Source organism: Cupressus sempervirens, chromosome 10, assembly GCF_028749045.1.
Source record: "Cupressus sempervirens isolate cs-2001-9-10 chromosome 10, ASM2874904v1, whole genome shotgun sequence".
Taxonomy (NCBI): Eukaryota; Viridiplantae; Streptophyta; class Pinopsida; order Cupressales; family Cupressaceae; genus Cupressus; species Cupressus sempervirens.
In genome coordinates this window covers 604345374-604417462 of record NC_143127.1, presented here as the reverse complement: position 1 = coordinate 604417462, position 72089 = coordinate 604345374, and positions in this window count along the sequence as shown.

Sequence of the window (72089 nt, the reverse complement as noted above, 5' to 3'; positions counted from 1 at the left end):
TGTTTGATCTTGTTCCCTCATTATTATTATATCTCACATGAAGGTCTTTGATCATACCCAAAATTTTATCAATCTTATCTTCATCTTTGGTTGGCTTAGGATTTTTAGGATCAAATAATCTTGGGTCATCTCTTTTACCAATCTTACCAACAAATTTTCTATCACTCTCAATTGTCATTGCAACCTTAAAAGCTTTTTGTAAGTTGCTTTCTCTATGTGACCTTGTTTCATAGTAAGTTTTAATTTTAAAAGCACCGAGGTAAAATTTTATTAGGAATAAGTCAATAGGTCTAATATCTTGTGGCATCCTATTTAAAATATTATTAAACCTTTTATTAAATTTAAATATGGATTCACTGGTGTTCTTCTTAATATTGGATAATTAATGTGAAGCAAAAGAAGTATTAATATGATTTCCAAATTGCTCAAGAAATAAATCTACAACTTCTTGCTAACTTGATATAGATTTATCTAGGAGACCTCTATTTTCAACAACATCACTAGTTAATGATTGCACAAATAACTTCATAAAAACATCTTCATTATGTTCCTTGAATTCTTCAACAATATTTTTCAAATTGGTCACATTTGTCTGAGCAAACTGATTTTCTTCTCGATAAAATTTAGGTATAGTTTTCCTAAAATCAATTAATATAGAATTTGGATATCCAACTATTTCTGTTAAGTCTAATTGCTTATATCTCTCAATTATCATGAGAGGCCTTACTCATTGGTGGTGATGATTTTGTCCCCTCTAATTATTTACCATATTATTTTGATTGTTATTATTTTTTCTCCAACTTCCATTAGTCCTATTCCTTTGATTTTATTTTTGTAAGAATTTGCCTTAGGGAAAAATTCACCCAAGAACTAAGAACTCAAACACAAGCACAATTGTAGACCAGAAAGGAGTGTGATCAAAATAACAATGTATTCAATTCAATATGCCATTCAAATTATACTAGGAGTGCCTATATATAAAGGCCTCTAAGATGCATCTAGAATGCCTCATAATCAACTACGTGATAAGTCATACAACCAGGCACATGTCCACCCGATATGGGTTATCCTCCATTAAGCACATAAGTAAGTGCAATGATGAGAGGATAGGCCTACAAGGGTGTAACACACAAATCAATGTTGTAGACACCATGTGCTAAAAGGGAGTGTGAATAACTGCATTTTCTACATGACAACTCAATGAATAATGCAAACTCCAGTGTTGTAGAAACCATGTGCTGAAATAGAGTTGTGTACTTTTGTGTTGTAGACATGACAACTCAAAAAGGTACGCAAATTCCTAAGTGTCTCACAAAATAAATAATAAAATAATGCATTAACCTAAGTAAACTTAAGTAAAGTGTAAATAGTAAATACGTATTTACACCAACACCCCCCCTTAAGTGCAACTTAGGGAATGCCCTTAAGCTTACAAAAATTAGGATGAAATGCATGATAGGTCTCAGCTACTAGGCCATGTTACGTACCTATGTACATAATGAAAATGTAATCTCTCATAAAGTGGAGAAAGAGGGAAAACCTCATGGGAAAAACCCTCCCCCAAAAAGAGAGATGAATAGGGATGCATGGATGGATGGAGTAATCAAGACCCCCCCATTACAACATACATCCAGTATATACATAAGCAAAGAATGAGAAGAACAAAACCTCATAAGAGGAAAAAGTTCCCGCCCCACCCCCCATAAGAAAGAAGAGGAAGAGAGACAAGGTAGTCACCCCCTAATGAAGAATGTTGACTAGTGATGGCTACTCCAAGGAAGAAGCTGGTCCAAGAGTATTGTATGACGTTCATCCCCTTTGGAAGAAACAATGGCAAAGGTACAATTCTGAAGATGTATGGTGGCCCTAAAACTTGCTCGAGTATCCTTGTGTTGATACTGATGTTCACCCCTTCTAACTATTTTTAAAAGAACAAATGCGGATCTGGCAAGGATGTTTGTTGAACTTGTTCCAATGAACCATCTATCTCCTCAACTAAGAAAGAGACCTGCAATAACTATTATTCATAAGGATCCACAATTATGCCAACCTATAAAGATTGATCATGTAGAGAATGGACATGAGGGTCAGAGTGAGCCCTCACAACAACTATAGAAGGATCATATTCATCAAAGAGAAGATGTAAATCATCAAGGTTGTCTCCCAAATTTGCGGTGTGTGCCTCCACAAACAAACCTGTAATGTCTGCCATGTAGTCATCAACTGAAGCTAGAGCTGAATGACATGTACCCTATTGTGTTGGACCTTTCATTGTGGTAATGTATGCATGTGGACTAGACTGATGTCATGACCTTTCACTACAACTATTAATAGATCTCCACGTGTCTACATCTATTGAAGCACTATCGTTGGTGTCACTATCAGTTTCCACAATGTATGAAGTGTGGAGAATATTAGAGGATAAGATGGGTGAACTTTCCTCAAAGTGTACATCCTTCTCCACAAAAATCTCACGAGTCTCTAGATCCATAAGTTTGTATGCCTTCATTCTGTCTTCATAACTGATGAAAGTACAAGGCCTAGGTGTCAGTGCCTTGCCTTGCATTTGCTAGAAGATAGGTTTGCCTATGCTAGACAACCAAAGACTCTAAAGTGACTCACAACTGGTTTTCTACCACACCATGCCTCAAAAAGAGTCTTCCCATCTAGGGCATTATGAGGAGACCTATTAAGTATGTGAGTAGCACTACTAATGGCTTCAAATTCAAGTGTAGGATCGAAGGGACTTGGCTTTTATCATACAACTTGCCATGGTCTTGGGAGTCCTAATCTTCAGTACTACAACATCTATCTTGTGCAAACTAAATGTTGGTGGATTTTGAAGATCAATTCCCTCATGTTTGCAAAAGTCTCTAAGTCTTCTATCCACATATCTGCTTTCGTTGTCCATCTATAGTACCTTGATGGCTTTCTTTGATTTGTGTTCAACATGAGACTTGAAGGCTTGAAGCTTATCAACCACTTCATTCTTGTGATGAAGGAAGTAGACCCAAGTGAAGCATGAAAAGTCATCAACAAAAGTAAGGATGTAGCAACCTTTTCTGACTAAAGTCACTACAAAAGATCCTGTTAAAACCATGTGAACTAACTGGAGAACAACTGGTGCTCTTGAAGACTTCCCTTTATCATACTTCTCTTTGAGATGCATATCCACTAAACATGATGAACACTCGCCCTTAGAAAAGTTGATGTTAGGTTGAACTTTGACCATGTGTTTTAAGCAAAGTTGTTGAAGATAGCAGAAGTCAAGATGACCAAATTGCTCATGCCATAATTTGATGTGTGAATGTGAGTGAGTCAAAAAGGCTTGAGAAGGAGACTTAGGCACAAAGTGGGAGAAGAAATAAATCTTCTTTTCATGAGTGACTTTCCCCAATGCAACCAATGAATCATCTACCAATGAATCATCTCTAAGACTTTACACCATCACTGAATCTAGAAGGAACTCAACTTTGTGACCATCTCCAAGGTGAGTGATTTGGTAAACTAAGAGGAGCTTAGAACTAAGGTTTGTAAAGTAGAGAACATCTTTGAATTACCCATTGTCCATTTCCACATGTCCTTTTCCTTCAACTTCTATTTTAGTATCATCTCCCATGAAGATGTGTGGTACCTGTGATTGCTTCAATGAAGAAAAGTCTCCCTTTGAAGAACCCATATGATAGGAGGCACCTGAGTCAAGTATCCATTCTGAAGAAGAAATTGAATTTTCCATAAGTGCTTTCCATTTTCCTTTCAAGAGGTTGGTGTTGAATCCTTGGAAGTACCTAACACTTGAATTTTGTTCTTCTTGAGTAGGTTTCCCAACTCATCGATTCTTTTAGTCTTGCAATGATGCTTGTCATGATTTGGCTTTTTGTAATATGCACAAAAAAGTTTATCCTTCTTTTCATTACTTCCCTCCTTGTTGGAAGAAGAATTTCATTGTTGTGAGGGGGATTTTGGTGTCTTAGACTATGATTTCTACTTCCATTGCCTCTTCTTGTTGTTGCTAGAACTTATCCCTCCTTGACTTGAGTGGTGCTCATCACTAACCACCAAGGCTTTGGTCTTTGATGTCATGACATGTCCTAAATCAATCAAGTGAGATTGTTCAACAATCAACATCTCTAAAAATGCATCAAATGTAGGCTTTTGGTAAGCAATTCCCATGGTCAACCTGTGAGTATTAAAACTTGAAACAAACAAAGCATACTTTGAAGGTAGCCTCTTCAAGATGTGATGAATCAATTTGTCATCTTTGATGGGATTTCCACAATCTTTAAGTAGTGCCCTATACTCATTGGCTTTGTTGATGTAATCTTGAATTGTGTCAAAGTTCTTTGGATCCAAGAGAAGTAGATCGTCCTAAATCTAAAATTCCTTTTCCTCATCCACCTTACCATACAATGCTACAAGTTTATCCCAAGCTAGTTTGGATTTCGTGAAACTGGCAATGTGGAAGAAGAGATCTCTATGTACATAACTCTTGATAATTCTTAAAGCCCATTGGTCTTATTCTTTCCAATCAATGAGTTATTTAGCATTAGTGGATTTGGTAATTGTACCATCAACATAAAGATTGTAACCTTTTTCCTTTAATCTACTCCATGTAATCTCTTTCCAAGTAGAATAATTACATGAAGTTAGAAGTGGACATTCAGGTGAACCCATGATGCAAAAATGAAAAGAGCACACAAGAAAGACACAAAACATAATACACCCCCCCCCTTTTCACTCAATCAAAAGACCTCCCCCCAAAAAAGATGCTTTTGGCACTTTATAAGTAGTGCATGTACAATGGACCACTTGTCAAAATGTACAAAATTGACTTTTTGATTTTTATTTTTACAACTACCTTTTGAGGCCAAAATCTAGAACTAAGCATTGTAGCTTAGATGTACAAAAATTCTAAAAAGTAATCAAAGCATTACAATGCAGAAAAAGCCCTAGTTCTGAAAGTGAGATTTTTGTCCACACAACCCTAGAATCTAACTAGAGATCTAGAAAGTAGATGAAAAATAATGCACTTTCAAAAAATAGAACATGCTTCTGTGTCCAGATGAGCTTGAACGGAGCATTTGAAGTTGCAAAATGTAGGATTGAACAGGTATAGTCACTAAAAAATGCAATTTTAAAGAAATCCTTGCATCAAAACTAGAAAAGAACACCACCACTAAAAAATTTAGGAAATTTTACCCAATTTTAAAAAAAATTGCACCTGATTTGGAGTCTGGATGACCAAGTTATGGCCTCACAAAGTCAGGCTGCCAAATCAAAAAGCAATCTGGAGAGGGGTCTGGAAATAAAATTGAATGCTTAAATTTTATGGTCAAACAATCATCACAAAATTTATAAAATGCCTTTGAATTATGGTCAAATAGTTGTCAAATTTAGGATAGCATTTTGCTAACATCAGCGAAAACATAGACCCTTGCTAACATGGTGATGACATCACCCATATAGCTAATGACATCACCCATATAGTAGAGTATGACCAATGATGTGGCAGTCGAGTTGACAGTATGAAGAAGGATGATGTATTGGCATGTGTGGTACTTAAGTGGTAGAGTACAAACGCTGATGGTACTGTTGAGTCATCAAGCTGATGTGGCTTCTCTTGACGTGGTTGGAGAAAATGTGGCAATGCCATGTGGATGCAACTCATGTGGTGTGATTTATTGCCCTGTGGATGTATTCTAGCCTGCCGCATGTTTGTTGGTGGGATGGCATCGCCTATTGTTGGGTTTCTTAAAAGATGATGAGATATATTAAAAAGCAGCGGGGTGGTTGTTCTCTACATATCACAGTTGCCGATGCTAGATTGTTGCGCTGAGCCCATAATTAGTGGTTACCAGTGTAGTTTCAATTGTTGCCGAAGGATAGTTGGTAAAAATAATCTCACATTCCCCCTGATGGGGAATAGTGAGGTAATTAAAAAGACTGTAGCACCAGAAAATAACAAATAAGCATCCCCCCATTGTATGGTGCGTGAGCTTGATCGATAAATAGGAATATTTGTTAGAATGTGTAGAGTTTTCCTGCTATAATAAATGCCACAAAATATTCCTTTGTGTAGGGCAAGGATCTGATAGCTTGATTCTGCAAAAAAGATTTCTCTGCTAGCCCAACAGGGCAAAAAAAAAATCGAAATAATACAGGTGAAAATTGCAAAAAAATGTATAGAATAAAATTGCAGATCTGGAAAATAAATTAATTAAATTTGCAAAATGACCATACCCTAGTTGCAAATTTGGGCCTCTAGGTATTGATTTGCAAATTTTTTTTGCCTCGCAGTCAACTTTTGGCTAAGGTAGCTAAATTTATAGCCGATTTGAATCGAATCAGTGTTCCAGACGCAATGACAAGGTTAGATCTGGCTCTAGATGTTCCCAATTTTTGTAATACTCCAGATTTAGCTTGAGGTGCTAAAGAAACGATGGTCTCGAATGGCTATGTGAAGAGAAAATATCCAAGCTCTAATACCATGTAAGAATTTTCCTTAGGGAAAAATTCACCTAAGAACTAGGAACTCAAACATAAGCACAATTGTAGACCAAAAAAGAGTATGATCAGAATAATAATGTATTCAGTTTAATATGCCATTCAAAGTACACTAGGAGTGCTTGTATATAAAGGCCTCTAAGATGCATCTAGAATGCCTCAAAATCAGCTAAATGATAAGTCATACAACTAGGCACATGTCCACCACATATGGGTTATCCTCCATTAAGCATGAAAGTAAGTGTGATGATGAAAGGATAAGCCTATAAGGGTGTAACATGCAGATCAGTGTTGTAGACAACATGTGCTAAAAAGAGAGTGTGAATAACTATGTTGTCTACATGACAACTTAGTGAATGATGCAAACTTTAGTGTTGTAGAAACCATATGTTGAAATAGAGTTGCATACTTTTGTGTTTTCAACATGACAACTCAAAAAGGTATGCAAACTCCTAAGTGTCTCACAAAATAAATAATAAAATAATGCATTAACTTAAGTAAACTTAAGTGTAAATAGTAAATAGGTATTTACACCAACAATTTTTTATTAGGACCATGACATGTTTCTCCATTCTTATTATATATAGGATTCTTATGTATAGTATTAAATGGATAATTTCTATTTTTATGATGGGTATATTTAAACAACTCACCTTTTTCTCTTTTTATTTTGAATCAACAATTTTGTCGCTCTTGAGACCTACATTTTCTAGTAGTTCATTCAAAACTTTCCTCATAGCTCTTGGTGCTTTATTTGCATACAATAGAATTTGAAGGGACTCAATGAGATTATGCAAATCCTCATCATACTCTCCTTCTTCTTTGGTTTTTTCATCTGCTTGGTGAGTTTCAAGTTGTTCCTGATTAGGAAATGAACTAATGTTATGAAATGGGTTTTCATCTCCTTATGCATTGTTATCTTGGTCATCAACATAAAACTCATTTTCTCTATCAACAAACTTCTTGTATCCTTTGAATAATATGTCAACAACTTGTTTGACCTTTCTGTTCCTCTTCTTGGATTGTATCCAAGATATAATGTTATGGAATGAACTGATCATCTTCCCCACATAAATTTTTGGGATAAATGTCTATTATTCTTCTTCTTTTCAACCACTATATGTTGATCATTCATGAACACATGTATTCACGAATAAAGAATAGAGTTGCCACCACTCTTGAGGATCAATTGTTGGATCTTTTGGGTTCCTTCCTCTAGCAGGTTTTACTTTTGAATAGGAATGATGTTCTTATGTTCTCTTATGGTCTTTGGAACTAAAAGCTCTAGGTAACTACACAATAAAATTTTGAGAAACTATCCCTAGTAGAATCACCAATTTGTTGGTTCTCAAAATTATCAGTTAAAAACCTACAAGACTTGCTCACTTGATGTTGGGAAATCAACACAAATTTTGGTCAACGAAGAAGGTTGAATCAAAATTACTCAACCTCCACACTTTAGGCTCTCCAAAACCTAAGTGGTTGTACCTGAATCAATGCTTCCCAAAGAAATCTTAATAATGCAGACTTTATGCTAATACCCTTGAGAGGAAAAGTACATTCTTAAGGAGAAATCAAGTTTTGAAAAATATTTAAGAAATGAATGAGTGATGGGTGAAATGATATGTATGAAGATTAGGGAGATAGAGAATATCACCTTCCACAAAATTGTACTTTTCTTTACAAAAAATAAAAGACCAATCCTTTTCCGATGGGAGACTAGAAGCAATTATAATATTCAATGCAAAAGTCAAATTGCTTGGAGATAAGGGTGCCATAATGAATTGTTGGACAAAGAAATCAATATCCTTAAACCATAGTTAATTGAGTTTAACTTCAATAAGATAAAGACCAATTATACAAAACCATTTAATAGGTTTTTCTTATCAGGGATTTACCCTAATTTCAATCTATCAAAATAATAATATAAATCCATAAACACAATTTGTAGATGACAACATGTATGATAAATTTCTGTGTTTTGGAAAGGAAATAGTAAATTTATTAATTCTAAAAATGAGTATAGTTAGGTTGTGACTAGTTGCAATATCTACCCTACACTGCTTATATGCATTCTAAAGAAATGCCTTTTTATATCTTTATCTTTTTTATATTTGTCTCCCCTATATCAATCTAAGGTCATGGTACCCTTTCTTATAAAAAGTGAAAGGGTACAAAAAGCTTTAGACTTTTACAAAAAAGACTAACTAATAACTAATTGTAACCATTCACCAAAATTTTACAATCACAAATCTTTTAAGAAGCTTAAAACAAAACTATAATTCTTGTATCATATCCAGATTTTATTCATAGTGTCAGTTCCTACAAAGGTCATTAAATTAAGCTAGGATGGCATGGACCTCATATCTATCTTCTTCAAGTTCCACTACATGAGTATCACTAACATAATTGGCATATCTTGTTTGTAGATCCCATGTAGCCGCATACATGCTATTTAGGACATCCAAGTAACCTTCCTAGGCTAGTGATTAGTCAAGTTGCATGACTGGGTCTGAATCATCTTCTTCATTATAAGCCTAGATTAGTAATCCCATGGTGAAGAATCTTTAAACCAACACAAACACATAACAAAAACATCTTCCGTGACAAGATTCTTACAAGTGAAATCATCTTTATAATGTCCTTTAAGAAAAGGTCAGGTGATGCATTAAATTCAATCAGCTATTCTCATGTGCAAACATAAATAAATTGTCACATCTATTTTAGCACTAATTTAATATAAATAAAGATATACTTGGCTATATAATGCATATGTCTTGTCATTGTACTTAATAAATTATCCTTCAAATTATAGATTTTTCTATTATAGTGCTGTAGAATTCATTTGAACACAAAATCATGAATTAACATGTCAGGAGGTCACAAGTTGTGAAATGGCAAAATCAAACTCAAGAATCCATGCTCAATGCAAAATTACAATATTAGAATCAAAAAATCCCTCTTGATGCAAAATTGTGAAATCAGATGACCAACTTTCAATAAATCACAAAGAATTGTCATTCACAACTTAGCGAAAATGTGAAATCAAAGAAGCCAAGATACTTTGTTTCTGAATTTACAAAATCAAAACCCTTTTTTACTGCATAGACAAAACTTCAAAAAATTGTTAGATTACATCATTGCACATCCAAAGCATGAAAATTGAGGAATATTTTGCTTATGGAAAACAAAAAAAATTGAATCTCCATTAGTGGCTCTTTCTAGGGACTTGTATTCATATGAATATGACAAGAATCCAGTTATCTCTAGAACAAGAAAGTAAATAAAATCAGCTCTACTCTAATTCTATTCAAAATGACACAACATTATAAAAGAAAAAGGGTTTAAGATATTGGCCATGAACATGAAATTTGTGTACATTCCCATATGTGTCTAGCAAAAGAAATGAATGCTCTCCTCCCTTTTTAGATATTGCAAAAGGTCATAACCTTGTCAAAATCTCCATACTTGCCTTTGTCTTAATCCTTAACATTCCATTTTAAAACCCAATCACCATATTGAAAGTTGTATCCTTTGATTTCTTATCATGAAGATGTTTAATCATTTTTTGTCTTTCAATGTTATGCTCTAATGTTGCTCTTTTATTTTCATCTAATTCTGCTAATACATTAAGCCTTTCATCCATTAAATCTATGCCCTCTATCTATATCATTTTTAATGAACCTGTAAATTGGTAGCAAATTATTTTTAGGAAGCTTAGCATATTTCCCATATACAAGCTCAAATGGTGAAAACCATGTGGCTTTTTTCTTTGTGATCCTATTTGCCCATACTGCAAGATGTAACTTGGAATCCCAAGCTTTCTTATTGTTACCTAACATCCTCTTGATAATCTTAAATATACGTTTATTACTAGGTTCATCTTGGTTGTTCCCTTGAGGATGATAAAGAGAAGAGTAAGAAACCTGAATGCCATATTTACTATGAAATCTTGAAAATTCCCCTAAACAAAAACACATGCCATTGTTAAGAACAATTTTTCTAGGAACTCCAAATATAGTTAGGATGTTATTCATCAAAAAATCACTAACAACCATACTAGTAGAACATCTAATTAGTATTGCTTCCACCAATTTAGTAAAATAATTTGTGGCAACAAGGATCCAACTATATCCACTACTTGATTTTAGCTAATTTCATCTATGAAGTTGATTCCCCATATTTGAAATGGTTCTTTAGCTTGTAAATATCTTAGAGGAAAATATCCATCATACTTAAGCTTTCCTAGAAAAAATTGGCATGCTTTACATCTTCTAACATAAGAAATGCATTCTCTAAAAAGATGGGACAAATAATACCATACCCTCAGAATTTTAAGAGTTGTGGTTTTAGTAAAGAATTGTCCTCCACAAACCCCTTCATGTATTTTTGTAAGAATAATAGGTGCTTGGCCCATATCCAAGAAAAAATGTAAAGTACTATCCCTATTTTCTAGTAAAGATCACTTTGAATAAGGATGTATTTTGTTGCTTGTAATTATACATTTCTCTTTTGATTATCACTCAACCCTTCATGTTATTTCATACATCTCAAATACTAGACAAAAAAATAATACCAAGGACACATATCAACACTTGCTTGAAAGTATTCTTCATCCACTTGATTTATTTGTGTAGCTTCCAAATTTGAATTAGCCATAAGTTTTGTTAATCCCTAATCTCTGACCAATTTGGTTATTTGGATATTTATATTAAATTCTTGTATTTAATTAATCCATCTACATCTTCTCCCTGTAGTCTTAATCTTCCTAAAATATCTTTGACTATATCATTAGGAACATATGTCCCCATATTTGCATCAACGAGATATGGCTTGAAAGCCTTGACATTTTTTTACCAAAGCATGTGTTTGTTTTTCATTAAATCATAATTATACTTCAAAGTTTATAGGCTTTTGCTTAAGAAGGAAATAGATTGTTCTTATCCCTCTTTATTCTTTTAAAGCATGAATACAACAATTATATGATATTATACAAAGGAAAATGTTTGAAAGGTCTTTTCAAAATCAAGAGTTTGGAGAACAGAGGTTTCTTTTGTTTCCCTTTTTATATGTGCCAATTCTTGTAAAGATTTATCATCCCAAAGCACTTTAGATCCTTTCTTCAAAATTTTAGATATAGGCTTAACAATTTATGAAAAATTGGACACAAAACTTCTTACAAAGTTAATCTATCCGAAGAATGATTGAATGGCTTTAACAGACTTGGGGATCTTTATATTATCAATTGTTGCAACTCTTTTAGGATCTATTCTCACTCTTTCCTTGGAAACAATATGTCACAATAATTTCCCCTTTGTGACTCCAAATTGGCATTTTTTAGGATAAAGAGATATCCCGTATTCATGAGCCCTCTTTAAAAAAATTATAAATGGTTACATTGATCTTCATCTTTCTTGGAATATGCAGTAAAATCATCTTTGTAAACTTCTAATATATGATCAATAAGGCCCTCAAATGCAACATAAATTTCTCTTTGAAAGGTTTCTCTAGCATTTTTCAATCTGAAAGGCATTCTAGCATAAACATATGTTCCCCACGGAATAGTAAATGATGTCTTGTATTATTGTGTTTCTTTGACTTTCACTTGACTATAACTAGAAAAACTATCCATCATGGACAAGAGTTCATTTCTTGTTACCTTTTGCAAAAAAACCTCCATGTTTGAAAAAACATAATTTTCTTTTAATGATGATATATTTAGATTTCTAAAATTGACACATAGTCTTATATATCCTATTTACTTTCTCATGGGAACCATATTAGAGATCCACGTAGAGTATCTAATGGGTTTAATTATGCCACCATCTCTTATTTTAATCAATTCTTCTTTCATCTTTGGAGCTAACATAGGATTTATTGGTCTTTTCTTTTTTCTAAAAGGCTTAGCATTTGATTTCAGTAATATTTCACGTTGAAATAAATCTTCTCTATACACTTTTAAATCATTATAAGACCATGCAAATTGGCTTAGTCCAAGGCGGGAGAATCCCCAAAGGAGATGTCCTAGGCCCCTTTAGATAAGCACAAAATAGAAACACAATGCAAGATATAAGATCTGATACCAAACACAACTCTTTATTCATAAAATAATTGATTAGTTGCAAGGCCTTCCTGGTTACAACCAAATACAAAGAAAGTAATAGTTCTACAATATCCTTAAGATCCAAACCAAACCCTTAGCTAGTCCAAAACTATACTCTAGTAGAAACCTCCAAGGAAGATCTAAACTTGTGCTCTTCTCAAAGTTTTCTCCTCTCTGACATCCTCTTCTCCAAGCTAGATGATATTCCTTAAGACTCCACAAGACGCCCTACTTATACCCAACTAAGCCACAAGTCAGCCTATTAAATTACAAGTTAAATTAACCCTTACATTAAATACATGTTGAGCCACAAGTCAACCTCCAATATATATTAAATACCAAATAAGGCTTACAATACTCATTAAATACACAAAGAACAAATAAACAAGACCCAAATAGGTCCACATAAACTCCCACAATTTCTCAACATCATGATCTCACACAACATGCATTAAATGCTCTAACTCAATCAAGAAAATTTGCAAGAACTTCATCTCGCAAGCCAAACTGTCGAGCATCAGTAATTTAACAAGCATTGTTGAGCTCCCACAAGCATTGCTTCCCATAAAAGCTGATCAATTCTAATATGAACTGTAAAGTCATTTTCTCAATAAGCTAATCAATTCTAATCTTATTTTAATTAGAAAATTTCTTCCCATAAAAAATTCCCTTGGAGAGTATTCAGTCCCAAGATTAACCTTCTCAACTTGTTCCTACAAGACAAAAAAGGAATGTGTTTTGAATTTTTCATGTTCATCAAAAATATGCCCCAGAGTGACCAATCCCTTAGGTATCTTCTTGGATTTAAGTTGCAGAATCACTTTTCCAAAGATAATATATTTTCTATCTTCACTTTTGACAATCCCATTCTAATCAATACCAATATCCCAATAATCCTTTTCACATGTCAAGAATCACAATAAATCATTGTCATCTTTGAAGACTTGCCAATTGTATACATTATCGAGAATAGATGGTCTATTGTTTATTTCAACCTGAATAACTTCTTACAATGGGGTATCAATTTGTTTAATACCTAAATTTTCCATTAAATCGGCTAAAACAATATTAGACCTATCAATCTAGCTAATTGAAAATGCATAAAAAAACTTTAATGAATCCCTTACATGATTTCTATATCTTTTCAACCTTGAGTTTTTTGTCATAAATTTATCTCTAATTTGATATATTATCAAATTATAAATCTCCAAATGTTGAAAGTAACTTTATTTTATGAAATTTGGGAATATTTAGACCCAGAATCATAGCTTCAAATTCAACAATAATGTTTGTACTTTAAAAATTCAACAAAAAAGCATACCTAAATACTTTACATGATGGTGATGTAAGAACTACTCCATCTCCATTGCTCTATTTACTACATATCCCATCAAAATGCATTGTCCATAATTCATTATCTTCTTATTATATAATAACTTCATCCTCATCCTCTATAATTTGAATAGATTTACTTATAGCTACCTAGAAATTGTCAATATTATCCAACAAAAAATTACCCTATTATCAGGTTGGAATTTTTCAACAAAATATTCATACCTTGGCTCTTTATTGATCCTAATGTTTTTTTCCATTAATTGGGATAGTTGCATGGAACAAATCCAATTGTATGTGTCCTGCAACTAAATTTGACCATTGTCTTGAAAGAAACATACCATAATAGGCAATAACTTTAACTATAATAATATCTATTTTATAAGAAATATCAAGATGGGAGGGAAATCTAAAGTCAACATTTGTAACCACACCCACCACACCTACTGGTCTATTATCCATAACATAGCACTTCACATAAGGGATGTCTACTTTCAATCCTAATTCTTTCATGATTTTAACAAACATTATGTTTATAGTTGCTTCTAAATCCACAATCTAATTTCTTACTAATTTGTTGGTTATTAAAAAAGTAAAGTAAAAAGGATCCACTTGTGGGGCATTCTCATTGACATTTGTCCCTACATGGACAAAAGGAGTCTCACCAAAATTGACACACTACTCTTTGTGAGTTTAGACAAATTATCTAAGACTTCTTTTCCATATTTTGGAATTTTAACTATTTCTAAGAATGGTATTGGAATCTTCAATTGAGATAAAGTATTAGAAACTAATGAACTATTACTTATAGTTTTTCTATTTAATGAAGAGTGATTTACCTAGGGATCAGTCTATCGTTGATCCTTGGTCATTATCTTATCCTTACTTCTCTTATGTAGAGTAGGTACTTCAATCTTCTTTCTTATATATGGATTTATAGTTCTATTCCCCAATCTATTATTACTCCTTTCTTGTTTATCTACTACAATTTTGTGGGCTCTCCTTTCTTCTTCAGTGGTTTTCATGCTTATAGATCTCTCATTATCAGAAAAAATTTGTTGAATATACAATTGCTTCATTCTTTTGGTATAATTGTCAGGAATATGCTCTTCTTCAGATGAATCATCTTCTCCCCAAAATGGTTCAGATGATAATTTATTCATAGTTTGTTAATCATCTCTAGGGTGAGTTCTTTCTTCTAATATACTTCTTGCTACCAAACATTGTTCTGGCATATGTGGCAGTTTACGAGCCTCACACTAGAGACCTATTTCTACATAATAATTATTTTTCTTCAAAGGATCAAGGGTTTCATTATTTCTTATTTCTCTACCATATTTATAGGATGTATTATAAGGCATATCTTTCCATCTATATTTATTTTCTTTGAAATAAGGTTTTTCATTCCTGTTTGATCTTGTTCCCTCATTCTTATAAAATTTGACATGAAGGTCTTTGATCATACCCAAAAGTTTATCAATCTTATCTTGATCTTTGGTTGGCTTAGGATTTTTAGGATTGAATAACCTTGGATCATCTATTTTACCAATCTTACCAACATCTTCTCTATCATTTTGAATCATCATTGCAATCTTAAAAGCTTCTTGTAAGGTGTTTGATCTATGTGACCTTGTTTCATAGTGAGTTTTACTTTCAAAAGCACTAAGGTAAAATTTTATTAGGAATGAGTTGAAATAGTTCTACTATCTTGTGGGATCCTATTTAAAACCTTGTTAAACCTTTTATTAAATTCAAATATTGATTCATTTGTGTTCTTATTAATATTGGCTAATTCATGTGAAGCAAAAGAAGTATTAGTATGATATCCAAATTGCTCAAAAAATAAATCCACAAATTCTTTCCAACTTGATATAGATTTATCTAGGAGACCTCTATGATTGCACAAATAACTTCATAAAAAAATCTTCATTATATTCCTTGAACTCTTCAACAATATTTTTCAAATTGATCAGATGTGTCTTAGCAGGTTGAGTTTCTTCTCCAGAAAATTTAGGTATAGTTGTCCTCAAATCAATTGATATTGAATTTGGATATCCAACTATTCTAGTGAAGTCTAATTTTTTATACCTCTCAATTATCATGGGAAACCTCACTCCTTGGTGGTGACAATTTTGTCCCCTCTTTATTTACCATATTAGTTTGATTTTTCTTATTTTTTCTCCACTTTCCATCAGTCCCATCCCTTTGATTTTGTTTTTTATCAGGACCATGAAATGTCTCTCCATTCTTATTATATAGAGGATTCTTATGTATAGTATTAAATGAAGAATTTCATTTTTTTAGAAGTGGTATATTTAGATGACTTTCCTTTTTCTCTTGTTTGTGTTGAATCCACAATTCCATCCCTCTTGAGACCTACCTTTTCTTGTAGTTCACTAGGTACGTTCCTCAAAGATCTTGGTGCTTAATTTGGACAGAAATTTTTTTCAAGGGCCTTAGTGAGTTTTTTTGAATCCTCATCATCATCTCCTTCTTCAATTTTGTCATCTTCTTGGTTAGTTTAAGGTTGTTCCTAACTAAGAAACAAACGAATATTATGAAATGGGTTTTCCTCCCCTCGCTCATTGTTATCCTTGACATCAACATAAAGCTCCTTTTCTCTATCAAAAAACTTCTTGTATCCTATGAATGACATGTCAACAACTTGTTTGTCCTTTCTATTTGTTCCAGGATGAATTACTCTTCTTCCCCACATAAATTTTAGGGATAAATGTCTATTCTTCTTCTTCTTCTTCTTTTCAACCACTTATAGTTTATTACTCATGAACACATGTATTCACAAATTAAGAATAGAGTCGCCATCTCTCCTAGGTATCAATTACTAGATCTATTGGATTCCTTCCTCTAGTAGGTCATACTTTTGAATGGGAATGATTTTCTCTATTCTCTTCTGATCTTTGGAACTAAAAGTTTTGGGTAACTACACAATAAAAGTATGAGCAACTCTCCCTAGTAGAGTTGTCAATCTGTTGGTTCTCAAAATTGTCAGTTAAAAATCTACAAGCCTTGCCTACTTGATGCTGGGAAATCAACAAAAAAATTAATTAATGAAGAAGGTTTAAATAAAATTACTCAACCTCCACACTTTAGGATTTGCAAAACCTAGGTGGTTGTACCTAAATCAATGCTTCCCAAACAAAGCTTAATAATGCAGACTTTATGCTTATACTCTTGAGAGGACAAGTATATTCTCAAAGATAAATATAGTTTTAAAAGAGATTTAAGAAATTAATGAGTGATGGGTGAAAGGATATATATGAAGATGAGGGAAACAAGGAATATCACCTTCCACAAAACTATACTTTTCTTTACAAAAAACAAAAGATTAGTCCTTTTTCAATGGAAGAATAGAGTTAGTTATAATATTCAATTAAAAATTTAAATTTCTTGTAGACACGCACATTATCATCGATTTTTGGATAGAGAACTCAAATTCCTTAAATCCTAGTTAATTGAGTTTAACTTCAATAAGATGAAGACCAATTATATAAAACCCTTTAATAGATTTACTTATTGAGGATTTGCCTTGATTTCAATCTATCAACAACAATATAGATTTAGGAAGACAATTTGTAGATTACAATATGTATGATCAATTCTTGTGTTTTGGAAAGGAAATTGAGTATTTTATTGATTCAAGAATGAGTACAGTTGGATTGTGACTAGTTACATTGTCTACCCCACACTGCATATATGCATTCCAAAGAAATGCCTTTTTTTAAAATCTGTATCTTTCTTTTTTATCTCTCTTCCCTATATATTTCTAAGGTCCTAGTACCATTTCTTATAGAAAGTGAAAGGGTGCAAAAAGCTTCAGAACTTTACAAAAGAAACTAACTAATAACTAATTGCAACCATTCACCAAAATTTTGCAATCATAAAGCATTTAAGAAGTTTAAAACAAAACTATATTTCTAATATCATATCCAAAATTCCTTTAAAGTGTCGGTTCCCATGAAGGTCATCAAACTAACCCAGGATGGCACGAACCTCAACTCTATTTTTGTCAAGTTCTAATTCATGAGTATCACTAACATAATTGGCATAGATTGTTCATAGTTCCCATGTAGCAACATATATGATATTTAGGACATCCAATTGATCTTCCTGGGCTAGTGATAAGTCAGGTTACATGACTAGCTTTAGATAACATTCATTATAAGCATGGATTGGTAAATCACATAGTGGAGAATCTTTGAACGTACACAAACACAAAATAGAAAAATGTTGCATAGCAAGAATGTTATAGGCGAAATCATATTTATAATATCCTTTAAGCAACAGTCAAGTGATGCATTAAATTCAATTAGATATTCACACACACAATCATAATAAAATTGTCACATCTATTTTAGCCATTCCAAAGAAATGCCTTTTTTTAAATCTTTATCTTTCTTTTTTATCTCTCTTCCCTATATATTTCTAATGTCCTAGTACCCTTTCTTATAGAAAGTGAAAGGGTGCAAAAAGCTTCAGAACTTTACAAAAGAAACTAACTAATAACTAATTGCAACCATTCACCACAATTTTGCAATCACAAAGCATTTAAGAAGTTTAAAACAAAATTATATTTCTCATATCATATCCAAAATTCCTTTAAAGTGTCAGTTCCCATGAAGGTTGTCAAACTAACCCAGGATGGCACGAACCTTAGCTCTATTTTTGTCAAGTTCTAATTCATGAGTATCACTAACATAATTGGCATAGATTGTTCATAGTTCCCATGCATCAACATACATGATATTCATGACGTCCAACTGATCTTCCTGGGCTAGAGATAAGTCAGGTTACATGACTGGCTTTGGATAACATTCATTATAAGCATGGATCGGTAAATCACATAGTGGATAATCTTTGAACCTACACAAACACAAAATAGAAAAATGTTGCACAACAAGAATGTTACAGGTGAAATCATATTTATAATATCCTTTAAGCAACAGTCAAGTGATGCATTAAATTCAATTAGATATTCACACACACAATCATAATAAAATTGTCACATCTATTTTAGCCATAATTTAAGACAAATGAAAATATACTTAGCATTTTAATATGTGTGTCTTGTCATAGTACATAAGAAATTCTCCTTCAAAATATTGATTTTCGCAATAATGGTCCTAAAGATTTTTTCCCAACAAAAAATCACAATATCGACATGTCAGGAGGTCACAAGTTGTGAAATGGAAAAATTAGACTCAAGAATCCATGCTCAATGTGAAGTCCCGATATCAAAATCAGCAAATCCATCTTGACACAAAATCATGAAATCAAATGACTAACTTTCAATACCCAAAAAAATTGTTAAATCAGAGAACTATCATTCATTGCTTAGAGAAATCACAAAATTAGTGAAGCCAAGATACTTTGTTTATGAATTTGTAAAATTAGAATCCTTATTTTACTGCATAGCCAAAACTATAAATTTTTTTTAGATCACATCATTGCACATTGAAAGCATGAAAAATGAGGCATAATTTTCTTATGGAGAATAAAAATTTTGGAAGCTCCCTTAGAGCTAATGAAGGGATAATTTTGGGATACTCTACACAAACTAAATCATATTGGTGTTGCAATAAAAGATTGAACAAGATTGTGGAAAGTTCAAATATGAAGGTTGACAAAGAGAATAGGGGAAAAGAGGATAAGACATAAGAACAATCTACAACTGAGAAACAAAAACATGTACACAATAATCTTTCTGAGAATTAGATTATTGTTTATATGAATAGAGGAGTTGTTACTAGAAGTTTAACAATAGACAATCATGCTTTGTCATGTCTACTTTCAATGGTTCAACCTAGATCTATAGAAGAAGTATGTTATGATCATAATTGGGGTGAAGCTATGAAGGAGGCACTAGATTAGATTGAGAAGAGTTGGACTTGGGAGCTTGTGCCTAGAATAATAGATAAGAATATGATTGGTATAAAATGAGTGTATGAGAACAAGTTAGGTGAGAATGGTAAGGTAACATAGAATGAGGTGAGGTTAGTATGCAAAGGTTCCACTAAAATTGAAGGGATTGACTTTGATGAGACTTACGCCCCTATTTTTAGATGGATGCATTTCAAATCTTTTTAGACTTTCTAGCTTATAAGGATTTCAAAGTTTATCAAATGGATGTGAAGTAATAATTTATGAATGGAGAGCTAAAAGAATTTTATATTTAGAAATCAAAAGGTTTTAGATTATGAGAATTCCTTGTGGGCTTTTTAACTTTTCTATTTGATACTATGTAAAAGGTTTTGGGTCCTTCAAAACCTATTTTTACTTAATTAAAACTAGAAGGAGTGTGAAGACTAATTACAACATTAATTTTTTGAAGCAAGCAGCAATCTCAGGCATTTTCATTTATAGGTCCAAGTACATTAAGTAATATTTGAATAAATTTCATGTGCAAAATTCTAAATTGATATGTACTCCTATTGTTATGAATGATAACCTTACTGAGGAGGATGATTCACTAAAAGAAAATGAAAGAAAATACAAATCCATTATTGGAGGATTATTAGACCTCACTGCTACTAGACTAGATATTATGTATGCAATATCCTTAGTAGCTAGAATTGAGCAAGAATAAAATGAGTCATAAGTTATGGTGGTGAAAAGAGTATTCAAATACATTAGAGGAACATAAGAATTTCATTTTTGGTATCCAAAGATTCAAATTTCATGTTTTTTATTACAGTAAAATAGGTTTTGAGGGGACACTAAAACCTCACAGAAATAGATTTTGGCAAGGATATGGAATCCACAAAGATGAGACGTTGCCTATGCAAGGTCCAACAACAAAAGCTAGCTGAAAATAATAGCTAAAAATAATGGGGTATACAAAGAACTATCCACTACCAGAACTCCAAATTAAGAGGTTAATATATTGGTTCAACAAGAGCCTCCAAAATATGAAGCTTAAAGAATATTTGATGGATTCCTAAAAAAATTTTGGGTTTTACCATGGAACCTAAAGCCATCATCTAGAACTGCCTCCATAAAATGATCATTAATGAGCATGCAAAATTTGTAAGAGATACTCTATGAATAAATTATGGCTATTGATCAATTTTTAGTCAAGGCCTATACAATACAAAGTCTCCCACAAGAGAACTTTGATCACCACTTTCTAAGAGTATGCATGCACCTCGATAGGAATGAACATAAAGAGTAATAGAAGGCATGTGAACCAATTAACCCTATGTGTAAGAGAGACAAGAAACCCCACCTCCATATAGGTATATTCCCCTTCAATAGGAACTAAACATGGCTAAGACTAACCATGAGTTAACACAAAATACCAAAGAAAAACCCCAATATTTAATAGGGAATTAAAAAAACCATACCTTAACCAAAGACCAAAATGAGTCAAGTAGGGCCCTTCAAAACTGCCAAGATCTACCTTGACCATAGAGAATAGAATAGAAACAACAAGATAATCCAAAAACAACAAATTCTTCACACATAGAAGAGCAACAAAGAAAGCATAAAGGAAATTTATCTCAGAAAAGCTAGCATGGGAAAGACCCTAAGCACATATGGACATCCAAAAGTAGTACCCAAAAAAACTATTGGACCCATAAGTAAAATCTCTCCCAAAAATAGCAAGAGTGCACCAATAAATCTAGGGGTGAAAGAAAAACCAACTGGAAGCCCCTCCTCATAAAAACATTAACCTCCAAAAAGAATACCATGAAACCCACATAAGCAGTAAACATCACAAGCAATAACAAATTAGAGATATGTGCCAACCAAAAATACCTCTCCTATCCTGAGGGAAAGTTACAATTAACTAGCTTGAAGCTCATGCAAGGAATCCACAACCACAAATAAACATGGGAAGAGATCTCCTTCGAACAAAAGCATAGGCACCCCACATAGCTTCCAAAAGACCAACAAAAGCCCCATTGGCTTCTCCTACATATTCCACCAAACGACACAATATCTTGCCACCAAAGATGTCCATCTAGGTCATCATCTTCATCAGCAACAACCTTGAGCACCCCTACATAGCCAAAAGTCCTAGTTGTGTGCTTGTACCTATGTCTGCTCTCTTTCCCGCTCATCGAGTTCTTCCAATTGCCTCTACAATATATTACAACTAAGAATAATCAACTTAATTTATTCATATTTAATATTGATAGCTTATACAAATGTATATTGGGTGGGATTTTTTGATAAGAAAATAACTACCAGCAATGAAGCTTACTTTCTTGACTCATTATTAGTTTCTTGCTTGAGAAAAATGTAGGATTTTGTAACTTTATCAATTACTAAATTAGAATATATAGTAGCATCCACTTGTTGTATTCAAGAACTATTGATGAAAATAATTTGGAAGGATATAGCTGTTCCTTTGATGAGGAAATTTCAATCATGTATGATGATACCAATGCTATAAACATGTCTAAGAATCAAGTACAACATTGCATAAACATGTATCTATCAAGTATCATTTTATCAAAGAAAATCTATTACATGGTGAAGTGAAGACTAGTATGTTCCTACAAAGGATTAGATAAAATAAATAGTGACAAAACATTTTTGCAAGGATACTTTTGAGCATCTGAGGGTAAATCTAGGCATTATTCCCCTTCATAGTGTTCACTAAAACATCAACTTGTGCATAGGTATAGTGCTTTGAATGTTTATATTTTCTAGATTAGTTCTTGTTGATTCCTCTAAGAGTGAGAATTGAGGGGAGTACTTGGCCCCTTTTTATTATTTTTGAAGGGGGAGAAGAGTTGATAGAGGTGAAACTTAATGCTAATATCTTTTGGATTTATTTACTTTGTTATTGATGAATGTTTCCATCAATGAAAAGGGGGGTATTATTAATATGTAAATTTGATGTTACTCTTTTCATTTTTATTAGTGGTAAAATATACTATTCGTATTCATGTTTTGGTTACATTGGTTGACGTTTACCGCTTGGTGTATGGGTACTTGTACTGATACTCTATGCATATTGGTAGACATGTTCACCAAGATATGTGCTTCAAAAATGTATCATTATATTTCTTGGTGATGGTTCTAATTTTTGTTTATTATATAATGGATTGATTAAATGAGGCCAATCTTATTCTAAACATGTTATTTGTGTTTTGATCCGAACAACTCTCATTTAATACAATTCATTATGCTCATTAGAACCAATGACTTTAAATATGGTGTTGTGTGTAGGCAAGCATGAGGTCATTTATATTGATCAATGTGGTTCATATTTATATTCCTTACAATTGTGAAAATATCTTGGTGTAGCCTATTTCCAATCTCATTTGGGTCATGTGGTTGATGACATCAAGTAGTATAAGAAGAGTGGAGATTTCATTTTTTTGTGTGTTTTATGCATTAGTTGTTTGAAAATTGATTGTGAAACTATTTATAAGAGATATGTGTGTTGATGATTATGTCCATGAATGTAATCAGTAGCAGATTGATATATCTTTTATGTATTGTAGAGTGTTGGTGATGGTGATATTCGAGGTGGATTCAATCTCTTTTCATATTTTATGGTAGTGATCCTATGTTAGACTTGTCTTGTGACTGACATTATTTATCATTAAAATCAAAACATCCATACAAAACACTAGTCGCATCAGTTGTTTGATGTTGGGTTTTGGAGTTGTTGGTATATTTTGTGGTCTGTTGGTTATGATATTTAGAAGAATTGTGGGGTATATAAAGGAATGCTTTAGAATACAAATACCTCACTTCCTGGTTTTTGTTATATGTGTATACTTGGTTCCACCAGTACACTCACTATTTCTAGTGATTTTTGTGGATACAATATGATAATTTAGACACCCTTTCATATCTAAGAACATGTGCGTATCAATGATTTTTTTCTAGGTGATTTGGCCATAACATGTGGTGTCCTCGACTTCGTTGGTTGTATGGAATTCATTCATATTTACATCTTTTGCACTTGGTTGTGTCATTTTAGTGGTGTCAATAGGTTTGATAAATAATGAAATATCATAGGTGTGACCTATATTCATAATTTAATTCCATGGTAATATAATTACTAGATTTAGGTTTGATTCTTAGAGTTCAATGTAAAACCTCTACTAAGTGCATCAGTCTTGGCACATATTTTGTTATGAAGTCAACATATATATGTTTGAATACCAATATAGATAAAGGATAACTTTTTGTATCTAAGGCATGGTGTGGATTGTGGTGTATCAATATAATTGTATTTTTTTGATCAACACAACATATGTGTTCATGAAAAGTGTGTGTATGTGATGAGAGTGTAAACTTTCCTAGATAGCTAAGTCAAGGAGGTGCAGACATTAGTAGATTGTAATTGCAAAGACTCAACAATTATACTCTATGTCAATTCTACTTTCATCGTGTTGGAAATGAGCCTTTTTTGATTGCTAGTGAGCCTTATTATATTTCCAGGGTGTGGCCATCCTAATAGAAAATCCTACTAGTAGAACCCTTTCATAGTATGGTTAGAATTTCATGTAGTTAGCCTTATTGTAAAAATTCATCTTAAGTGGTGTCACCTTAACTAGTTTTTTTTATCTCACGACAATTAGCTTCTCCATGATCTTTTCTTGTTTGGGTTTCCCATGTAAATTATGGTGTCAACTATATTGTTATTGATGTTGTGCTTTTATTATTATTTTTAAATTGGTGATATATTATGCTATAACCAATAAATATTAAGAGGTGGTTGTTGATTATTAAGTATTCAACAACAAAGCAATTATTTTATAAGTGTGTGAGAATATCTGACTCACCTCCATCTTAGTTATCTAACAAGTTCAACAACTGGTATCAAATATTGGTTTTTTGGTAAAAATATCTTGGCTTCTTGAGGGAGAACTTGGAATTTTGGATATATGGGAGGACACTACTTGGACGAAGATTGAAAAAAAAATAATGAGTCCCATAGAAAGTACTAAATTGCAAATGAGGAACTCAAGCGAAATATGAGAGATGCTAATGTATGTATTACAAAACTTAGAGATCAAATCAAGAAATTCAAGATAAGGCATAAGGAAGTGAATCAAGATCTAAAGGAATCTAAAGAAAGAATTAAAAAACTAGATAAAGAACCATAAAGACTAAAGAATTTAGAAGAAAATCTTGTGGATCTAGAATCAAAACCTAGTATTTAAAAGAAATTAAAGACATTGATGATAATTGTGAGAAATATATTTCATGAAAAGCATGAGGGAACAACCTAATTAATTAGTATTTTGAACAATACTAATAATCACCCCTTAATTTAAAAAAATAGGATGAAGTTTAAATATATTATACATTTCCAAGTTGAAGCACTTAAGTAAAAAATAAATGTTAATCCTCTAGAGCTTTATTTATCAATGTTTAGAACTAATCTGGTCTTAGATTGGGGCATTTGAAAATGGATGGGAATAAGCTCGAAAAAATGCATCATTGACTACAATTTTAAAAATAAAAAACATCATAGATTTTTCTAAAACCTTCAACATTTGATCTTCATGATCTACCTAGTTTGTAGTAGAAAACAACAACAAAATTGAAAAAGAAAATCATTTTATTTTAAGAAAAAAAGAAAAAGTTTAATTTTTTTTAATATTGATTTTTTTTTTTGTCTTTAATGTGTTTTAATGTTTTCTATCTAGAGATTAACCAATGCCTTCAACTAGCAAAAATTCATTCAATATTTCACTGGTCAAATGAAGTAAATTATGTTACTATACATTTACCTCAGCCATTGCCTTGCACTTGTCGGTTGTCATATTTGGTCGATGGCCTACCATGCATTGTGAAATGACTAGGTCGTCCAATTTTGACATTAACATTTTAGTCATTTCTCTAAAAGAATTATGTGTGTAATTGTATTTTGTGCATCAAATAAATTTGGATGCCATAATATCTGCTGACAAAGGTACTAAAAAATAATTTATCTCAACATGTATGGTGATTTTAAGATTTGATGATGAAAAAATCCATAGACCCTAGATATCCTACATGCAAATAACTTGTTACAAGGAAGAAAGAAAAGAAGAGAGAGAAGGGTTTCCTCAACAAACAAGAAAATTGTATTTACTTGTGCAAAATAGAATGAATAAAATTATAACCAATCAATCCTTATGAAGGAGATCAAAACCCTAAAAGGGAAGCCCTAAGAGGAAAAAACTATTTAATAATTACTAATTAATTATTAAATGTGAATGCAAAAAAGAATAAAGAATAAATCTTAAGAAGGGAGAAAAGGTAATTTAATAAATGAAATTAAATTAACCTTTTTCTCTAACACCCCCCCTTAAGATGAGCAACAATGCAGCTACAAACAATGCAAGGAGACTATAATGATAAAAGAAAACTTGGGTCCTGGCAACAAGGCCCAAGTAGGTGCCCAATCACAATCAAATCTCTATGAAATAGAGAAAACCCAGTGAGAAAAACCCTACTCCAAAAAGAGATAGAAAAGGATGCATAAATGAAACATCTCAAGAGAATCTCTCAAGAACATAAGTATAATGAAAGCCTCCATGGTAGAAGCCTAAGACTCCATAGCCCCCCTAGAATGGTAGAACTCCTATTTCGATGAACATGCCAATGTGGCTCAAATCTAAAGGAAACAAAGGTAGTGGACAAGGATGATAAAACCCATGTATATAAGTTGTAGCTGGAAGTCCTAGTTGATGCTCAAAGGAGGAAGCATTAGAATCTTGAAATGGAATCTAAAATGGAGATAGGATAATAGGTGTGCTAAATCTATCATCTGAGAGGAGATGTGTGTCCTCTGATATATCCTCAATAACTGTAGTAGGTGGCTTGATGACTAGAGCTACAATAGTAGGCAATGTTGAAGAATAATCCTATGCAAGAGATGAAATTTGAATAGGAGATGGAGTTGTAGAAAGTCACAATAGTGGTCTCAGGAACAACACATAAGTTCAAGCGACCTAACTTCACCTTAGTAGACTCTCATGAAAAAGGAGAGTAAGTCTTTGATAGTGGAGATGATCGACCAAAATGTGAGAAGGAATATAGGTGGAAAGCATGATCAATAGTCCTTGTAGCAATAATATTTCTTGTCTCACTATCTCCAATGTGCACTGAATCCTGTGCAAACTCAATTGTCTTTCCTATCCCACTATGTGTAATCTAATAAATAGAGAGAAGGTTAGAGGACAAAGATGGAACACAAAGTACATCATGAAATGTACCATCATCAATGCCAATAGTGTAAGAATTTGGTATAGCTTTGATACCATGTAAGAATTTGGTATAGGTCGATACCATGTAAGAATTTGCCTTAGGGTAAAATCACCCAAGACCAAGAAGCTCAATAAATAGCACAAAATAGACCAACAGAGTATGATCAAAATAATAATATGAAATTCAATTGATGTAATTGATTGATGTTTAACTACACTAGGAGTGCCCATATATAAAGGCCTCCAGAATGCTTCTAGAATGTCTAAGAGTTAGCAATATGATAAGCCTCATAACTAAGAACATGTCCACTAAGAGTGGATTATCCTCCATTAAGCATAGGAGTTAGTGTGATGATGAGAGGATAAGCCTACAAAGGTTTTTCATGTAAAATTATGTTTTAGACACCATGTGCTTAATTAAGAGTGCAAACAACTGTGTTTTCAACATGGCTACTTAGTTGATGATGAAAACTTCAATGTTGTAGACACCATGTGCTAAAATAGAGTTGCTAACTCTTGTGTTTTCAACAAGACAACTCATATGAGTACACAAACTCCTAGGTGTCTAACCTAATAAATAATAAAATAATGCATTTACCCTAAGTAAACTTAAGTAAAGTGTAAATAATAATTATTTACACTAACAAATAGAACCTTTCCCACATATAGTCATAACAGTGTTGTTCCTCATCAAAATGTGTGGAGTAGGAGAAGACTCAAAAGAAGAGAACAAATCCTAAGAAGATGCCATATGGTGTGAAGCACCTGAATCTAATAACCATCTAGAAGAGGGTGGAGTAGCAGTTGCACATAGTGCATGACCCTTTCCTATATCTTAACCATATGATTAAAATGATAATGATGAAGAAGATCTATGAGAAGTAGAAGGAATATTAATGTTTCTCTTCTGAAGGAGAGCTATCAAATCTAAAACCTGTTTGGCATAACCATCTAACTTCTTCTCATAGAAATCAGGCTTATTACAATAAGCACACTTTGGTCATTCTAGCTTTGGTTTAACCCCCTTAGGAGGAGGTGGCCTTGATGAACTGTGAGTGATAGAATCAATCTAAGACTCTGTAGAATGAGATTTTAGTGTCTTCTCCTTTGTCCCTTAAGATGGCCAAGCTACCAATGCATAAGTCTATGAGCCTGTGAGAGAATCCAACTAAGAGAGCTAGCTTGCTCTCGAGTCAAATGATCACAAAAAATATCAAAGGATGGGATGGAATATCTATTACCCAAAGTATCTTTGGTGGAATAGAAGGTACAAGCAAAAATCTAAAAGTTTCCACGAAGCCTAGAAAGAATAAGATAAATGCAATCACTGTAAGTCTTGGTCTTCTCACAACCATGCAATAAAGATCTTTATTGATTGAACTTCATCAAGAAGTCCTCAATGGAAGGAAAATAATTTGGTATAAGAGAGGTAAGCTCAACCTCAATCTGAAGTGCCCTTAACTGATTCACTATACCAAACAAGCCTTCAAGCTTGGTCCACATAGCTAGAGGGGTATTGCACCCATCAAGATGAAACTGTAGATTGTCAGATACCTATAAAGAAACTGATCCTATTTCCTCATCCATCTTGTTCCTATGTTGCATGACCACAAAAGGCCTCTGTAAAATTGGCTGCATTGCATCTAAACAAGACCACAACCCTTTTGACTGGAGAAGTTGTGTCATCAAGGTCTACAATATGTGATAGTTATGAGGGGTTAGAAGTTCTATAAAAGAAGAGGTCTCAACCATTATTTTAGAATGTGTTTGATTGTTTTGAAAGAGTTCTAGTTTACTAATGTGAATAATAGAAACAATAATACAAAACACCCCCACAATACAAAAAATTGAACCCTAGCTATTAGAAGGAATGCATAAAAAAGAAGAGAGAAAGAAAATTTCAGTTTAGAATCACATGTACCTTTGAGGAATACTGATGAAAAATATTAGAGAATCTAAATAGGGCTCGAGAAGAGCTTTCTGATGCTTTTTCCAAATCAAAAAATAGAGCTATAATGACAAGTTATGCCCCCCAGAAGATGATAGACATCAATGAACTTCAAGTATAAAAAAGATGCCAAAATGGAAAAAAATCAAAAAAATACCTATAACATTGTCTCCATCTTTGAATTAGATTTTTGACACTTTTTTTGGATAAAAAAAAGACCCTCGTATGCTCAAGATATCGCAAAAAAATTGCCAAGGCCTCTAGAAGATAGAAGACCAAATGCTTGATGGTTGAATAGCCGTCAAATTTTTGTAGATAAAATGATGACATCATCACTACACATTGTAGGCCTTCATCAATACTTTCTATCAGCAATGTCAGTAACTTGTTGACATGATGACATCAACATGTGTAGTGTCCCTTTTTATGCATTAAAACATACTTTTAAAAAACAAAGGTTTTTATAAACTTTTAAAACTTTATAAGAGATTTTTTTTTTTAAAACAATGCTTTAAAACTTTTTATTTTTTATTTTCATGATTTTTCAAAAAAGAATTGCCTTGTAGTGTGAGTTAGAGGCTATACAACCTGGTATGCCAAAAAAAGGGCCAAGAATTTCTCTGTCTCCAAAATCGAAGTGCCTTATATGGATTTAGGGGTTTTTGGACATTCTGAGCACAATGGCGAGGTATATTTTTTCTCAAAAAGATCCAAAAATTAGAGACCCCCCTATTTTCACACAAAAAACTAAAATATCTCAGATTTCTTCTGTCAAACCCTTGGTCTTCTTTTTCTTCAAATAAGAATAAGCAGGAGTAGGCAAGGCTCTGATACCATGTAATATTTGATGAAAAAATCCATAGACCCTTGATACCCTGCATGCAAATAACCTATTACAAGGAAGAAAGAAAAGTAGAGAGAGAAGGGTTTTCTCAACAAACAAGAAAATTGTATTTGCTTGTGCAAAATACAACGAATAAAATTACAACTGATCAATCCTTATGAAGGAGATCTAAACCCTAAAAGGGAAGCCCTAAGAGGAAAAATCCATTTAATAATTAGTAATTATTTATTAAATGCGAACGTAGAAAAGCATAAAGGAGAAATCTTAAGAAGGGAGAAAAGGTAATTTAATAAATTAAATTAAATTAACCTTTTTCTCTGAGAATAATTACCTAGCAAAAGACATGTTTCAGAGTAATTGTTTGGTTGTAGGGCTTGAAAATGCAAAAGAACAAGTTATCCAATCTTTATCATGACAATAAAAAAGAAAAGGTAAAGTCAAATTACATGGTCTTACTATTCCTTTATAAATACAAAGCTCAAATCCATGTGCAACACATCAAAAAATTTGATTTGTAAGATCATGGGGAAAATGACTTTCTTGATATTTATGGTTGTATTGCTTGTATGCCTCCTAATTTCAAAGCCTTGCATGGGTAGTTTGTATACGGGTAGTATTGTTGCAATATATGAAGGGCATGGGTGTACCAATTTCAAACACATTTACCTTGGTTGTGATGTGTGTGTTGACATATCCTAGGTGGGAGGATATATTTTTTGCTACACAAGATCGACTGCGTCTCTTTATGGTTATGATGATTGTGAGGGTGAAGTAGTTAGTGATCTTGATTACAGTACTTAGGAGTGCAATGGTTTTCAATAGAGAGGCATCATGATTGACTACTCATAATCCAACTATTGTCATCCAAATAAAGGCCTCTCATTGTGTCTACCATAGTAATTGTTTTATTTCTTACCTTTAATAATAAGATTTGTACCTGCATTTTATTTCCTATGGTATAACTCTAGTAGAAAATCATTTTTAAATTTTATTTGTGAAATTTTCAACGAAGTGTGGATATTTTAAGAAACGTTTGTTTTGTTTCTAACATGCATTTTTATATTCTTCAGACAGGATAGGTGCTTCAATTATCATTATCTTTATAATTGAAAGCTTTATTTGTATAGAGATTTATTGTCTAAGCATTGAGTTTAATGGTTTTGAATATTGAGTTTCTTTGCCCTAAGCTAATACAATTGCAATCCCTTCAACTTAATTACCGATCAATCTTTTAAATTTCAACAATTAGATCTATGTTATTTTTTTTGAATTTTTTAATTATCTATGTGAGTTTGTTAAATCTCTAAATTCAACTAAATTATTTTACTTCAATTTAGTTGGCTCACATATATAGGGTCTTATAGAAGCTAATTTCTAGAAATCACCACTGCTACTATTAGGCAATATTTTAGCATGTGTCCCTTAATAAATAAAATTTAATTTAATCATCTTAATCAAATTTTTAGAAGTCATATACTATTTTGTTAAGAGACTATTTAATGAGATGTTAATAATAACAACTAAAATATGCAACAGATAAACATATTGAATAGTTTACCAATTTAAATTAAATTCTAATACTCTAAGATACAACTAAGTTATAATAGTAGCATTACATTTCTATCATAAATTTTTAATTTTTAATATTTCTATATTAAAAATATTAGTTTTCACATATATAAATATGTATGTACTTTGCAAAGTTTCATCTAAAAATGATAAATAAAAATTAAATATCAAAAAACTAATTAAATTATCTTAAACATTGTTAAATTTTTAATTTTTCTATTCTATGTAATGAAACTAAATTATAACTTACAACACTTACACAAATACAAGCCACTATGTGGCACTTGTTTAAATATGGAATCTTAAAATTAAATTTGTGAGTATTAACTTATGGAAAACTAAAATTTATTTCATTCGCAGAATTTGTAATTAAATCTAAGGGTTAGCCCCTATTTGATATTCATGCAAATTACTTTGTCAAAATCTGTGTCAAAAAATATTGTAACTTGGACCACACTCTAAGTTGGACACCATTTTTAATGAGTGTTCATAACTTTATTGTAAATTTACACTCATTCATCTATATTTATAATATCTATATGAGAACTTGAATTTGTAGAAAAGGGTTTCCATATCTCTGCTTTTTCTAATGTACATGCAATTGGAAGTATGTTGTAATTTACATTTTGGACTTATTTTTACTCTAAAGACAACTACATCTGGATAGATTAATAACACTATATTTATATGCACCCACAAACAAAAAATTAATAATTTCTATATTTTCCCTAATCCAAGAAGTATAATGATTGCTCTCCTATCCTTACAACTCTTATTACAGTTTGTGTCAACTAAAAATGTTCTAGATCAAGTCCACAAAAATTACTGTACTAAACTCTTATGGGTCTTCACCCTAATTAGCCACATTAAATTGACCTAAACAAATCTTCCTTGTTACTTCTTAGATCTCAAATATTGGGAAACTAAAGATCAAATGCTAAATTTTAAAATATCAAAATCAAGACATGCCACTAGTTTTCCATACAAAGAGGTCACACATTTTTTTCCTAAACAGAAGAATGCTTTTTCAACGCAACATGTTTTTTTTGGAAAAAAGTCATTTGGAAAGGAGTTTTTATTTTCAACAAAAACATATTTTAAAATGTGAATTATTTTCCCTACCTCCAATTTGAATTTTATTTGGCCAACATTAATCACTGATTATATAATAACAAATCTCTTTTTTTTTCTTAAATGATTCTTTTTTCTATTTCATTTAAAACAATTATTTAGAAAATAATCTTTAATCAGTTAAATAAATGATTAATATTATTTAGAAACAAGTCTTAATTTTAAGAAAATATTTTGGAAAGATAAGGTGGTCAATTATACTTGAAGTTTTTTATTAGCTTTTGAATTGTCGCTAATTATAACATCACCTTTTCTAGCTATCTCACAACTTTTTCTTGAAAAACTTTCTCGAGCTGTCCTTCTTGATAGTTTGTAAAATATTTTGTACAAGAGGTAGAATGAAAAAAATAATTCATAATCTAACACCCAAGAATCTAAAGATGTGTAAGACATTGCAAGTCATGTTTACTTGGTTGTTCCTTACTTTTTCTTGTGCCCTTTTGTACTTGGCAAATAATTTTGTTTAGAATGTCCATCCTTTCAACAAAACAAACATTTGCATTTTTTGCCTCTTGACTTCAATCTCTTCATAGATTTAGATTGTCTCAAGTTATGATTTTTAACTCTATCATGACTTCGTCCTCTACTTTTATTGTTCACCATAGCTAGAGCATCATTGGATAAAGGCTCTTGATGCTTTCTCCTCATGTCTTCACTTAGAAGAGTTGTTACAACATTATAAAATTTCAGCTTGGTTGTGACAGCCACCAAAGTACTTACCACAATCACAACTCTGTCCCATCTATTCAATAATGAACACAATAATAGGATGGCTTTAATCTCATCATCCAAATTGATACCCACTAAAGTTAATTGATAGACTAAGGTGTTGAATTCATTAAGGTGGTTTGAAACAACTCCACCTTCTCTCATTTTTTAGATTGTGTAATCTTTCCATGATAAATACTTTGTTGGATGTTGAAGGCCTTTCATACATGGATAATAATTTGTCCTAGGATTCTTTAGAGGTCTTTTTAGCTAAGACATTGAACAACACATTGCTAAAGAGAGAAATAATTGTTGTTTCTTTTGCCTTCTTGTCCAACTATACCTAGTCATCATCCAACATTATTGTTGGTTTCTTTTTTTTACCTTCTAATTCAAGAAAAATATCAAAAAAATTATTGTTGCTTTCGCTTTCTTGTCCAACTTTTCCAATCTTCATCCAACATCATCGTTAGTTTCTTTTCTTTACCTTCTAATTCAAGAGAAAGATCTTGCTTGATCAGTAAAGATTCCATGTGTACCTTCCATGGACTAAAATCCTTGTATATTTCTCTAGTTTCGACTCTTCTATCTTCAAGAAATTCAATCCTTGAATTTCCAACTAGCAACTTCTAACCTACTTTGATACCAATTGTAAATGCTGAGGAAAGAAAAAAGAATACCAAAGTAATTTGAAAAGAAATAAGACACCAAATTTATCATGGTTCACCACAACTTGCTAGACACCAGATTTATCATGGCTCACCACAACTTGTTGCTACATTCACATTGAGTAGAGAATTGATTTACATTTAAAAAATTATTACAATGATATAGAAGCAACATATTTAAAGACTCCAATTACATATCATATGAATAGTCACATAACTGAAGGGACATATGACATATAATTGGAAGGAAAACAAAGTGTCTGTTGGGGTTCACTTCAACAAGAAGAGGTCATTGCAAATAAGTTAGGATATCTAATTTTATTAGTGGTTTCTTTTCTTAATAACAATCTCCTTTCACATCTGACACAAATTAGTTCCTTAATAATCATATTGTTTATAATTTTCACCTACACACTAAATACATAATGATCTCAAAGCTAGTATAAGCTACTATTTATAATACATTTATTAACTTGTTCATTTTGTTATAATCTAGGGTCACATACTATATAATCATACTTCCGCCTCCTCATATTATCTACTAACATGTTTCAAGCATTTATGATTTCAAAATTTATGAATGTGGATAATGAGTTTCTGATTTGGAAGTCCTTTGGTTGTGACAAATTGTGACACTAACTAGGAAGAGAAAGAAGAGTATATATATATATATAGTTTTATGGAGACAAATAAGAATAATTTGAAAATAATAGTAAAAGTACACAAATGAAGATAGATGAAGTTATTAGTATAGAAGGAGATAGATGAAGTTTGTTGGAAACTTACAATTGGAATAATAATTGTTGTTTTGTCATTGATGTCAAATCTATGGATAACACAAATTTCTACCTAACCTATATGTCATATCTATTTGATTGATGAAGAGGATTCAAGAAATTTCTCAAAATAATAACACCTAGAGGAAAGTTTGAGTTATAGAAAGGGAGCTACAATGGACATTTGATTAGTTAGACTTTAATAAGACAAAGTGATTGTTTATATCAAGAATGTAAAGATAAGCTGAGCAATAATGTAAAAGGTTAAGGAATGTCAAGTGATGCTAGTGTCAACAGAGCCATAGTAAGTGTCGAGTAAATCTAATGTTGACCGAGCATCAGTATCAACCGAGAAAGATAGTTGATGCCGAGCCAGAAGTTTTACAATGATAGGGTGATTAAGTGATGACCAAGTGTCAAAAATTAGTGCTTGCTGAGTAATAGTGTTGTGAATGAATTTAAGGAAATCATGATTTCTAGCAAACTTAGTTGATTCCTTGGGAGATGTAAACTATGTTGAAGATAAGATTGATGAGTTGGATCATTAAATTCAAGGTGAGGATTAGGTATGATACCTATGATCTAGTTTGATGCATGCGAAGATTATAGAAAAGAAGGAAGATGTATAAATACAATAAACTTGATGAACCAGATCGTAAACGCTAAGATTTATGATGATCATGGAAAATGACAAAGCAAGAATTACCTTTTTAAAGAGGTAGAGAGCTGAACTTAAAAATGTGCACAAAGAAAGGTGGATCAAAGATGCAAAAGTGTATAAGAGGAAGAGAAAAGCATATGGATATTGCTTGTGCAAATGCTGCTGATATTGATAAGTGAATCTAAGCTAATGGCTTTAGTTTAACTGAAAAGAGAAGATTGATTACTTGAAGGGTTGCCACGAGAATCAAGAATAGAGATGATAATGGGGAGCTTACTAGTGAATTAACACATGAATTGAATAGTAATATGAACCTAGAAAGTGAGTTGTAACCTTATAGATCAAAACCTTACTATTTTATTTCTAATTACTGTAAACAATTTGTATTGAAATCCTATGAATAGAGGTTGCCCTAACAGTCATTTGAAGGACTTAACAGTCTATGTAAATCCTTTAACAAGGTGACATTCTAAATGGAATGATCAAAGTCCTCTAACAAGGTCACTCCTAATAGGGTGATTAAATCCTCTAACCAAGTCATATTTAACAGTGTGTATTGTAAACCTTTGACACTAGGGTTGGCTCCTAACAAAGATCACTTCGAAAGAGTTAAAAAGTGGTGACATGTTGCTGGTGGGTTTTCCCAAATTTGGTTTCCATGTAAAAATCGTAGTGTCAAAATTGTGTTGAATGATTTATATGTTTTAAATTTGACAAAGTTTACATTCAACAAAGTATTTTATGTTTGGGACAATAATTTTATCAGTATTATAGAGACTGGGCAACAACAGGATAAGAAGAATAGAGAATGTTTTATGTTTAATTGTTCAAATGGTACTTATGGACCTTGAGTAACTGATTCACCCCCCTCTTAGTTATTCTAAACATTTCTAATAGAAGTTATTGGTGGAATATAACATATCATAAAATAAATGAAGTGAAAAAAAGAGGAAGAGTGAAATGGGATCTGACAAGCTTTAGGAGAACACATTTAGAAGTCAAAATTCTTGTTGATTTATTCCTTAAAGTTTACCAACAAGATTGTGAAACCCCTTCACTAGTTAGTCCCTAACCAAACTTAGAAGTTCTATTTAGGAACTTATTGTAAATACTTTAATATGATGAATAATATATAAGTGGGATAAAATCTATTTGAAAAGTAGTATTTGATAGTACTTTCAATACTCCTAATAGGGTATTAGAAAATCTTAACAGGGTGACATCATTCAAAAGATGAAAATGTAAGCTCTCAACCAAGAAACTTATTACTAAAGTGATGAGTTGTGGGTACCATACCAACCACAATTGTTCCTCTAACTAAGGGTTTTCTATAAGACCAAATATTATGAATTAAAGTGTTTGAATGTTTGTGTTGCATGTTCACTTATTTGCAAGTTATCTATTATCGATTAATATCATAACAGTTATTGATAAAAGGCAAAACATCATCAATATAGGTTAATATAAGGGTTAAAGTTTGAGATTAACATGGTAGAATTGTGAATTATCATAGGTACTAATTCACACACCCACACACCCCATGCCCCCCCCAATTTAAGGCCTAATATATTTTCAATTATTGGTATCAAAGTATTGGTTTTGTAGAAGGGAAAGTTTAATAGCTTAGAGTAGATTTATTAGAGACAACTAGAGGTATCCCTAGAAGATGCTAATGAAAAGATCCATGATTTGAAGAACAAGTTAAGAACATCATTTGCAAAAAATAAGGAACTAATAGAAAGACTACGTACCAACTTCAATTTTGAGGATGTTGATGTTGTTATTGTTAATCTATTAAAAAATAATAATGAATTACTTGAAGTACTTAGTCAAATGAACAAAGAACATGAAAGTCAAGCCTCGAGGATAAGACAAGTACTAGAAAGAATGAGGATTTTTAAAGTGCCAAAGAATATTTTGAAATAGGGAAAAAGGGATCCTACAGAAGTATTCACATAAAATGATTTACTCCTAGAAAGACAACAAAAATATATCCATGCATTGAATGAATTGACAGAGAGAACAGGTGACATGAACATACAACTATAAGAATAAAATAACAAACTAAAGAAAGGAATGAAGATTTAAGAAACATCTAATAATTGAAAAGGAAATCAATGAGAGACTCACAAATTTTTAACAAAGCATGCATAAAATTGATGAATAGTTGAAAAAATAGAGAAAATTAGGTGACACTACCAACTTGGGATACATCAGCAAAAACACAATGGAGAGAGGAAAATCATCAAAATTTGGACAAAAAACCTTCGAATAATCTAGTGATATACAAAGTAAGAAAACCTATAAGCCTACCTACTATAATTGTGGAAACTATGGTCACACTGCAAATATTTGTAGAAGAAGACAAGTAAGTACTCATAGAAGCACATCCTTTAAGAGTTATTTCTATAATTGCATCAAGTATGGTCATAAAGCCTATGAGTGTAGATTTGAAACTACTAGTAGAAAATTTGAGAAAATTTTCTATGGATAGTGCTAAAAATGAAATGATTATGGATACAAAGTTGGAGAATACATAACTAAAATATCGACACAAAGAAAATTAGTATACTATCAAAGGAAAGAAGGAAAAAAAATAGCTACATGTTTCAAGCAATGCCAAGACATGTAAATTCTTAATGTAGAAAAGTAAACAAAGAAGGGAGAATTGAATCTTGGAGACCATTTCCAATGTCATGTTATATTTCTTCATAGTTTGGTTAGACTACCTACAACTACAGATATTGGTGTTGAAGCTGATGAAAGCTCAACCCCACAACTTTCAAGAATCACCTGCATGCAAGCACCTGTCATAGAAGAGAGAAGCAAAAAGCTATGGAGCTTGGAAATTCTAGATCCATAGATGAGACATTCTCGATGAACAAAAAAAGAGATTTCTATTATCAAAAGTGAATGGATTAAATTTACAAAGAGATCAATCCTTGTAAAAGGAGATCAAAACCCAAAAATGGTAACTTAAAAATTACAAAGGGTAACCTAAAGCTAAAAGCTATTTAATAATTACTAATTAATTATTAAATAGAGAATGCAAAAAGTTCATAAAAAAAAATCTTAAGAAGGGAGAAAACATAATTTAATTAACGAAATTAAATTAACCTTTTTCTCTAACACCCCCCCTTAAGATGAGCAACAATGCAATTACAAACAATGCAGAAAGAGCGAAGAAACTACAACGCAATGCTGAAAGCAAAATTGGGTCCTAGCAACAAGGCCTGATGAGGTACCCAATCACAACCAAATCTCTATGAAATGAAGAAATAGAGAAAACATAGTGGGAAAAAGTCTACTCCAAAAAGAGATAGCTAAAATCCTAGTGAAGGACTATAGAAGCCTCCAACTAGAGGAACGTTCTAGAAAAAGGAACAAGGAGCGATTAGGAAGAAAACCACTGAAGCATGTAGAAGCTTCAAATTGTGTCAAAAATAAATTTTTGATCTGTAGAACCTCCTCTGAAATAGAACCCGACCAGGTAGAGAAGGTTGTAATCTACATTGAATTAGGAGGCAAACAAAGGAAAACAATTGAACTAAAAAATATAGATAGAATGAAACACCAAAGCCTGAAGAGCTGATCAATCAAAACAAGAAAGCATAAGAAACAATAGAAGAACCACCCCTAATGCAAACAAGGGTGAGGTGATAGGCAACTGAAAAAATTGGGCTATCTCTTGCAAAACAGAAAAACCAAGAACATCAAGACTGAGGAAGAGGTACAAAAACCTATAAAGGCATGTGTCATCGATACATCATGGGATAATATCATGGAAGGGACACTCACTTGACAAAGGAAGAGGGCACTAAAAGGAAAACAACTATCACCCCATGGCACTTTATAATGTAGTGCAAGTATAATAAGTCACAATGATGAGAAAGATCCTGAAAATGAAAGGAGTGGCACTTTATCTCAGTGTATTTGCATAAATATTCTTACAAATGATATCAACAATTATTAGAAAGGGAAAATAGGTGTTACAATAGATAATACATCCCAAAATAAGAGATCCCATGCCATGAAAATGATCCTTGGACTTGAAACACCCAAGATATCCACCATAGTGTAATAAAGAAAAAATCATAATAGAAAGAGCTTGAAGAAGAATCTGGAAGAAAAACTAGCATTTCTAGAAAGAGAACTAAACCAACTTTCCAAAAATATAATGTTTTCAAAAAACAAAGATGAGACGCTCAAGATATGCCCTCTAGAGCAAAAACTGAACATCTAGCTTTGACTACCCACATAGGAAACCAAACTACATCAAAATTCCAAATAACCTATACCATCATGATGGGCTTAGAAAGATATTTCTAAGGATATAAGATTTGTCAAAAAATACCTCAGTATGACAAAGATACGACCAAAAATCCACAGATAGCTTTTTAAGAAAAAACAAATCATAGAAAAGATGGTTTGAAGATCGTCAAATTTTGGCCCAAAAAATGATGACATTAGCACTTACAACAGGCCTACAATGTCAGTACTTTTCCTAACATCCCTATTGTGTTAGTACTTTGTAGATGCAACATCTTTTTTTGGAAGATTTAAAAAGGTTTTTAAAAAGGCAAAACTCTTTGAAGAATTTAAAAAAAAAAAAAAAAAACATACGCTTTTAAAAAATCATGATTTTTTTCAATAAAGCCTTTTGTTCTTGTGATTTATTTTTTTAATAAAAAAATAAATCATCACCTCAGGAAATGTACCCTATATCTAGTAGCAATGTTTTTGCCTCAAATTTCAACAGTGTCCAAATTGGACAAATTTTACATGAAAAAGGGGTTTTTGGGCTCTGTGAACTCAACGGTGATGTCTATTTGGGCTCAAAGTGACCCAAAAATTAGTGACCCCCCATATTCGATACAAAATAATTGTGAAAAATGAAACCCTCTGAAAAAAAATATAGATATGAGAGCCAATTCAAACTTCTCATAAATAGAATAGGGGCATGAAGATCTGGAACTCTGATACCATGTTGAAGTTGATGAAAGCTCAACCCCATAGTTCTCAAAAATCACCTACATGCAAAAACTTGTCACAAAAGAGATAAGCAAAAAGCTATGGAGGCTGGAAATCCAAGACCCATAGATGAGACATTCTCCATGAGCAAAAAAAGAGAATTCTATTATCAAAAGTAAATGGATGAAATTTACAAAGAGATCAATCCTTATATAAGGAGATCAAAACCCAAAAAGGGTAACCTAAAAATTACAAAGGGTAACCTAAAGATAAAAGCTATTTAATAATTTCTAATTAATTATTAAATAGAGAATGCAAAAAGCACATAAAGAAAAATCTTAAGAAGGGAGAAAAGGTAATTTAATTAATGAAATTAAATTAACCTTTTTCTCTAACAATTGGTGCATGATCAATAATGGCAATGCTAGAGATATCAAAGAAAAGAGAATCATAAATCATTAAGAACTTAGTGAATAATTGAAGAAGATGTGGATAAAGAAGAAATATGATGCAACATCAATGGAGGACCCTGTATTGGATGGCGTAGAGAATTCATCCATTATCCACCAACTAAGAAAGTAAGTATTTTCTTAGGGATCCAAAACTTCATTGAAATCATTAATCAGTTCTTAGAATATGAGAGCCACAAACATATCAACATGATTGGATGCAATGGTAATGTTTAGGGGGGAATGGGAGACACTTTAATAGGACTATAGATCTCTCAATTCTTGGGTCCACTAAGCCATTCAAATATGTTTGTGAGGGAAATAGGGTTATTTCCATGTATGATTCCACTTATGATCCAAACTAGATTAGCTAAGACTCAAATGAAGAAGGGTGCTAATACTAAATCTAAATTATAAAGAGGAATTCAATACAAGGAAATATACTCTTTGGCCCTTGGTAGGATAATGTGAATATGAAATTGAATTAATTTCCTAAGTAATGTAAATCTAGATGCTATGTGAACACAATTATCCCAATTAAGATATAAATCCAAGGTAAATATATGAAAGAAAAAAAAAAAATGACTCACCTTGAAATACATAGAGGAATATGTATTTTCACTCCAAAAATTAACATCTGAATTGTATCTAAATATCTATCCATGGTTCTCTAAATAAAATAACAAAAAGAACAAAACCTAGAAATCTCCCAGAAAATGGAGACTGAAGGACTAGGTCAACTTGAAACACATCCTACAACCAGGTTGACATACTCATGTGATCTAAAATTGAATTCTCCATAAATCTCCAAAAAATTAGGTTTCAGGTCTATAATCCTTCCACTGATAACATGCAAATCAACACATAAAATAAAGGTTTTCGGGCTAGGGTTTGATGAGGGCTTACGACTTGCTTTGGTCAAGCCCTAGGTTAAGGAATTAAACATAATTAAGAAATATAAATTTAAATGACTAAATAAAAAGATAAATGTTAGAATTCACCTTGTTTGAAACCCTTATTTGTAAGGATTTTATATGTAAATATATTGTAGATCTTGAACTAAGAATGTAGGGCATCTCCACTCTTTGCAACAGGTCTACCATAATCCCATGATGGCACCATGAATATAAAAGTGCATCAATAAAGAAGGTGATGAATGCCTCAATGTAGATCTCCTCCCTTTATGTCCAACAATAAGCTAGATCTTGAAGAGGAAATACTCACAAAGGACCCTTCAATGCTAGATAAAAATCTCCTTGCTTAAATTCTTGAAAATCTTGAATACTTGAACTCCTTGGATGCAAAATGAAGAAATTTTTACCTGAGATCAAGAGCTTGAGTGCTTGAATGAAAGAGATGCGTGAGATATAAAAATTAAGTCTCTAAGTCTCCTTATATATGAGTTTGTTGGTGGGAAAATAATACAATATGACTAGATAATGGTAAAAAACTAATTAAACCCTTGAGGCCTTCCGGCCCCCAAGATTTAAAACCTCTAGGAACTAAGCTAACCTAGCTCAACCTAGTCTTGGAGATTAGGTCTAGGAAGCCATAGAGAGAAGACATAGAAACCAAAAGAAATAAGATGGAAAGAGGAAGGAAAAAGAGGGAAAAGGAGATGAAGCACAAGCATATCCATGATCTAAAGAGGGTATTATGAAGAGGGAGCTAAAAGGTCTTAAAAGAAAAGGGTGTCCATTTTAAGATGGTAAATTTAGCCCCCACCTTAGTAGGAGTATGAGTTTATTAAAACTCATGGTAAGGTAGATAAAGAGAAAAAGATAAAATATTATAATGATTTAAGAGGAAAAGAAATCATCAAGCCCTAAATATAATTGAGTCTTTGTTACATCTAGAATCATAATAAGAGAGATAAATGCTATAAGAAGGGGTGTAGTTACTTGCCCAATAAGGTTTGTGTACCTTATTGTGAACCACACAAGAAAAAGAAAAAGGGGGAAAGGTCTCTACAAAAGTAAAGGGGATGGAATTGGATGGTCTAGCATGTGTGTTGTATGCTAGTCAACCCATCAAAGATGAACCAAATGGTCTAGCAAGTGTGTGCAGCATGCTAGTCACTCCATCAAGGGATTCAACTTAAAGGGAACTCTATGTCTCAAAAATAAGAATAAAAAATTGACCTAGGCATAAGGTGTTGAAAATAGTTGATTAATTGTGTATTGTATTTAATATTACACAAAATGTCATATCATTATCATTTAGTGTGTGTCAAGCTCACAAGGGTAATGAATACAATTTCCTGTGTCTGCCTAGCATTCTAGAGTTTTTCGAGCTTAGAAGACAATGTCTACCAAGTTTACTTGGGCGATAAAGAGAAGATTAAAAAAGTTGAGTGTTAACCGAGTTCACTCGGTTAATTAAGGAAAAGTTGGATGGTACCAGTGTTAACCGAGCTCACTTGGTTAATGAAGGAAATGTTGGATGGAACTAGTGTTAATCAAGTTCACTCGGTTACCAAAGGAACTTTGTGAATATGTAGTGTTAACCAAGTTCACTTGGTTAACATAGGAGAATTGTTTCTGAGTTAGTGTCTACCAAGTAGGGTTAGTTAATAAAGGATTTTCTTATTTTGGCATATTGAGTTCAATTAATTTTCTTTTTGGTTCTAGCTGACTAAGGAGATAAATATTAAGTATTCCAAGTTGTATTCAAGTCAACTTGACAATGTGTAAGATATAAATATTAGGTCAAGATGAGGATTGAATGTGTGCAAGTAATAAAATATTTGAAGATGCTTAGAGGAAGTGAATTAGAAGGATAAGAAAAATATCCTTTTTGAGCTGCAAACATACATTCGATTAGAAAGGATCAAGTATACAAGCTAGAATTAAGAACTGTAATTAGAAATTTAGTTGCATCAAAAATCATGTCATCTCATGGTTACTCTCTAACCATTATAGCAATAATATAAATCTCTTAATAGAGTTGGCTTAACAACTATTTGAAAATCCTCTAACAAGGTGGCATTTCTAGATTGAAGTGTCTAAAGACCTCTAACAAGGCCACTCCTAACAAGGTGATTAAATCCTCTAATAGGGTCACACCTAATAGTGTGTTTTGTAACCTTTAATAGGGTTGGCTTCTAACAGGGCTCACTTCAAAAGAGTGAAAATCAGTAACTAGTTGTAATTAGTGGTTTTTCTCAAATTGGGTTTCTGCATTAAATCTTGGTGTCACTTGTGTTCATGCTATTTCTTTTATGTGTATGCAACTAAGTTAAATAAGGTTAATCATTAAAAAAATCTCAATATTTTCATTTGCCAAGTTACTGTTGCTATTTCAGTGTTTGTCAAGTTACAACATTTACTAGTGTAAACCAAGTGCATGTGTATTAACCGAGCATCAATATTTTAAGTCAAGTTTATGTTATGTATTGGCATCTAAGAGATTTGGGATTTATTTTAGTGATAACTAATTCAACCCTCCCCTCTCAGTTACTCCTCTTATATTTCCAAGAATTGGTATCAGAGCTTCTTGGTGTGTGCAGAGAAAGGTTTCAAGGACCTAAGCTAAATATTAGGATGTCTTATAGGAGAGAGATTCCCAAGCTAAACAAAGATAACTTCCAAGCATAACAAGAACTTATGAAGCTGCACTTGGCAACCATCAGTGATTCAAGTTTGAAATAATTGGAAAATGCTTACAAGGCTCTACTAGAGCATTGACAATAGAAGAGATTGCTGAAAAGAAAAATCATAACATCATGATGATTGACATTACATTAGCTCTCAACTACAATGAGTTTGATGAGGTCAAAGGATGTGGTACTTCTCATGACATATGGAACAAACTAAAGGATATCTATGGAGGTGATGATAATGTAAAAAGAGCCAAGTCAAAAAGCTTGAGAGGCTAGTTTGATTAGATGAAAATGAGAGAGGATGAAACATTGCAAAATATGTTAAGAGAATCAAAGCCAGTGTTAGTGCTATAAAAGCCTCTGGAGGAACAATTGAAGAGAATAGTGGTAAGAAAAACACTCATAACCCTTCTTCCTATCTATGCAATTAGAGTGTCTACTATTCAAGAGATGAGATGTGATCTGAATAACAAGATCACTTTGGATGCTCTAGTTGGAAGACTGACTTCATTTGAACTAGATAACTATGATAATTATGCTCCTAGTTCTAGCAATCTTGAGTCTAGATTTGAAGCCAAGGTATCACTCAAGAAGAAAGTTAAAATATCTAAAAGTGAAGAGGAAGACATTTTTGATAGTGTTCTTGAAGCCATTGAAGCATTGTTTGCAAGAAGGTATCCCAAAGGAAAAGAAAACTATAAAGGTAAGATCCCTTTAATCTGTTTCTCTTGTGAAGAAGTTGGACACATCGCTACAAGATGTCCAAATAGAGAAGACAAAGATGAAAATAAGAATAACAAGTACAAAGGCAAGAAGGATGTCAAGAACTTAAAGGACTACAAGGACAAAGGTAAGAAATCTTATTTTATGACTAAGGATTCAGATAGTAGTGAAGATGATGATATGGTATATATTGCTACCAAATATGAATTTGATGATGAAGGAGAAAAAATGACACTTATCTCTCATGTTAGCAAAAATGATACATGGATTATTAATAGTAGTTTCTCACATCATATGATTGGTGACAAAAAATTTTTGAACATATGGAACATTGTGATGGTAGAAGTGTGAGATTTGGAAACAATGAACCATTCTACATAAAGGGAAAAGGTTGTATCTCACTAACCAATGAACTTAAATGTAATAATGCTTATTGGGTTGAAGGACTAAAGCATAATCTACTGACTATGGCATAGTTGAATAACATCAGATTCAAGGTGGAATTCATGAATGGGAAGGCCAAGCTATTGGATGTAAAATGAAATCTAGTTGGATCTAGCAAACAGACAAAAGGTAACCTATTCTACCTAGATCTCAGTAAATGTTAATGTTTTATTGCTCAAGTAGAAGAAAGTTAGTTGTGGTATAAAAGGTTATGTCATGTGAACTTTGATAATCTAATCAAGATAAGCAGAAGAAAAGAGTAAGATGTATTCCTAATCTGAGGAAACCTGATATGGGCCCATGCAAAAATTGTCAAATTAGAAGATGGAAAGACAAGTTTCAAAAGAAAGGACTATCATTTTGAAGAAGTCTTGGAGCTAGCTCATATAGACTTATGTAGACCTATTGGAATAGATAGTTATAGTGGAGATAAGTATTTTATTCTTTTCATTGATGATTATTCTAGAATGAGGACTATAATGTATCTGAAAGAAAAGTCTGAAGCATTTCAAAAATTTAAGCGGTATTTGGAAAGAGTAGAGAAAGAAACTAGAAAGAACTTGAAGTGTTTGAGATCAGACAGAGGTGGTGAATTCATTTCCAATGAATTCAATGAATTCTACATTGAAAGAGGAATTAAGAGACAATTGTCAACCCTTGGTACACTATAGTGAAATGGTATAGTTGAAAGAAGGAACAAATCCATTATGGATTGTGCAATAACTTTAATGATAGAAAAAAGTATTGCAATCAAATACTGGAAGGAAACAATCAGTACTGCAATGCATACCATGAATAGAGTATAGCTAAAGAAAGACTCAAATCAAAATCCTTTTGAATTAGGGTATGGTTACAAACCTAATATAAGTTACTTGAAAGTGTTTAGTAGCAAATGTTATATCTTGAAAGAATCTAGGAAAGGTAAATTTGATGTCAAAGGTGATGAAGGTATATTTCTAGGATACACCTACAAAAGTAAAGCATACAAATGTTTAAATTTATCAACTCATAAGATTACAGAAAGTGCACATGTAAGAATTAATGAGTTTGTAGAAAAGAGTGAAGAAGAAAGCAACAAAGAACCTGAAGATTACAAAAAATTTGTCTACTATGAACCTGATACATTGCCAAATCAAATTGGAAGTCAACAAACTTCACCTTGTGACTCCCCAAAATCTCCAAAAGCTGCCGAGTTGCAACCAATACAACTTAAGTCATAGTCTAAAGAACTCGAGTCAATGTTAAAAGCTATTGAGTCATTACCAGAGAAAACTGAGTCTGATGGACCCAAGTCACAAATAGTGGAACTTGAGCTTGATACAGAAGATCATAGTGAGGTTAGTGGAATAAATTCTAAATCCAAAGTACCTATGTTAGCAAGATATGTTAGAAGGCACCATGCACCTAATCAGATCATTGAAGACTAGTTCGATGGAACAATGAAAATAAATAAATTGAAAGGTACACGATTGCTTACTGAATTTGAACCTAGATTAGTAAAAGATTCTTTGGATAATGAAAGTTGGATTGAAGTTATGAATGAAGAAATAGAAAAAATAGAGAGGAATAAGAATTGGACTCTTTTTCCTAGACCCAATGATAAAAATGTAATTGGCACAAAGTGGGTGTTTAGAAATAAGTTGAATGAAGATGGAAAAGTTTCTAGAGATAAAGCAAGGTTAGTATGCAAAGCTTATTCTCAAAAAGAAGGTATCGATTATGGTTAGTAAAAAAAGCGTTGTATGGTCTCAAGAAAGCTCCCAGAACTTGGCATGAAAGACTTCATAACTACTTGATTAAAAATGATTTTCAAAGAACAAATGACAACAATAGCCTATATATATTAAAGAAGGACTAGACAAGAAAATTGTATTGGCTGAAATCTTTGTGGATGACACTTTATTTGCAAGAAATGATGATTTATGCAAGGTATTTTCAAAAGAGATGAGTAAAGAATTTGACATGTCCATGTTTGGAGAAATAAAATTCTTTGTTGGATTGTAGATCCAACAGAAGAAAGATGGTATCTATATTACTCAATTCAAATATATCAAGGAGATACTAAATAAGTTTGGAATGGAAGATTCAAGACCAGTTGGGACACCTATGTCTACTAGACATAAGCTTTTAAAAAATGATGATTCAAAAGAGGTAGATCAAACCACATACATATCAATGACTAGAAAATTGTAATATGTAGTGTACACAAGGACTGATATTGCATTAGTAGTTGGTATGGTGGCAAGATTCTTAGCAAATCCCAAAGAAAATAACATGATGGAAATCAAGAGAATCATGAGGTATCTAAAGGGTACTAAAGAATATGGATTATGGTACAAGAAAGGAGGAAATTTGGATTTGAAGCATTCACAGATGCTGATTGGGGAGGAAGTGTTGATTACAGAAAGAGTACCAGTGGTGGAGCATTCTTTCTTGGTAAAAACTAGTGTCTTGGACAAGTAAGAAGAAAAATTATATTTCTTAGTCTACAACAGAGGTAGAATATATGGCAGCAATAGTTAATTGTTCAAATGTTATTTGGTTCAAACAACTATTGGAAGGTATGAAGATAGAAATCAAGGATCTAGTGGTTATATTCTATGATAAGACTAGTGCAATTAATATATCAAAGAATCCTATTATGGATATCAAAACCAAGCACATTGCTATAAAAAATCTTTTTTTTGAGAGAATTGGTACAAGATAAAGAGGTAAGATTGGAATATGTGAATACTAAAGAAAAAATTGCAAACATATTCACTAAGCCATTATCTAAGGATGCATTTTTGTATCTAAGAAGTAAGTTAGGGTTCATTCCCCTATCTGAAGCTCACTAATGAAGTTTAGTGATGCATCAACCAATGCATGTTGAAGACCAGTTAGTTGATGTAGTATTGAAAAGGGCACATTGCATATGAATCAGTACATGAGGTACACAAATATTCTTTGAATATTGCCTTTGGCATGAGATGTGAAAGAGGGAGAGTTTTTTGTCATATCTCATAAATTTTGTTTGAAGATATCAAAGAGGGAGAACTTGGTATGATATCATAAAGGGAGAGGTTACTATCAGAAGAAGATGTTAGGCAACTCACATTGATAGAGGGATTTCTCATGGATGAGAATCAGAATGAAACTAAAGATATGAGAGGGATTTCTCATGGATGAGAATCAGAATGAACAAAACAAATCTCTTTTCCACATGCAATTTAGGTAAAGTTTGATTTTTGGATATTTAAGAGACTTTGTTAAGTTAAATACAAATTTGCAAAAATCAATTTGAGTAGTTCCTTGGACTCACCTCTTTTCTAATCACCCATCAATTCAACCATTGGTTGCAATCTCAGCACCATTTATGGGGATGGGTCTACTTGAAAAAGGTGTTAAATGTTCCACAATCTAACTCACTCACTTGGTCTTTGAACGTTTGCTTTAACTTTATCAAAAAATTTAAATGACCAAAACTCTAGATTAAATCGATCACACTTCAAGTTTGGGCACTAAAATTGAACAACTATTGACATGGAGGGCCTCCGGGCACGCGCTTGGCAATCGAGTTTCACACATCTTTGTTTTGGGCTTAAAACAAATTCACACTCAATCTTGAATGCCTAAAAATCAATGAACATCGCATGGTTTTGACGCATTTTCAATGACGCTCACATTTCTTATGTTGATGATCTCTCGACTTCCATTATGCTAATGACGCTATCAAATTGGAATGAACATTGTATGCCATAATCACAAGTGTCTTCAATCATAGCTTACAAAATCTAAATCATCAATTGGAATAAATGCGTGTCTTTTAAAGCCAAAGATCATGTATGTGGTCTTGTTTTACACTTTTTAGGAGGCCTTCTTGGGGATTTCATCACCCCTTGGGATGACCTCAACTCCAGTGTTCCAGCGGAGTATAAAAATCGAGAGGTGAATCCAAAGACACCTCTCTTGGAATCAAGATTTTGTCACTCGGGCTAAGCCTCAAGGAACTTTATACCCTTGAGAAGTGAAAGAGGAGAAGTGGGTTACCGCTCCTCTCGGCTGTGTGACATCTTTTTGGTTTCATCTACAGATTTGGGCCTCACGTACCTTATGTATATCGAGGACTCCCTAGCTAGACCAAATTTCATCCTTGTAGAAAGCTTCCTAGGATGTTGGTGTGTTTGACGTGCTTGCTCCAAACTTTTGTCTGCTTGTTTGTTCATAGCTTTTGAACGAATGCTTGCCAACTTCGGTCAAAATCCCAAAAAAAAGTAGAAATCCCTCAGCTCAAGGCATACTTAGCGTAGTCACTGCCTCATCAGAAAATCATCCAAGCTCCACCGCTACAACCGAATCTATCTAGTTCCTTGCTTTAGAACAATCCCAAATCCAAAGTCTCTCCAAATCATCCCCCCCCCCAGCCAGCTAGCAACCCAATCCAAAATCACACCCAAGCCTTTAGAGAGTTGTTATCATTCTGCTAGAATTTTCTATCCAATCAATCCGACCAATCCACCAGCCTCACCAAGGTTATCCCTTTGACAGAGCTTTGTCTAGGGTAATCTAGCTTTGTCACTTGTTATCCCTCATCACCTTGAGCTAAAGGTTGGGATCCACAAGTGGTCAATCTCATGTCATGCCCATAGGATCATTAGTCTATCCTTAAGTTGACACAATCTCCACCAATCCAGCGCATAGGAAAGCAAAACTCTCACTTTTTGACAGCATTCCCTTGAAGTCTTCCATCCACAGGAAAGCCAAAAATCTCCAGCCAATCCTCCTTAGGTCTGTCATACAGCTTTGACTCTCTCTAGGAAATCCTTCATCAGCCAATCCAAAATCTACATTTAATGCAAATCCAACCATGAGTTTCCGTGTTCATCCATATGCAAGACCCCATCCCCATCTGACTCATCATCAAAACATGAAATCCCAAACCTATCATGATGTGTTCGGTTGTATTGTCCTTGCTCCCGCAACCTCCTATTCCAATGATGATGAAAATCTTGTTGACTATGATGAGTATATTGAAAGCCTTAGAAACATTTCCCCAAGCATCCCCCAAAATCCACATATTCTTCCAAACTATCTAGTCATGCCATCTGATATCCCAGCTTCTCCTCCATCACCCAATCAAACAAGCTTCAAATCTTCCACCCCCATCACACTGGCTATTCCTGTCAATCCACCTCCACCTCTGACACATGAGTCTCCAAGGAATCTCCTAGAGGAAATACAAGAAAAGCCGCCTCCAATAGTCGATAAGCCATGTCATCTAATCCAACCATGTGAAGTAGTCAGTGATGAAGCTTCCCCATCTATAATATCACCTCCATCTCCCATAGCTACCATCCCCATACCATCCATCAAATTGCTTAAAATCCTTCCACTTCCCACAAGCGTCAAAATCCCACCACCCATCAAATCGCTCCAAATCCCATCCACATCTCCTCCTCCAAGCATTATCCAAATCCCATATAATGAACCTCATGCATCCACTCCCATCCATTCCTGTCAAGATCTTGTTCAAAAGCATGTTGAAATACCCTTCGACAGAACAATAGATCTTGCCATCCCACTTATTCCCCTACATGATCCACTTTTACCATCCCCTCCATATCTAAATCCTACCATCTTACTTACTCCATCTCAAGATCCCTTTCCCTCAGCCCACCCAACTCAAGATCCTATCCTCCCATCTCCTCTGCTTCATGATCATACATCTCCCATAATCCATGATGATAGATCCATCAAAAAAGAACTAATTATCATATCCGAAGCTCCAACTCCTTCAGCTAGTAATGGACTCACATCTTGTGTTCCAAATAATGAACATCATATTGAAAAAAGAAATGAAAATGTATTTCTAGATGTTGGTATCCCCGCTATTCCTGCATGGTCCCAAGTCCTTCCATCTCCACCCCAAAGTTCCCATCCATCTTATTCCACATCTATTTTGGGCCCTCATCCTACTCCTTATCTCCAACCCTCCATTTTGGGTCCATATATCCCTTATCTAAATCCCACACCATTTCCATCCATTTTGGGTCCTTACATACCGAATATGAATCCTTTATCCCCTCCATCTATTTTGGGACCTACACCTTCCCCGTTTCCATCTATTTTGGGCCCATATCCTTCCTTCCCTCCATCCATTTTGGGCAATTATATCCATCCATATCCTATGTTCCAATCTATCCTTTCATCCCCTCAAATCCACCAGCTAGATCATCAAAGGCACTCACCCTTGAATCCCTTCCAACATTTAAACCCTATCACTCCATCAATTATCCCTCCATATCCTCCATGCTCTTGTTCCCATCCCATGGCTAATAGAAGCATATTGGATGCCAAAATACAAAAGCATAAATCCAAAAATCCACAAAAATCCAAGTCTCAACATGTCCCTTCTAAAATGCATGTTCCAAACAAGAAACATTTAATCCCAATCAAAGAAAAAGTCAAGAGGCCACAAAAGCCCAAGCTAAAAAAGTCAAAAATCATGTGGATACCCAAGATGCTCATAAAAGAAATGCATCTCAAAGAAAAATCTCAATTGGCATCCATTCATGCTACTCAAAAAGCCTCATCCATCCATCCTTCATCGAAATCCCCATATAAGCATCCTTCATCCCCCCAATCCACTTTTAGTCCATATGCTTCTTATCCTAAATTTCCCATCCTCCATCTTCCAACTCTACTTTTAGTCCTTATCTTTCTCTTCCTCCATTTTCTCCTCAACCTCACTCAAAACCATCTTTCCCACTACTTTATCACCTCTCAAGGTGTGTGCCAATGATGATCTTTCCATTTTCCTCACCATTTATCCACAAGCCTTATGTCTTCGCATCCATTATCTATCAAACTCCCACCCACCATTCCACTTGTTCAATCCAATCCTTTCTCATCCATCCTACCAACATCTATGAGCCAAAAATAGCTGAAGAAAGCCAAAATCATTCCAGCTAAGTCCAAAGTCAAAAAGTCAAAAAAAAAAAAAGTAAAGAAAAATAAAGCGTCCACTGGTGAAAACTTGGCAATTCAAGCGCCTTGGACAAGTACCATGATGAAAACTTGGCAAACAAGCATCATGCGTAATCCCGCCATCCCCAACTTAGCCTATCACCCTCATGCTTTTGGTCATCTCTTGACATCCAACTCCATCTTCCAATATATCCACCTATCCTCCACCCTCCATCTTCCATCTCACACCATCCACTTATCTCCTGCAGTTTCAGCCAACCATCCCAGCTATCATCCATCTCCCTAGCCCGTTCAGCTTTTTCCATCCTAGCTTCAATCCTATCACATCCATCATAAGACCTCCTTCCGCATGTTATCTTCTGATTGGGGGCACTATATTCCTTGGAGATCTTGTCTTGTCCATCCTCCCTTGTCATTGGTATCTAGCTCTAGGCTATCCTCATGCAAACCCAATGTCATCTCTTTATATCCATCATAATCCTAGCTATCTACCATCGTATCCAGCCATCTCATCCTTCTCCTCTAGCTATCCTTGGTCACAAAATCTCTCATCATCATTGGATGCATCCTGCCAAATCCATATCTTTCGCTATCACCCCACCCTTAGCTTTCGCATCTTGCACAACATCGAACCATCCCGCTATCCTATCATCCTGAGCTTTTGCCTGCTTGTAACTATCTTGGTCCGTTAGCTTGTACCATATCTTGATTAGCTCACTTGTAAATATCTTGGTCTGTCAGCTTGTACATCTTCTTTAGCTTAGTACCATTACATCTATCCAGCGTTTGTGTCAGTTCATCCTTGATCAGCATCTTGCACCCATCGCACATCTTGGTTAGCTATTCCAATGCATCCTTTAGCTAGATTTCCTATCACCAAAGTGTTATCTTTCTTAGTTCAGCTTGCCATACGCATCACTCATCCAAATCCACCAGCTTAGGTGCTCTCCAATAGGTCCTTGCAGGATATAGCTTTCCTCATGTCTGATCTTGGTCCGTTAGTACCTCGTCCTACCCATCTCATTGGCAAACGGTTCTCTTTTGGATTTTCGCTTTCTTTTGATTTGGACTCTTCCCTATTGGGTCTTGAAATATCTTTTCCAAGCAATCTCCTTGTTCCCTCCTCAAGGTTGCCACGATCTTCCATATCATGGTATACTGTGAATGGGGCAAACAGAGCATAAGGTCTTGATCATGTCTTTTGCTTGTTTTCTTTTTTGCTTGTGGGTTACCCAATGTCGTTTCCACACTACTTCCTCTGGGATTCATGTGTGATACTGGGGAAATCCTTGCATTTTTGTTTTGATTCAGTTCGTCAGTCCTCTGGACAATTGGTGAAAAGGCCTTAATGTTCTTGGTAAGCTTGGCAATTAACCAACAGTCCTATAGCAAATCTAGTGCTCAACTACATGGTGGTACTTCTCTTTGAAGTATCCCCCCCGCTCAAAAAGCTTCAATAGTTTTCCTTCATCTCCATTATCCCCCATCCATATCCAGCATCCGTCTCTCCTACCCTAGCTTATGCATCAGTATCTCTTTGAATCACTCCTCACCTTTAGCTTTAGGGATCCACAATCCTAGTCTTAGGGATCCACCAATCCAAATCAATCCACCAAGCCTCATCTTTCGAGATCCACAGTCCTAGGGATCTCCGAAACCCATCTTCTGCCAATATGACTCTTTGAAATCCTGTTGCATCAGCTTTTTTAATCCCCTCATCCATCTCCCCATCCTGGATTCCTTTTATAGCACTCCGCTCCTTCATCCTTTGCAATCCCTGAGATCTTAAGCTTGCTTCCTCTTGTGCCTCTGATTCTCCCTTTATCATTCTCCCGTAGTGAGAGTTGGAGCTAACCAAACCTCTTCTCTTAAGCAAATCTGAGTCTTCTTGCTCATCCCAGATTCTTGTACTTTTCAAGAAGTTGTCGAGCCTCACTTTCTCTCCTCGCTGCCTTCTTGAAGGGGCATCTTGCAGTCCATTCTCTCCTCTTTTGCTCTAGCCTTGGGCATCTTATTTTCTTATCTTTGATGTCATGCCACTTGCGGCATCACATCAAAGAGGGGCAAAATGTTGACACCTAAAAAACCTTTAGAAAATAAAGTATTTTTATTTTCTAAAAAATTCCTGATGACATCATCATTTATTAATTAATTAATTAATTTATTTTTATGCCATTAAATCCCTTTATCTTAATTAAAAATATTTAATTAAGAAATCCCTCCCAAAAATGTTTAAATCTTATTTAAACATTATTTCCTTATTTATTAATTATTTAATTAATAAATTGACCAAAAAACCCAAAATAAATAAAAAATTTATTTTTTGCCCAAAACTTGGCCAATTTCCTTAAGACCACTAACCTCTTCCAAAATCTTCTAATCCTTCTTTAATTTCGATTAAAGGCTAATCTCATCATTTCCTACCTATAATCCCAACTCAAAAATTTAATTAAGATTAAATATTAATCCTCATGTTTATTAAAAAAGTTTTAATAAATATCTCCTCAACCCAAACCCTTGAAATAAATAAAACTTTATTTATTTCCTAAAAATCTAATTTATCCTCATCCTAAGAAGTTCTAGACTCTTCTAGAAAGTCTTCATCCTCATCCTAGGAAATTCTAGACTATTCTAGAAAGTCTTTATCCTCATCCAAAGCCTAGACTCTTCTAGAAGATGTCTTTAACCCTAATCCTAATCCCCTCCTAACCTTGTCACATTCCCTAAACATGGGTTAAGACTTACTAACCCAAGCCAAAGTTAACAAATATCTCCTCCTTCACCCACTCTCATTAAATGCCATCCACTTGCCTATCCCTAAGCTAATCCTAAACCATCCTAATCCATCCTCTAATCATTTGCACAAGCCTAAGCAAGCTTAAAACCCTCCTAATCAAGTCCAAGTCAAAATTGCTCTCATCACTCTCAAAATATCTCAACCATAAAACTTTATGAAGCCCACTAGGCCATGAATGACTCTTCCAAGCCCTTTTATTGCTCTTACAAGCACTTATGAAGGGTCTTTATGAAGATTTTATCCCTTGAGCCTCCTTTGTTGACTCATCCTTCCCCTTTCCTCCATCCTCTCACCATGTGACATGTGTCACTCCTTGATTGGTTGTAAGGAAGCACAATCCATGTGCTCTCCTCTCATGCAATCTAAGCCCTCCATGAGCTTTTTCCCATCCTTGCATCTTAGCCCTCAATACCTCAAGCCTCTTGCCTATAAATTGGATCCTTCCCCTTTGCAAAATAACACAATCCATGAAGTAAAGTCATAATGCCATTTTAAGAAGCCATTTTACATCAAAACCATACACTCACACCCAAATTCCAACTCCATTTGAAGCCCTTTTTGAAGCATAAAGCTTGAGCATACATCCTATCTATTTAGACAAAGCTACTCAACAAGAGAGCTTCTCATTGAGAGAGCCCATTAATGGCTCATATTCTCAATTGAGAGCTCATCTTAGTCTATCTTGAAGTTTATGAATTTTGTTTAGTTTGTAGAAGCTTTATTTAAATTTGGTTTCTATTAGCATACTAACATTGCTCATATACAGGGTTTCCATGTTAAATCTTGGTGTCACTTGTGCTCATGCCATTTCTTTTATATGTATGTAACTAAGTTAAATAAGGATAATCACTAAAAATATCTTAAGATTTGCATTTTTCATGTTACTATTGCTATTTTAGTGTTTTCTAAGTTACAATATTTACTAGTGTAAATTGAGTGCCTGTGTATTAATCAAGCATCAATATTTTTAGTGAATTTTATGTTATGTATTGACATCTAAGGGATATGGGATTTATCTTGGTGGTAATTGATTCACCCCTCCCCTCTCAGTTACTCCTCTTATATTTCCAACATAAGGATGTGTATGTTCTAGAGGGATCAAAACAATACCAGGCTTCTAAGACTATTAATAGTCAAAACAAGGGTCAAAACAAGGACTGGGCCTCCAATCTATCAATATTTTAGAGAGAGATCCAAAAAGAAAAGAGACCAAGCCCCTAGGAACAATTCCTAGAAACTAGAAGGAAAAAGTGAGAGAGGGGATAAACATGAAATAACAATGCATAGATTTAGGTATACCTTATAAATCATACCAAGAACTAAAGGCTGAAGTACTCCAAGTCATACACATAATCTATATTTGTATTCCATGGAAAAAGGATAAGTAGAGTGTATGTACCCACTTTAAAGAGATCAAAAACACCTTAATGGGAGTAATGGCTTTAACAAAAGTGTACATTCATCCATTGAACAACATTTCCTCTATGACATGCCCCAAGAAGAGAAACATATCAAGGGAAATGAGCACATACCAAAAAGATAGAGCACAAAAGGAATCTACTAACTTTGGGTTTAGTAAGATCATATGATAATATGTAATATTATATCAAGTATGGAAATTTCATCATTCCCTAAAGGAGGCAGAGCTATGACACAATGGAAAAAAAAAAAGTACATACAAAGAAGATTCTTTATTGGCCAATAACATGGAGACCAAAAAGAATCAATGCTACCATATCATAAGAAACCAACAAGACTATACAAGATCACTAGTAAAAACAATAAAACAAGTATGGAATAACATTAAGTACATATAGAAGAAACAAGATACAATTAAAAGAATGTTTATAATGGGGTGATTACTTTATCCTCTTGAGCTCACCAAAGAAACAAGGATCATGTAAAGCAATCAAAGGATAAAACATAAAATACAACACAGGGGGAAACACAACACAAGAACACAAATACTACTATGATGAATAAAGTCCACTTTAAGAATTTTGCATGACCCCCTCTCCATCTCAGTCTAAAATGTGAGGAGAAGCATGATGACTCATGAGAGTAACAATATCCATTATGGTAGGAATCAAAATAAGTTCTAATAAAGGACTTTGTTATTCACTATGCTTATTACTAGGAGGGATTGCAAGCTACATAGAAAGTGTTACCAATTTTTATTAGTATGCAAATTAATAGAAATGTTGACCAGTCTCAAACATCTAGGGTAGTATCCATGACCCATGTTCTTGTATTATTGATAATTTCCGTGCATGCACAAGAGGGATACATAAAAGGTTGGTCTTAATTTACCTATTATATCCTTAAGTCTTCTAACCCCTTATATTTGCATGTTTTATGCTTAATCAAAGTTAAGTTGTCATCTTGCACTTCATGCTTGTTCGCATGATCATGAGTAGTTATGGCCTAATTGTTGAAAGGGCGGTGATGGTGCGAAGTAATCTTCTCATCAATCAATGTTATGGTTTTCACATAGTCTTTGGTGGTCAAGCTAATTAGGGGGTCAAAGTGGCAATGCAATGAAAATATTCTCATCACATCATCACAGGAGGATAGGATTAGGCTTAACTAGACTTTGGGCCATGATGCAGCAATTTCTTTGATCACTCATTCACATGAGTTAATGGCCGAGTTAAAGATTAAGCTATGAGTTTACAAAATGGTGGGCCATGCACACTTGAGGTCTCTTCATTGCAAGGTTATAGTGGTTAGTGGAAGAAGGCATCAAACAGTCATGATAGTGTGAATAGGTAGTGCTAGCACATGAGGAATCTTTTATTCATAGTGTCACAAGGGCCATCTTTAGAGGATTTATTCATTGAATGAAAGAAGATCTAATGAATCGATGTGATTCCATTGAAATGAGCTTTAAGGTTTCAAGCCATTACCATGCGAAAGGTCAAACATGTTGCATTTAATTTCAATCTATTCACTCCATTCCATATGATCTAAGTTGACTTGGGGTTAAGATTGTGAGATGGAAAAAGCCTTAAGTTGCTTCGTCACATGGTTAAATTGCTAACTTGTGGTCATGGAAATGAAGCTACAAAAACTTATGGATCATGTAGTCATGGGTTCAAACATGAAAGTTAATAGTTAGGTTGCAACTAGGAGATCAATGGTTAAGTTGTGGTCTTCATAGTTTTGTAGTGGTTTATGATGCACTTAGACCTCAAGCCACGACCTGGCGAATAAGCCACAAGTAATCATAAAAGCCTTTATTCACTCAATCAGGTGGTTAAGAAGCATAAGATAAAGGAAGTTAGCAACCTAGAAAAACACTTAGCATGAAAGAAATATATGCGATTGCATAGTCATGATGTCAAGTGGCAGTCAGTCAAAATAAGCCGCAATATGGAAAAATTAGTTAAAGGATATTCATTTGCTTGGTCATGTGGTTAAGGATTGAAAGAGGTTTTAAACCATGAATGTGTAGATAGGTAAAAATGATAAGGGAATGTAGGTGATCACTCAATCATGATATCAAAAAATGTTTGTGAAGATGAATGGCGAAGCAACGACAAAGCATAAAAATAAGGAGATTGCAAAATTGTGGGCTAAACTTAACAATTAAAGAAAAGATGTGTGAAGCCTTGAAAGGTTAAATTTTTTTCTTTCACATGGTCACAACTAGTAATAAAGAAAAGAGATAAGAAAAAATTGTGAATGCGTGATAAAGGTTAGAATGAAAAGTAAGCATATTATCACAATTCAACCTAGTCAACAAGGAAAAATAACTACGAGGATGTGAAAAGGTGACAAGGTGGTAAGTCTAGCCTATCAAATAGTGACACATGGCTCTTGCTAGGAAGTTAGTTGGAGACTAAATAAAGATGGAAAAAAATAGTGGGTTCAAGTTTCAAATTGTAGAGCTGGAACAAGAAGATATGGAGATATGATTTTAGATGGAGTAAAGCAGAAGTAGAGGTCTAGATGAAATGATATATTTTGAATGTTCCTAGAAAAGACATGAAGAAGTGGAAGTAGTTGAGGATGTCATGGCTCTATCATAGGAGGTAGTTGAAGGTTTAAATGATTAAAGAAAGAAAAGGACAACAAAATTAGTTAAAGGCTCCTGCAATAGTTGTCACCTGGTTAATCTTGCAACCATCTTCTTAGTTTTACCTGAATATAGAAAATGTAAAAATGTAACTTTCTAAAAGTATCTTTGTATTCTTCCAATAGTCTTTTGACACTTGTCCTCCCATCTGAAGCTTGTTGCAATCCTTCTCTTTATAAGGATTCACAAGATGTGGAAAAGGGGAATGTTTAGGTTGGAGTTTTAGGAAAAAAATAGTGTTGTCATGATTTCTTAAGAGTCCTTCATAGCATTTTTTTGTAGATTACTTGGAAACCAGTGTTGATGAATATTGTGGAATTACCTTTGAAACTTAAAGAAAGGAATAGTTTAGAAGCCCTTCTTATGTCTCATTTTTTTGTTTAAAGCACTGATCTAATATAACTTTTGTGATTTATTTTGAATCCATGAGTTTGTGTCTCAAATTTATCTGCAAGTGAAGTTTTGGAATATTCACATAAGTTACAAGTTGTGAAATCGTACTTTATCTTAGGTGGTTAACTATGAATGTCATCATTACCCATAACATCTTATCTAAAGTATATCCTTCTTGTGAAATATTTATTTATGAGTTTTTTGAGGTCAATATTGTTCTCACCTTAACTATTCAAAAGTGCTTCATCATTTCAGGCTAGTAATATTATCATCTTAATGTTTCAATGTATCACCTCATTTTTGCTTTTCAACATTTACATTCATGCAAGCAATCCTTCTATCCCTTTCCCTCCTAAGTTTTAAATTCACGTTTGAAGAAAAATTAGGTGAAGCATCATAAGGAACTAACCTAGAACCTAGAGATTTACTCCTAAACTTGGTACACCCACTATCCAGGAGTGTTTCCATGTTACTCAAAGAGACTAAATTTTAGACTTTACTCGAGGCACAACTTTTAGATATAACAATTTATTCACGCTTGGTGGGACTGAGAAAAGAGGTTTTCAATCCTTTCTCTATACTGTCTTTGATGTTGTTGGTGTATACAATAGTAAATTCAACCTATTCAAAGGTAAAAGGAATGTACATATCTCGTGACTCTAAGCTATAGAAAGAAAGATTAGTGCATATGACTTATGAGAAGAGTGTAGACAAGAAGTAGTTTTGCAAGTTCTAAATATAAAGAGTTGCTCCCACCTAGAAGGAGAGGTAGAACAACTAAGAGAATCCAAGAGACCTTTGTTCATATGAGGAGGGCAAGATCCATTCCTCCACTAACAAGTCCTGTTGTTATTGCAAAACAAGTCACTGTTCCAAGGAGGAGAATTTTCCAAGCACCAATGGCAAGGCAATTTGCATTCATCCCTTTCAATCAAGGAAGTCAAATAAAATTTTCTCAACATCATGATATTCCTCTAACTGCTTTGAAAAGTTTACAAGACTTCATTGGAGAAGGCCAAATGAAAACATTCAAGCATATCAAAGATGTTGCAACACTATGCAATGTGCATCACATCATTGAGGAAGATGTTGTTGTGAAGCTTCTTGCAACCTTATTTAAAGGAAAATCTCTACAATAGTTTTGAAGCTTTTCTATGAGTTCAATTGATTCTTGGGATGCATTGGGAGATGTCTTGGCAAGGCATTTCAAAGATAAATCAATTTTTTTGTCCCTCGTTGAGCAGCTCACAACCATCAAGCATGCTCCTTATGAGCAGATGATGGATTTCAATTATAGATTTCAAAGAACATGGAGTAGAATACCAAACCTAGTAAGGCCTTCAGTAAACCATGCTTTTCTTTATTATTTCAGAAGCTTAAACAATGATATTTTTGTTATGATACAATCTATGAAAGGTTTTTCATTATCACAAGATTATGACATTGCTATAAGAACTAAGAATAGTCTTATTCAAGTGAGTGATATTTCCCCTAGGCCTTGAATGCCCATATATCAAGATATACATCCTACTTTACCTATGGCTATACCACCTTTTAGTCCATTACTGATTATTCAAAGCTAAGAAGTCATAGTTGTAGGCCCTTCAAAAGAACTACAAGAGATAAGAAAAGACCAGGTTAAGATGGAAAACTTCATGCAAAATTTTGCCAATGAATTGGTAACTATTAAGAAGCAACAGTTCCAGGCTAGAAAGCTATCCCAGTCTCAAAATTAGATTTCAAATCAACCCGTCCAACAAAAATTTTGAGGTCAATATCCACCAAATAGGTAGAATTTTAAGAAAAGACCTTTTAGGCCTTTTATCCCTACCTCTTTGAATACTGCTCCTCCTTTAAATACCATTAGAGATATTGTCCTTGCTCAAAATAACTTAGCATCATACTACAATTGGTGTTACCACTGTAATCAACAACACAATCAAGCTACATGCTCCAATGGGGCAATGACTCAAACCTTAATGGTTCAAGGTGCTTCTAGTACACAACCTATATCTTATGTTGAAGCTAAGAAATAATAAGAAGTTCCTCTTGTAGATGCTACATTCATGAACTCGTAAGAGGAAGAATATTGTGTTGTAAATAGAGATAATGCCCTAAGTGGTGTTTGTACTAGAGCAAAGAAGAGGGCCTTAGACAATGAAATGGTGACAAGTAAGGATATATCAACTGAGAATCCATCCACACTTTAGGGATAGAGATTGTAGCAAAGAAATACTCATATTGCCACTAAAGAACAACCACAACAACAAGTACATCTCGTTGTCCCTAAAGTCCAATCAAAGGTGCATGCCACTGTACCATTTAATATTGTAGAAAACATGAAGAGGATTAAAATCATGATGTCTATGTGGAATTCTTTAACTATTCTAGGACAAACTAACTTGTTGAAGGAGGCCTTGGTGGAAGATATTCCAAACCAAGTTGTTGATGAACCTTGTAGGGCCATATTCATAAACCAAGGAGCTATTACTCAAGATAGTAGCAACAAGGGAAATCAGATCCAAGGTAAGGATGTAAAACCTCCACCATTTTATGTTTCATTGATTATGGGAAACAAGTTGGTTAATAATTGCATGGTAGATATTGGGGGCCACAAGTTTTGTTATGCCCAAGAAGATAGCAAATCAACTAGGTTTAAAGCATGAACCCTTAGAGAAAGTGTTAGAAATGCTTTAGAATAATTGAGAGGGGGGGTGAATCAGTTATTCAAGGTCCAACATGTCCAATTCAAACTTTTTCACTAAGTGTAGTGAGCCCATTCAACCATTCATTCATCCAAGCATTAACTTTCCTAATCAACAAGTTAATGTAAATCAACATGCAAGCATAACACATAAAAGATCAACACATAACACAGTGATTTATGTGAAAACCCAATTTGGGAAAAACCACTAGTAACATGCTACTCAATTATCACTCTTTTGAAGCGATGCCCTATTAAAGGCTTACAACACACTGTTAAATGTGGCCTTGTTAGAGGATTTGTCCACCTTGTTAGAAGTGGGCCCAGTTAGAGGACTTTAGAACATTCACTTGGAATGCCACCCTATTAAAGGATTTACAAGTGGCTGTTAGGCCAACCTAAGTCCATAGGATTTTCCTTCTATCCCAACTATTACAATTGCTAGAGACTAACAATTAGGGATTTTGACTTGATTAAAACATACAATTTAACTTGCAGATCTCGAATCACTTCTCAGCTCTTCTCATTGCTTGGCCTTCAATCTCTGTAACTCTGATAGTTTTCCCTCCTTTCAAGCTTAGTCTTCTTGAGTCTCCATGATGAATGTACTAGTGTAATCATATCTTCTTGACCGCTTGTGTAAGCATAGGCTCTATGCTTTGTTCTTCCTTCTCATAGATGTCTTCTCCTTGACACCCTTCTAACCACTTCACAATTTGGCACTTTTGCAACAACAACATCAACATCATTTGCTTCCTAGTCTATGAATCCTTAAATAGAAGTCTTGGAGTTCCTTTCCCACTCAATTCTTCCATTCTTTAATTTCAATTTTTATGGATTAGGTAGGATTCATTGTATATAACCCATATTTTCTTTCCTTTAGAAACTTTTTAAATAATCTTTTGAATTAGCCCAAAAATGGTTTACATAAAATTCTGTGCCACCAGCTCATCATCCTTATCCTCCAACTAGTTCACAAAATTCAAGACAATCACTTTGTCAGATCAGATTTGGCAAATCTTCATCATTTCAAATAATGTAGTAGCTCAACACTATTAAAATACTGGTGCTTGGCACATACTATGTTGGTCGGCACCTACTACATTTTTACTGATGCTCAACACCTATAGTTCACTTGGCACCAACTAAGATTTTCTGATGCTTGGCACCTGAACTTCACTTGGCACCTGAAGATCACTTGGCATACACTATAATTTTCTTTTGCTTGGCTCCAACTGAGAATTTTCTTGGCTTCAACTAGCTTGCTCAATACCCACTAATGAACTTAGTTTAAGCTTTGCAGTCAACCTTGTTACAACTTATTCCTCCAATGTTTCTAAGTGTAACCAACCTCTGTATCTTTGATTATGTTATCAATACACCATTTAACCATTGTCTTAACTAATCCTTGCACTTCATTACAACATCATAACTCAACCTTTCTCTTAGGTACTCTTGTTACATCTTGTTGATAAAATTCTCTTCATCAATTAGCTAAGTGATAGTACTTGGATCTTATAAGAAAATTTCATTCCTATAAATAGTAGGTTTGACATCAATGACAAAACAATGATTGAAAACATTTTTTTAACAATAATCTCCCTCTTTGATCTTTAATCAACTTCTCACAATGAACTTTTCAATTAGATTTCCAACAATCTCCCTCTTTGGCATTGATGGCAAACCAAACTGATCAACCATCAAACTAAACTATTTAACCATATGCTAACTGGGTTAAAACAATAAGTCAAATGCCAAAAAGTAATTGTGTTACCATCAGTTTTCACATCTCCCTCTACTATCCTGATTGCTTCATTTCTACTTCTCCTTTTTAGTTGTTGTATCCTCTTCATTTGTTTTCTCCCTCTGTATGCATTGCTCAAACTATTTCTGTTTAGCTTCTTCATCTTCTCCTATCAACTATTGATCACTTCTATCTACTTATCCCTCTATCTTCATTTGATCAGAATCTACACTTTCTCCCTCATGCTGTTGATCAGTTTCAGCTATAATATCCCTCTTTTACAACAATGCCAGAGACATACTGATTCAACATCTTAATATGCAAGTGTAGCATTTGCAGGCTCTTTATATTTCTCACTCTGTTACCTTGCTTGTGATTGATTTGGAACTTTAGCACTTTGATTACTTTAGGCATGAATCCTAAAGTAAACATCCTCTGCGTCAATATGTAAAATCTTCAATAATCAACTCATTTGATGCAGGATAGTCTTGCTTTTTCTTGAAGTATCCTTGGTTAGGGGTATCACCCCTAACTTACCTCGAAGATACTCAAAAGCATCTTTAGGTAGTGCTTTTGTGAAGATGTTAGCAATCTGTTCCTTTGAGCTAACATATTCCATCTTCACTTGTTTATCTTCCACCAGTTCTCTTACATAGTGATACTTGATTGCAATGTGCTTGGCTTTAGCATGCATTACATGGTTCTTTGATATGTTAATAGCAATTGTATTATCACAATAAAGTATCATAGGCTCATTCACCTCTTCCTTCATACCTTGAAATTTTTTTTTTATCCATACAACATTGGTGCAATTGATAGCAACTGCAACATATTAAGCTTCAACAATGGACTATGAGGTACAACTTTGCTTTTTGTTGGTCCATGTAATCAATCTTTTTCCCAAGAAAAGTGCTCCTCCATTGGTGCTTTTTCTATCATCAATGTTACCACCCCAATATGCATTAGTATAGGCTCTTAGATCAAAATTTTCACATACTACCATCAAATGATTTTCACTTGGATTTGCAGAAAATCTTGCCACTATTCCAACAACTAATACAATGTTTGGTCTACTATGTACAACATATTGTAGCTTTCCAATCACTGATCTATACAATGTCTAATTCACTTCAACTTACTCATCATTCTTGGATAGCTTATGTCCTATTGCCATCAGTGTGCTAACTGGTTTTGAGTCTTATAGTCCAAATGTTTTGAGTATCTCCTTGATGTATTTGGATTGAGTCACAAATATACCATGCTTCAATTGATGTACTTGTAAGCCAACAAAAAGTTTGATTTCTCCAAACATTGACATCTCAAACTCATCTTTCATTTGATCAACAAAATCTTTGCATAGAATATCTTTTCCTCCAAATATTATATCATCAACAAAGATTTCGAATATCAAAATGTCTTTACCTTTTTCAGCTTTGATATGCAAGTTGATGTTGTCATCTATTCTCTCAAATCCTATCTTCACAAGATATTTGTGCAGTCTCTCATACCATGCTCTAGGTGCTTGCTTCAAACCATAAAGTGCCTTGTGCAATTTTCAGACCATGTCCTTGTTCTTTTCATCAACAAATCCCTCTGGTTGTTCTATGTAGACTTCCTCTTCTAGTATACCATTTAGAAAAGTAGACTTGACATCCATTTGGTAGACTTTGAAACTTTTGTAAATAGCATATGCAAGCAGTGTTCTTACTCCCATTCTTGCAATAGGGGCAAATGTTTCCCTATAATCCAGTTCTTCTTCTTGTGCATAGCCTTTACAAACTAGTCTGGCTTTGATTCTTGTTATCTTACCATTCTCATCAAGTTTGTTCCTAAACAGCCACTTGGTACCAATTACATTCTTTTCAGTTGGTCTAGGAACTAGGGTCCATGTTTTGTTCTTCTCAATCTGATCTATCTCCTCTTCCATAGCTTTATACCAGTCATCATCTTGTAGTGCATCATTCACTATTTTGGGTTCAACTTTTCTCAGTAGACATGATTCATTCCTTAGTCTATTCCTTGACATTGGTCTTGCATCCTTTTCACCAATGATTTGATTTGCATGGTGATGTATTCTTACATATTTGGATAACCTTGATTCTATCCTTCTCTCCATGTTTGATCCTTCAGCTTTAGAGTCATTTTGTTCTTCTTCATCATCTCTCTCACATGTACTATTTTCAAAGTCAAAATGTGCATTTTCTACATTTTGCAACTTGGCTTCTGAATGCAGCTCGACATTCACGGGGAGCGACTCGATTGATACTAAAATTTGTTGCTACTCCCAACTTGATTTTTAGCATTGTCTTCAACAGTCATTCCTTCATAGAAGTATACAAAGGATCTATAATCCTCTAATTGTTTAGTTCCATCATCTTGAACTTCTGTATGCTCATCAAAATTTACATTTGCACTCTCCACAATCTTATTATTGTTAGTATTGAAACACTTATATGCTTTTCTTCTAGTGGAGTATCCAAGGAATATGTCTTCATCACTCTTTGCATCAAACTTGCCATTTCTAGTGTCTTTAAGAATATGGAATTTACAACCAAAGACTTTGAAATGTTTAACATTAGGTGAGTGACCATACCACAATTCAAAATGTGTTGCATTTGTACCTTTCTTGACATGGACTCTATTTAGTGTATAAACAGTAGTGCTTACAACTTCTCTCCAATACTTTAGAGCAATATTTTTCTCCATTAACAAGGTTCTAGTACAGTCTATCACTGATCTATTTCTTCTTTTAGCAATACCATTCTATGGTGGAGTTCTTGGTGCTAATGTTTTCCTTTTGATACCTTTATCACTACAGAATGTCTCAAATTTTTTTGATGTAAACTCATCTCCTCTGTCTGACCTTAGGAATTTCATACTCTTCCCTATTTCCTTCTCAACTCTGGCTGAAGACCACTTAAACATTTGAAATGCATCATATTTTGGCTTCAAGAACATAGCAGTCATCATCTTGGAATAGTCATCTACAAATAGCATCATGTATTTGTCTCCTAGGTAGCTTTGCACTTCTATTGGTCCACATAGGTCTGTATGGACTAACTCTAGTACTTCTTTGGAAGTGTATGTTTTTCTTTTGAAACTAGACTTAGTCATCTTCCCTAGTTGACATTGTTTGCACATTAGGTTTCTTCAATTTAGGCAACCCTCTGACCTTATTCTTTTTGTTGATGCTAATCAGATCGTCAAAGTTAACATGACACAATATTTTATGCCACAACCACACATCATCAAGTCTAATAACAAGACAAGTTGCATTTTCCATATCTAGGTAAAAAAAATTACTCCTAGTTTGTTCACCTTTTCCTATCAGATTTCCATCAATGTCATAGATCTTGGCAATTTTGTTTTCAAACTCTGCTTTGCAACCTACATTTCCTAAATGTGATACACTCAAGAAGTTGTAGTTCAATCCTTCAACATAGTATGCATTATCACATGAAATTTTCTCTATGAGTTTAATAGAGCCTTTTCCTTTGATTTGACATGGAGCATCATTTCTAAATCTAACACTATTTCCATCATATTGAGTAAAGGTAATGAACTTAATTTTATCTCCTGTCATGTGATGTGAGCATCCACTATCTATGATCCACTTGTCATTCTTGTTCACACAGATAACCAATGTTGTTGCTTCATCTTCATCTTTATCTAATTCATCCTTCATGGCCACATAGACTACTTCATCATCATTCTCATCACAATCTTCTTCAACAATGTAACATCTTTTGCCTTTTTCCTTGTAGCCTTTCCTACCATCTTCTCTCTTGTTCTTGTACTTGTTTCCTTCTTTGTAATTCTTCTATGTACACCTTGCAGCAATATGACCTACTTCATTATAATTGAAACATATGATTTAGAGCTTACCTTTGAATTTACCTTTGCCTCTATGGAATCTTCTAGCCAGTAGTGCTTCCAACTGTTCCACATCTTCCTCATCTGTGCTACTATTATTGGATGCATGCTTTCATTTTCTTCTTTTCTTGTTTGATGTCTCCTCCTTAGTGTATTTTATTGTCATCTTGGCCTTGATAGTAGATTCAAGGTTCTCAGGTTTGTAGTTGTCAAAGTTGGATAATTCAAATCTAGTAAGTCCTCCCACTATTCCATCAAAGGTTAGTGTGTTTCCTTGTACATACCTTAGCTATTGGATGGTTGAAACTCTAATAGTATAGATAGGGAGTAGAGTTCTCAAGTATTTTTTGTTGACAGTATCTTCTTCCAATTGACCACCTAGACTTCTTATTGCACTTACCACTTCTTTCATTCTAGCAAAATATTGAACAACATTTTCTCCTTCCTCCATTTTCATGTCATCAAACTTTCCTTTGAGGCTTTCTCTCTTTTCTCTCTGGACATTTTGATCTCCTCCATAGATGTCTATTAGGGCTTTCCACATCTTGAATGTAGTGTCACAATCTTTGATGTCATCATATTCTACATAGTTGAGTGTAGAGGCAATCTCTAGCATTGCTTGATTGTGCTCCTTCCTTTTGCTCAAATCATTTGTAGTAAGAGGTCTAGCTAGATTTACATGTTGTGTTTCAATTGAAGCTTATGCATAGTCACCTATTGATCCAAGGTGTATTTTCATCAGACTTTTCCATGCTACAAAGTTATCTTTGTTGAGCTTGGGAACTTCTCTCTTGGACATCTTGATCTTCCCACTTCTAGTGCCTTGAAACTAAATCAGAATATGGCTCTAATACCAATTGTTAGAAATGCTTTAGAATAATTAAGAGATGGGGTGAATTAGTTATTCAAGGTCCAACATGTCCAATTCAAACTTTTTCACTAAGTGTAGTGAGCCCAGTCGACCATTCATTTATCCAAGCATTAACTTTCCTAATCAACAAGTTACTGTAAATCAATATGCAAGCATAACACATAAAAGATCAACACATAACATAATGATTTACATGGAAACCAAATTTGGAAAAAACCACCAGTAACATGCTACTCAATTCTCACTCTTTTGAAGTGATGCCTTGTGAAAGGCCTGCCCTATTAAAGGCTTACAACACACTATTAAATGTGACTTTGTTAGAGGATTTATCCACCCTATTAGAAGTGGGCCTAGTTAGAGGATTTTAGAACATTCACTTGGAATGCCACCCTATTAAAGGATCTACAAATGGCTGTTAGGCCAACCTAAGTCCATAGGATTTTCCTTCTATCCTAACTGATACAATTGCTAGAGAGTAACAATTAGGGATTTTGACTTAATTACAACATACAACTTAACTTGTAGATCTCAAATCACTTCTCAACTCTTCTCATTACTTGGCCTTCAATCTCTACAACTCTGACAATTTGCCCTCCTGTCAAGCTTAGTCTTCTTGAGTCTCGATGCTCAATGAAACAGTGCAATCATCTCTTCTTGATCACTTGTGAAAGCAGAAGCTCTATGCTTTATTCTTCCTTCTCCTAGATGTCTTTTCCTTGACACCCTTCTAACCACTCACAATTTGGTACTTTTATAGTAGCAACATCATCAACATTTGCTTCCTAGTCTATGACTCCTTAAATAGAAGTCTTGGAGTTCCTTTCCCACTCAATTCTTCCATTCTTTAATTTCAATTCGTATGGATTAGGTAGGATTCATTGTATCTAACCCACATTTTGTTTCCTCTAGAAAATTCTTGAATAATCCTTTGAATTTGCCCAAAAATGGTTTACATAGAATTATGTGCCACCAGCTCATCATCCTTATCCTCCAACTGATTCACAAAATTCAAGGAAACCACTTTGTCAGCTCAGATTTGGTAAATCTTTGTCATTTAAAATAATGCAGTAGCTCGACACTATTGAAATACTGGTGCTTGGCACATACTGTGTTGCTCGACACTTACTACATTTTTACTAATCCTTGGCACCTAAAGTTCACTTAGCACCAACTAATATATTTTGATGCTCAACACCTAAACTTCACTTAGCACCTGAAGATCACTCATCACACACTAGAATTTCCTTTTGCTCTGCTCCAACTGAGAATTTTCTTAGCTTCAACTAGCTTGCTCGATACCCACTAATGAACTTAGTTTAAGCTTTGCAGTCAACCTTGTTACAACTTATTCCTCCAATATTTCTAAATGTGACCAACCTTTGTATCTTTGAGTATGTTATCAATAGACCATTTAACCATTGTCTTAACTGATCCTTGCACTTTATTACAACATCATAACTCAACCTTTCCCTTAGGTATTCTTGTTACATCTTGTTGATCATATCCTCTTCATCAATCAACTAAGTGATAGTACTTGGATCTTATAAGAAAATATCATTCCTACAAATAGCAGGTTTGACATCAATGAAAAAACAATGATTGAAAATATTCTTTTAACAACAATCTCCCTCTTTGATCTTCAATCAACTTCTCACAATGAACTTTTCAATTAGATTTCTAATAGAAAGGTGTAGTCTAGCTGAGTGGTTCATGTGTTAACACAGTGGGTCTCATAATGAATGCAAGTTTGACACTACATGCATGTCCCACTTGTTATACTCCCCAAGATATCTTTGTAATAGATTTGCCTCCATATTTTACCCTTTGTTTGTCAAGAGAATTTAGAATCAAGATAAGAGGCTAACTATCTGCAAATTGGTCAGACATGTTATTTAGGACTAGACATGGAACCAAATTAACAATTAGGTCTAAGTTACATACAAAAGACCACATTGAGCCTTACACACCTAGTGTGATCAATGCCAATTGTATTGTGCTTGATCAAGAAGAAGACCTTGTTACCCAAGATACAAATACTCAAGTTGATAGCATCCCTAATGTCCTGTTAGATGAGTGGGCCACAAAAAACACCTTAAACATATGGGACCAATGATATCACAGATGTTGGTCTAGGAAATTATGTCTTATAAGAGGCTGGGTTAGTAATGCCAAACCTTGTCAAAGACACAACTAATCATTTTGAGCAGCAAAATTAGGTTTGGGAATTATACTTGGATGGCTCTAAGAGAAAAAATGGTTAAGGTGGGGGAGTAATGTTGATCTCTCCTCATGGAGATAATCATTATGTAGCTTTCCATTTCAATTTTGCATGCACAAACAATATAGTTCAATATGAGGGGCTAATTCAAGGTTTTGGATGTGCCAAAATGAGGGGTGTCAAATGCATAAAAGTATTTGGAGAGAGAAAATTAGTTGTCAACCGAGTGAAAGGGTTGCACATAACCAAAAATGACAAATTAAAAAGCTACAAACAGAGAGTTTGGGATATAATTGAAGATTTTGATGCTTTTAATATGCTCATCATCTCTAGAAGATTAAATCAACATGTTGATAGATTAGGTGTTGTAGGAGCATAGTTTGATATAGTTAAAAATATTAACAAGGAAGATATATAGAAGCATATGAAAGTTGTGGTCAAACCCTCTATACCAGACAGTGATGTTAATTGATAGATTTTTGACAGTGATGAATAGATTTTGAATTTTTTTCTTGAAGAAGACATCCTCTCAACATCCAATCAACATAAAGTAAGACAATAATATGGTGATCAAATTATAAAAGTAAATTCTAATAAAATGCCCAAGGGGTTGGTTACTCTAGAATCCATCTTTAACACAAATAACCAAGTCAAAAGGAATAAAACTATCTTTCTAGTTCAACAAGATTATTATGAAGACCTTGAGAATTTAGAGCGAAAGAATTTAAAATTTGGTAAGGCAATTCCTACTAAAGAAAGGCAATGTTACATTTAGCTTTTTCAAGAGTTCACTGATGTTTTTGCCTGGGAACATGTAGATCTTAAGGGT